The sequence below is a fragment of the Bubalus kerabau genome, chromosome 3 (genome assembly GCF_029407905.1).
Source record: "Bubalus kerabau isolate K-KA32 ecotype Philippines breed swamp buffalo chromosome 3, PCC_UOA_SB_1v2, whole genome shotgun sequence".
NCBI lineage: Eukaryota > Metazoa > Chordata > Mammalia > Artiodactyla > Bovidae > Bubalus > Bubalus kerabau.
The window spans coordinates 24,499,037-24,570,603 of NC_073626.1; the positions used below are offsets into that span (position 1 = coordinate 24,499,037).

At 45.4% G+C, this 71,567-nt stretch overlaps 2 protein-coding genes, 1 long non-coding RNA gene and 2 pseudogenes across 4 annotated transcripts; 4 read left to right on the top strand and 1 right to left on the bottom strand.

Moving 5' to 3' along the window:
* The first annotated feature begins 18,062 nt into the window (after positions 1-18,062).
* Positions 18,063-22,696, top strand: MUC21 (mucin 21, cell surface associated). Its single transcript, XM_055574607.1, has 3 exons — positions 18,063-18,471; positions 20,863-21,911; positions 22,274-22,696. Exons 1-3 carry the CDS (start codon positions 18,408-18,410, stop codon positions 22,460-22,462), a joined length of 1,302 nt encoding a protein of 433 aa, XP_055430582.1. The 5' UTR covers positions 18,063-18,407; the 3' UTR covers positions 22,463-22,696.
* Positions 22,697-30,124: 7,428 nt separating this feature from the next.
* On the top strand, positions 30,125-30,667 carry LOC129647533 (histone deacetylase complex subunit SAP30L-like; annotated as a pseudogene).
* A 1,494-nt stretch (positions 30,668-32,161) lies between these two features.
* On the top strand, positions 32,162-35,429 carry LOC129647534 (uncharacterized). Of its 2 annotated transcripts, none has more exons than XR_008712342.1 (4): positions 32,162-32,242; positions 32,439-32,568; positions 34,540-34,766; positions 35,055-35,429. It is a non-coding gene; the product is annotated as an uncharacterized LOC129647534 (long non-coding RNA). The 2 variants fall into 2 exon arrangements; XR_008712341.1 differs by having other exon boundaries at positions 32,236-32,303.
* A 19,118-nt stretch (positions 35,430-54,547) lies between these two features.
* LOC129647195 (BOLA class I histocompatibility antigen, alpha chain BL3-7-like) lies at positions 54,548-58,024 on the bottom strand. Its single transcript, XM_055574390.1, has 8 exons — positions 57,961-58,024; positions 57,403-57,802; positions 56,933-57,117; positions 56,048-56,323; positions 55,834-55,938; positions 55,364-55,393; positions 55,162-55,225; positions 54,548-54,998 (listed from the first exon to the last, which is right to left on the bottom strand). The coding sequence occupies exons 1-7, from the start codon at positions 58,022-58,024 to the stop codon at positions 55,218-55,220; spliced, it is 1,068 nt and encodes a 355-aa protein (XP_055430365.1). The 3' UTR covers positions 54,548-54,998; positions 55,162-55,217.
* On the top strand, positions 58,023-63,777 carry LOC129647196 (ras-related GTP-binding protein C-like; annotated as a pseudogene).
* Positions 63,778-71,567: the final 7,790 nt, after the last annotated feature.

A 71,567-nucleotide genomic window follows, 5' to 3' on the forward strand; every position in this document is an offset into this window, starting at 1 on the left:
CTCCTAAGCAGTCAGCAGGTGGGTGTGTGGATTGTGGTTTCCTGTGATTGGAGCGCGTCCAGGTTCTGGTCGCCACCTTGAGCTAACAGAGCCTGGAAATGTCAGTTATGTAACGACGCTATGTCTCACTCCTCAGTGCTCTCCTGGCCCTTACTCTCCTGGTTAGATGTCAGAGACATCTCCTCTGCCTCCACTGGTTGTTCTTCCATGGAGTTAAGGCCCATATCTGTTCACTGATGGGGTTCACACCCTGTCCTTAAACATATTCGGTCCCTGCCAATCCAGCGGCCTCATTCACACCTCCTAGGACCCCCAGGTAAATCGCTTTCTCTTTCAAAAGGGCCACCTTCCTCTGTCTCAGAGGGCTTCAGGTGTGTGAGAAGGGGGAGCCAGTGGGGAACCATAAGGGTTGAGTCCTCTCTTCTGCTTCCTGGGATCCAGATCAACCTTCATCATCAAAATGAAAGTTTCCCAACCCCCTCCTCTACCCACCCTCCGTCCCTCTTTTTATATTCTCGTGAGTCATCGGTGTCTACTTACTGTGGGAGGTTTTGCTAGAGGTCTTCCTTAGTCTCTCACACACTTACATCTTGAATGGAGCTGGACTATTATGGACAGATGGAGATTAGGACATGTATTCCCTTTCCGCTCAGCTTTGCCGTGGAAAGACAACTCTATTCCATAAATTTATAATCTCTAGTGCAACACTTGCCAAGCAAAATACCAGTCAATAATTCCTCTCAAAATCTTACAATGTGATAAACTGGACAGGGGTAGAGGTTGTAAGCTCAGTCGCTCAGTTGTGTCCAACTCTACTCAACTCCTGGACTGTAGCCCACCAGGCTTCTCTGTCCATGGAATTTTTCAGGCAAGAATACTGGAGTGGGTTGCCATTTCCCCCTCCAGGGGATCTTCCCGACCCAGGGATTGAACTCGTGTCTCTTGCATCTCCTGCATTGGCAGGGGGGTTCTTTACCGCTGTACCACGTGGGAAACCCGGGTAGAGGTTAACAGTCACACAAACAACTGGCATGTCACGTTGAAGGTAGCAGGAAAGAGTAACTAACAAAGAATTTTTTGAGCACTGAGATGAAGTTGGAGCTTATTTGCTGAGAAAGATGAGGAAAAAGGCCATAAAGCTAGGAAGATCGAAATTGAGGAGTGAGGAGCAGAGGTGGAGACGAGAGAGGCGGCATTCCTGCTGAAAGCACAGCCACACACAGAGGTCCAGAGAGTGGAGGTGAGAATGGGAATTAGATAGCAGGGTATTCCAAAGAGACTGGCTGGGGAGACACATCTGGGATAACAAAGGGAGCCCTACAGATGACATAAGAAGAAGGGAAGCAGGGAAGAGCATGGAGGAAGTTTCTTATTTGCCTCTCTCCCTTCACAGGTGCTGCCACACTTCAAGAACGCCGGAAAACTGGCGAATCCTCAGTCTTTCTGGCTCCAGTCCTTGGTTCCATTATCCTGTCTAACCACACTGCTTTTCATTCAGAATACAGCGCTCTAGACTCCCTGATATCTACAGAAACCCATAAGCCAAAGCACCAATGCACTACCACGCACCGCTCCAAGCTGGCTCACCAAAGCTCCACAACCCAAGTTGCTCCTCCTGCTTCTGAACAGACCTCCAGCAAACAAAGAACAGGGCCAATTACCAAGAACAAACATGCTTCTGAACCTAATGACACCACCACTAATACAGATAAAGGGCCAGAAAGGGAAACACATACAACTCCAGTACCCAACAGAAAGAATACCACTTGTCTTAAGAGCACAACAAGCAGATCAACAGTGACAAGGAAACCAGCCAAAGTTGTAACATCAAGTACCACCTCAAACAAGACTACTGAAAAGACAACACAAAACTCAGGAAAAGGGAGTGACCACAAGCCATCAACCACAGGGGGCCATGAGAGGACCACAGGAACCCCAGAAACGCCCACAGAACATGAAGGAAAGGCCACATGGACCCATTATAAGACCACAGGAGGTTCAGCAAAATCTACTAGACATCAAGAAAAGATCACATCGGTCACTGAGACCATAAAAACGCCAATAAAACTCACAGCAAAAAACACAGCAGCCACAGAGAACATAAGACCTACAGTGAAAGTCACAGGAGATGCATCTATCAGCACTAGATCTCCTTGTACCAGTAACAAAGTTCCCCGGTGTGTACGCAGTGGTTCCTCTACACCCCCTACGTCGATCGTGTCAGAAGTCCCTGACAACAAGAGCCATACAAAGAACAAAGATGACTCACAAAGAAGTGTCCCTGAGGGAGAAACGGAAGGGAGTGATTCCTTCCCTGCATGGGCCATAGTGGTCGTGATCCTGTTGAGTGTGATTCTCCTTCTGGTGTTCATCGGCCTGATTGTCCTGGTAAGGGAGAGTAATGCCCAGGGCGGGTAAATCCATGGAACAGGGAGTTGAGATGATGTATGGATCAGAACTGGAGGGAATGATAAGTCAAGGAAAAGCGGCATGGTGTGGAAAAAGATAATAGAGGGAGTGTGGTGGTGGAAACTATGGAGAAAAAAAATAGATGCATGGGACATGAAAAATGGGATTGGGAAGCAAGCAGTGACTGAGAAAAAAAAAGCTGTGAAACGGGGAAAATGTAGGGGTTGAAGACAGAGTCTGGGGGTGAGAATAGGCGACATTCGGATAAAGAAAATAGGACAGAAGAGGAAACTGGAAATGGAGTCTGGAACTCTATACTGAATCTGGGACTGGAATAAGGATTAGGGTTTGAATGGAATCTTGGGAAAGGAGCAAGTCAAAGGTCCAAGGTCAGGGAGAACAGAATTGAGGACCTGAGTTATGGGTGTTGATAAAGGCAAATGGCATGGCAGATGGTACTCACTCCTCTTTTCTCCTCCCAATCACAGGCCTCCTACTTGGCTCCAACATGCCGTGCACTGACCCAGAACACTGAGAATAATGACTCAGAGAATGTCGGGGGCTCCAATTCCTATCCAGTTTACTTGATGGAACAACAGACTCTCGGCCCATCCCAGACCCCTGGCCCATGATGATCATTCAGAAGTCGCTCACCCCCAGATTTTCCATGACCTATCCCTTTCCTGGATGAGACCCATAACAGGGACCCACAATTGTGAGTCCCACAAGTGAGACCCACAGTTCCTATTTCCTGGACTCCAAGAAGGGCAAAGTACTGAGAGTTAACACGCTAACATTTCAACTGCTGTGCTCTTATTTAAACCAGTCAAGGCGTGAGGTGATAAGCAAAAAGGATGTGAGTTTGGGATGGATGTATGGGGTGGAGATCAATATAGGACTCTGAGTCATGGGAGAGGGCAGCACAGTTGGGGAGTCCTGGGAGGGGCAGCACAGTGGGGGAGCCTTAGAAAGCAATGCTCCAGAGAGTCAGGATTATAGGCAGGGAGAGTCAAAAGACAGAGCCTGTGGGTTTCAGGACCAACCTATATTATTTCCACCTCTCACTTAGAGTTTCTGTGTGGACAGCTTTGTCTCTCAGTTCCTAGGGCCCTTGATTTTTTTTTTTTTAAATAAAAAAATATTTAAAAGAAATGAGAAGAAAAGAGGATTTCTTTCTCCACCCTCTACATTCTCAGAAAAATTCCAAGAAAGATCATCCCACAGAATGATATCTCCCACCCAGATGGCTCGGCCCTCTTCCTTCTGAATCCCTTAGTTTTTCTAAATGCCTACAGTGGGCATCCTGTTGCCAGGTTGTGGGTGGGCACGCAGGGAGGGATTTTTGTTTGGCCTGCAGTCTCTTCCATGGATCTCCACCCCAGGCCTTCCTTGACAGTGTTCCCCACGCATCATTTATTTTCTTGTCTCTTCCCCTAAAGCCCCAAAGTCTTGGCTTTTTCCTGTAGAAGTCACCCATCTTCTCTACTGCCCCTATCCTCTCTCCTCACATCTTCACCCCAGATTCTGATTTTTCTCCTTACAGACATTTCATCTGGGTTTTTCTCTCCAATTTATTAAAGTTCTTTCATCTATTACTGATTGGGCAGAAGGAGAGTCAGCTGATGACAGATAGCTTCTTTCTATCCATTGTTCTTTCTATAATAAAGTGTAAAATAGTTATAAAATAAAGCATAATAATTACTGGACTATCAGTTGGGAGAAAGTCCTGACATGTTCCTGGCTTTAGCTGTGACCTTGCAGAGAACCTTGAGCAGGAGTGGCTAGAAGTCAGGGATTCTTTGGAGGGTGAGGAAGAGAAGGCCGAATTTCCATTGCTCCTAAAATGGCTTATTCCTGGATTTCGAGAAGAACCAGCCTGAATTCATTCTTGGCTCATTTGCATGGTGACAAAATGAGGAGAAAATGGGTTAGTAAGCAAGTATTTGTAAGTACCTATTATACATTCTATTGAGGATTACAAAGAAGTATAAGACATTGCTCTCATCTGAGACACCAAAACAGGAAAGTAGGAATTAAGTAATTCAATAAGAGTTATCACAAGGCAGTACTACACAAAATAAAGTAAGACTCCAATGAATTAAGCCCAAATTTATGCACATCTGCCACGTCCAGTACTCGTTAAGACAGCAGCCCTGCTCTAAAACCATTCTGTGTCCAGACGTAGGTCCTGACAGAACATCTGCCGGTCATCCATGTAGCCTTGGGTCTCACCCTTGCTAGAAGAGGATAAGGCAAGAGTGAGAGAGAAAGGCAAGAGAAAGGCTCTCTAGTTTGCCAAAGGCCTTCCAACCTGGACTCTGTCCAGAATCAAGCAGCAGGGTCGTGGGCAGCTTTTTGGCAACCCCCTTTTCGGGAGGCTGGAAGGCCATCACGGGCACCACTCCTGGTCTGGATCTTCCTATCACTGGATCATCTGCCAGGACCCAGCTCTGGGCTGGGAGGGCCCTCAGGCCTGAGGAGTTCTCTGCCTCTCCCGCTGCAGATTCCTAACCTGGTTTCTGAAAAGCAGGCAAGCCAGGTGCAGAGGGCGCCCCAACTTATGTGCCTGGAGGGAGCCTGGAGGCAGAGAGGGACGTCTGGTTCCCAGAGAAGGCTGGGGTGCTGTAGGAAAAAAGGAGGCGGCAGCTGGGTTTCCAGACTCTTGGCAGATGGTGACTGATCATGTGACAGCTGCCAGGACAGGAGGTCACTCGCCCTGGGAGGAAAGCAGATACTCCCTAACCCCAGACTCTTAAACACGGAATTTTCCCAGCCCGGACCCTAATCAAAGAACTTAAACAAAATAAAGCAAAACAGCCAACCCGACCAATGCCTCCCCCTCACGGCACCAAAATGGAGCACTCGGGGTCAAAGGGCGCGTGTTTGGGGGAGTGGGGGAGGTTCTTCATTTCCCCTAAGCAAACGGGGACTATGGGCCCCAGGGCGCGGCCTTGAATGTCTCCCTTCTCACTTGTCTCTCCCAAGATAATGATCTCTTGGAAATCGAAGGACAAGTCCTTTAACAAGCTCTGGAGCTGGGCTCAGGTTAGGAAAAATTACTTAAGGAATGAGTGGCAAGCCAGGGAATCGGCTCCCGGCTCACAGGCTTATCGCTGCCCCCGCTCCCGGGGCCCCAGTTCCGGGAGAGAGGAGAGCACTGCCCTGGCCCAGGGCGCCCAAGACCGCAAGGGCTGGAGGGGTGCGAAAGCAGAGGGGGAGCCTGAGCAGCCGGGGCGCCGGGTTCCCCAGGCGGGGACGCGGCCCTCTGTCCCTGGAGGCCGCACTTGACCTGCGGCTGCGGAACTCGCTCCCTAACAGCTCAGTGTCAGCCCGAATCCGGCTCATCATCTGGCGGAGGGCGACACCAGAGGGCGACAGTCCCCGGCTGCGGACTCACCACCCTCGCTTCCCCCAGCGGAACGCCCGGCCTGGCGGGCTCCGGCGGACGCCCTCCAACCGCCCTGAAGCCCTTCTAACGAGGAAAAAGGCGGCAGGGGGCTGTTTCAGGCGAGTCCCCTCTCCTGGCCTCTGCCACAGTCGCTGAGAGCCCCACAACCTCCACTTAACGTCTGTGCCCACGACACGCCCTACTTGGTTTTTGGCTGTGTGGGAAAGCTATGGGATATTAGTTCCCTGACCAGGGATCGAACCCCAGCCTTTTGCGCTGAAAGCGCTCGAGTCTTAACCACTGGACCACCGGGAAAGTTCCAGCACCCCTTCTTCTGATCTCTGAATCCACCCAGGCCTCCTCCAAAGTCTCTAAAACTACCGGGCCTCAGCAACAACATCCGTGTCCACCACAGCCTCCACCATCAGGACCACAACATCTGAGAGCACCATGGCCTCCGCCCCCAATCCTGAGAGGAGGACAGCTGCTTACACAGCCTCTGATACCGCAGCTGCTAAGTCGCTTCAGTCGTGTCTGACTCTGTGTGACCCCAGAGACAGCCTCTCACCAGGCTCCCCGGTCCCTGGGATTCTCCAGGCAAGAACACTGGAGTGGGTTGTCATTTCCTTCTCCAATGCATGCAAGTGAAAAGTGAAAGCGAAGTCGCTCAGTTGTGTCTGACTCCTAGCGACCCCATGGACTGCAGCCTACCAGGTTCCTCTGTCCATGGGATTTTCCAGGCAAGAGTACTGGAGTGGGGTGATACCGCAGCAGTCTCCACTAAAACCTCTGCGCCCGCCACAGCTACCACAGTGCCCACTGAGACCACCACAGCTTCCATGGTGGCATCTGTGCCCATCACAGTCTCCACCAATGAAACCACCACAGGCTTTGAGACCACCCACCATGGCTTCTACCATAGCCTCAGGAACCCCTGGGAGTCTGTGCCCACCCAGGCCTCTGAAACTACTGCGGCCATCTCAAAATACTGAGTATTGGTATTGGTCCAGGGGATGCGAAGGATACTTCACAAGTCAAATCTTGCTTGTTATTTGTCTTTCCAAATAAAGTGCTGGACCACAGCCACACCTATTTGTTTACATTTATAGCTGCTTTCCAGCTACTTTGCATAATTGAGACAGAGACTGTGACCAAATGGCTTAAAAGCCTACCATCTAGCTCTTTACAGGAAGAGTTTGCCAACCTTGTTCTAGTCCAAGACCAAAACTAGTTTTTTTTAATACTCTGGCACTTGCTGTTAAAAAAACCCATCTCTGCACTTGCCATTAGCACTCATAATGGAACTGATTCTACCCACTTTGTTCCGACACCTTCTGCTATTCCAGTAACTGAGACTGTTCTATCAGCGTAGCCACTTCCCATCTAAACACAACATTGCTGTGGACACCACCATCTCTAATGCCTCTTCTGTATCAGGTCCTCCCCCCTTGTCTGAGTCCCCCCTCCTCCTGCCCCGGTCCCTGGGGTCACCATCTTCTTCATGTGGATCAGGTTCTTCCACATCTATTTGGAGCACACTCAGCTCGACTTTGTTGATCACCACGACTGTGTTCAATTTATATCACCTCTGCTCCAAGTCATGACCATTGCCTCATCCATGGGTAAATCTTATTCTGTCATCTCTTCCTCCAGCACTATCCTCATACCCAGTGACTAGATCACAAGAGTGTCAGACCCTGTTCCTGCACACCCTCTTCTCTGTGGGTGGCCACTTCCATAATTGAATAGATCTCCCACTTCTCCATCAGCCATGGTCACATTTCCTCAATCTTCTGCCTCCACCATCCACAGTACCATCCATGCATGTATTCTACCTCCTCTTCTGAAAGACACTCGTCTCTATTCTAGGGACTGTGGCCTCGGGAGAATCACTTTCTACTGTCTCTCTTCCCACCGCAACACCTCCCCTCAAACCAGCACCATAGTTGTGTTAGAGTCAACCCCTCTGCTCTAAGGACACCTGCCTCTCATTAATTTTCTCCACTACAAGTCCATCATGTTGGGTAATCTATTTCCCAGGCACTAGGATCCCTGCAACAAAACCCAGATACCCCCATTTTTGTCACCCCAGCTCCTGGAGTGAACTCCACATCTCCTGCTACCAGCAATACCATCCCTGGGATAGCCCTGATGCCCCATATACCTCTGGCCTGGGCACATCCATTATTGGGGCATCATCCACCACCACAGTGCCAGGTACTAGGACCACCAGGACAGGATGTCCCCACAAGCCAACCACCAGTCCTGGAACCAACACCATCTCCCATGAAACAAGCCCTGTCAGCATGGGCACAAACATAAGTTAGTGTGAACCACATGCCAACACATGCGCTTCAACCGAGTGGATATTTGCAGCCTGAGATATCACCCTCATTTCTCTGGCTGCAGCCGTGGCTGAGTTGGACTAACGCAGGACTGAGTTTTGTCTGGTGAATTACTGTGCATGGAGATGGGGGGACCCACCTAGAAGATGGATCATGAATGGGAACAGAATAATAGAAATGGGACCAGTAAGACATTCAGAACGAGAAAGCAATGTGTGGCAACTCACGCATGCTAGCCTCATCAACACGAGATCAGCAGGAACAAACTTGTCTCACTACGTCAAATTTATTGGCTTGTTGCACCAAAAAAGACTGTACACTAGAGGGACTAAGGAGCTTCTTATCAGCTAAGGAAGAGGCACTGTAGTGTTGAGGAAAGCATGAAGTTTGGGTACAAGTTAAATGAAGCAGTTTTAATAAGCTTAGAACAAAGCAGGACTGTGTGTACAAGGATCCACAACAACTGGAGACTGTGAAGTAGACCCAGTTTCCTTGGAAACTACAAAATTACAAGAGACCTGGAATGTTATTCAGAAAGTCTCATCTCCCCTGGGGTAGGAATTCCAGGCTGCTTCTCTATGGCAGAGTAATTTAGATTCTCCAGATAAAAATGGGCTATTTCCTTCTTACTGATAAAATTTCAATTTCAAATGGTAAATTTGCGATAGTCTATGATTTCACAGAACTAAATTTTTCATTGACAAAATCATTGAAAGTGAGTAAGGCACTCAAAGAACGGGCTGTTTTGATGCTTCACAGCTGCAGCATGTCCTTGGGAAAAATACTTTCAGTGATCTTTGCATCTGGTTTGATCTACATTGTTATCCCAGCCTGGTGAACTGTAAGATAGACTGTTACCTTTTCGGTCAGGTTTTTACTTTCTCACATGACATAATACAAAGGCCACAAGAGGGAGCAAAACAGAAAATATATATGATAGATTATATAGCAAGAAGTAGAAAAAAAGAAAACAAAGATGAAGTGGGGGACCTCTAGAGAGATAAGTGCATGGGTCTATGTGGTGTGAACAGAGGCAAGGACAAAGGAAAGCATATCTTTAAAAAAAAAATAGCTGGAACTAAAACTATTAATTTTCATTCTGGAATTCCTAAAATACAGAGCAAAAAGACAATTACACTGTAATGTATTCCTTCTGCCAAACTAAAGACACAAGAGATTTCCTGAGAAGCAAATTGCATTTCCAGAAAAAAGGCACTCTCAAAGAAATCAAGAAATTTATCACACGAATCCTGTAATGAGACAGCAGACTTATAATAGAGTCTGTCTTCCACTATGATTTTGTAAAGGATCCAAAGCACATATAAAAAGGGGCATTTCTTAAATTGATCTTATCTAAAATCCAGCCCACTCAAGTTCTCCATTTCTCATTTCAGGAGCAATATTTAAAATATTTACCAGCAGAATGGCACAAGCCTTGGTTTTGGTGTAGAGCCTGAGAAGAATCCTACTGTGTCAGGTTATTTCTTTCATCTGATTGTGGCAGGTTCTGGGGTCCTGAGGGAAGGTCTTTGATTGGAGGGACTTTGCTCAGAGGGCTGTGTACAGTGGTTATTTATCAATTGGTAGAGAAGAATTTTAATATTTTAACAACTGATGTGACCTGACCTTTATGCATAGATCTGGGTGTAAGTCTAGAATGGAGTATGAAGCACTATAAATTCAAAACATCTTCCCTACGTCCTGAATCCCAGTAATTTTAAGGTGATGTCTGGCTGTGATTTTCATTTTGGTACTCCCAGGTAGATCCTCAAGTGCGGCTGCCATTCATGTTGAACATGCCCATCCAAGAGTGTGACTTTAAAGCTTTAAATAAAATAACATTTAGCAGTTAAAAAAAAAAAAAAAAAAAAAGCTGGAACTATGCACTAAAAAAAGGATCTTTAGAAAGGGATGAACATTTGGCCCCCAACAGATTTTTCACTATCATAGATATCCCCACATGCTAATTCCCAGGATGAGAGTAAGGGGCTCTTTTCCCCTGTTTTTATTATTTTACCCAAGTGAAAAGAAATTCACTTTTGTAGGTGCCTCTTGTGTGTGTGTATGTTAGTCACTCAGTCATGTCTGACTCTTTGTGACCCCCAAGGACTGTAGCCCACCAGGCTCCTCTGTCCAGGGGATTTCCCAGACAAGAATACTGGAGTGGGTTGCCATGCCCTCCTCCAGGGGATCTTCCCGACACTGGCTCCGAAGGTGGGTCTCCTGCACTGCAAGGCAGATTCTTTACCATCTGAGCCACCAGGGGTTCCTCTTAGCACACATCAAATAAGTTGGACACACTAAGGGAGGATAACAAGAAAATACCCTTAGCAAGGACAGAGCCCCAGAAACACCCGTTCTTGTATAGAGGAGGCTTCTGAGCTTTGAGAGCTGAGCTTTTGGAGGCCTAAAGCCCCCTGCAGTTCTCTGGGGGTGGGAGAGGAGTGACAGCCACATGCCAGTGGCAGAAGGCATTTCTGCATTCTATTCTCCATCCTAGTTTTAACCCTCTAATATATCTCTCTTGTTTTATTTTTTAAAAATATATTTATACCGTCTGAGGACTTCCCTGGTGGTCCAGTGATTAAGAATCTACCTTCCAATGCAGGAGATGTGGGTTCGATCCCTGGTCGAGGAACTAAGATCCCACATGCCACAGGGCAACTATTATAAGCCCATGAGCCACAACTATAGAGAAGCCCGTACACCTCAATGAATACCCAGTGCAGACAAAAAATTAAAATATATATATATACTTTCCTTTTTTGGCAGTATGTATTCCTGAAGTAGACTTCAACATATGTAGGATGAGCCAGAGTAAATACACAATAAATAAATAAATAATCCACACACCAGCCACAAATGGCTGGCATAATTTATAATCAACTTTCTTGCATTTCTTATTTCAGATTCTCTGATCCCTCCCAGTGGGGAGAACAAAATGTGACTTACCAGCCATGAACAATCCTCTAATTGTTTAAGGTAAAGATGTAATAATAATAACTAGTACTTTATTAACTGTGTACTAGGTGTGAGGTCCTGGTCTAAAGTACAAGAAAGCATTGTTTCTCCTTAATTCTGCTTACTCTTATTATTCCATTTTACAGGCTAGACACTGCAGTCAGAGACTGAAGGTGCTTGTTGAAGATCACAGGGCGAGGTGGTGACAGAACTGGGGCTCTAACTCAAGTCTGCTTCACAGGAGAGTCTGTGCTCTTAGCCTCAGTGTTTAAAGCTGGTTCTCCAACTTTTAGTTCTTAATGGGCCCTCCTTTATCTTAAAAAATAATTGAAGTGTAACTTACAAGAAGTGCACAGATCTCAAGTGTACATCTTGATTATTTTAAAAATGTGTACGCACCCGAATAACCACCAACCCATTCAAAATAGTGAACATTCCTAGCATCTGAGTAGTTTCTGTGTCTACTCCCTGTCAATACCTGCCTGACCAACTAAGTATTATTCTGACTTCTAATTTATGAACTCTCATAAGTTTCTTGTTTTTACCTGCCCTCATCAACATGTGACTTTCTTGGCTGATAAACACAATGAAAGCCTCCCTATTTCTGGGAGACTCTACTCTTGGCTGTGGATTTGCCAAGGTAGAGAGCAATGATCGTAGTATTCATATAGAGAATATGTAAGTACAGTAATCACTGTTACTGTTTTCTCAGAGATGCTGAAAAAAAATAAATAAGAGGAAGAGAGATACACACCAAGAATGGATGAAAAGAGAAAATTTGTGATTTTTGGCAATCCAAGTTTTAATGATCTGAAAGAAAAGGATTTAACTTTAATAATATATATATTTTCTCTTTTATAAGAACTTTTAAAATAATTTTATTTATTTGTTTTTGGCTGTGCTGGGTCTCTGTTGCTGTGAGGGCTTTGCTCTAGTTGTGGAGATCAGGGGCTACTCTCTAGTTGCGGTGCTCGGGCTTCTCATTTCAGTGGCTTCTGTTGTGAAGCACAGAATCTAGCAGGATGCATGGACTTCAGTAGTTGCGGCTCCCGGGCTCTAGAGCACAGGCTCAACAGCTGTAGGCACGGGCTTAGACACGCCGCAGAATGTGGGATCTTCTCGGATCAGTGATCGAACCCGTGTCCCTTTGGCAGGTGGATTCTTTACCTGCTACCAGGGAAGCCCCTAGAAGGACATTTCTATTTCCCTGATAAAAAAAGAGGCATTTACAACCTCCATGACCACAGAATTGACATTGGTCTGGACCTTGACTCAGGATTGGGCTCTGGAATGTTCCATGGCCTAGAAAATGAACTGGATCATGGAGGAGCATAGGCTTTAGACACAGGGTAGGCCATGGAGAGTGCCATGAATTGATGAAGGACAGGGAAGCCTGGCATGCTGCAGTCCATGAGGTTGCAAAGAGTTGGACACGACTGAGTGACTGAACAACCACCAAGGAGGTGGTTATGGCATGAATCCTGGAGGAAGTAAAAGACATGGAAGGAGCCATGACAAGGGGCATAAAGTAGATCACAGACAAGGCCACCAAGGAAAACTAAGAGGAAGGGGGAGTACGGACACAGACTGGATATGAGGGAGGCTTTGGAAAAGGAAATATCACAGAAGAAGGGGGTTACAGAAGAGAGGGGAGTGATTATAAAATGGGTTGAGATGGGCTTCCAATGGTCTTCAGAGAATTGGCCATGGAGATGGTCATGAGCAAGGTAAAAAAACAAAAAACAAGAGCCAGAGAAAAGACAGAGGTCACAGAGGCAGGACAGCCAGAAATACAGAGAATGTTCTGGAGGAGACCTGCAGCCTCATCATATTTGGACAGCAGCTCAAATTAAGATACTTCCAAAGCTTCACCACAGTTCAGAACCTCTTAAGAAGTCACAGTGACCAACCGTGCAACAATTTCTCTTTGCTCTCATAATGCACAAGTAATCACGTGTGCCCTTTTCAATTTGGAATTGTTTTTTATTCCTCAGGACACAATGTGACTGGCAGGAAGAAGGATAATATTATTTCAGCTTAAAAAAACACAACAACTCGTATTTCTGGTGGCAAGATGACTTGTTTTTCGTTTATCTGTTTGAGCATTCTTTCTTTCCCCTCCTTTTCCTGTGTGTTACTGAGTGCTTACTATGTGCTTAGGATTGTACCAGGTAACTTTAAATGCGCTATCATTTAACAAGTTTGAAATTGTAATCTCAAAACAATCTTTTGAGAACTTCTACTTTTCTGGCAAGGTAATGGACAGGATGCATTAACAACCCCTCTTAATGAAAGCAACAAACATTGCTGGATAAAATACTGAAAAAAATCTTTGTAAATGTGTCAGTCACCTGGGTAGAAACTATCAATCAGCTGGGTAGATAGTAAGTAATATTTAGATCAACAACCAAGAGAATGGGGAGACTCAGAGAGGCTGAGGAAAGCTTTGAACCAACCTTCATATTGAAGGCATTTATCATATTTGTGTTTAAACTTACCTTCGCACAGCTTTTTTGCATGTAAGGTACAGGAAACAAAGTCCAGGACCTACATAAGGTGTGGAGTCCAACAGGAGACTAAAGAAAGCTGAGACCTAAAAGGGTTAAAGCCTCAGTGTTGTGGTTAAATAGAATGAAATTGTATTGCCCACTTTGCATATTGGCAATTGAGACAAATGTTTGTCTCTAAACTTGACACTGAGTAGAGGGAGTTAAGAACCTCCCCTGAAAATTTGTAATTGCATGACATTCTTCATTTGGGTTTGTAGCTTCAAATCATACAAATTGGGTAGACAGAAAGCCACCTTTGACCTACTCATATCTTCCAGGTCTCCTTTATTTTGGGGGAGATTCTCACTCCCACTTTGTCTTTTCCAAATGCTATATGACAAGTAAGGAGAAAATCACTGCCACATGCTACAGTTAAAATCTCAAAATACACTTAGCATCTATATATCTATGGTTTTCCTTTGTCCTTTATTATTGTGTTCTGTATTATTATGTACAAAACATTGTTGTTGTTTAGTTGCTAAGTCATATCCAACTCTTTTGCCACCCCATGGACTGTAGCCTGCCCAGCTTCTCTGCCCATGGAATTTCCCTGCAAGAATACTGGAGTGGGTTGCCATTTCTTTCTCCAGGGGATCTTCCTGACCCAGGGATCAAACCCACGTCTCCTGCATTGGCAGGCAGATTCTTTACTGCCTGAGCAGTAAAGAGCCACCAGGGAAGCCCCCACTAAACACTGTACTGTGCCTTTAAATACACCATCATTTATTTCTCAGAACAATCCAATGAAAACTTAAGTGTCTGGCTCTATAATGGCCTCCCTGCCTTGACTTAAAATACGCTGAAAAACTAAAGATGGTGGACTAAAACTTCTTCTTAGATGTATCAGTGACTCAGCAGGACAATAAGAAATACTAAAAGGAAAGACTAAAGTTAAAGTAGGAACCCAAGGAGTAAGGGGAATACTCAAGCCAATGTTTGCCCAATCAGTTGAACTTAAGCTTCTGGTAGCACAGCCTCAGTCAGACTCACCCAAGTAAGGACTCTCTCAGTAGACCTTCACATAAAACTGAAACCTTCAGGGAGAGTGTAAAAACTAACCCACTCTTCCTCTAAGGAAATGTGAGCAAAATTGTCTGCCTCTAAACAACGCAGAGGAAGGAAGGATGGGGAAGTACCTTTTGAGAAATAATTTGTACACAATACTTTACATGGTTTGCAGCCCCAAATCATGCAAACTTGGTAATTCAAAAGAGCGCAAGCCTATGATTTAATTTAAAGGAATCTTCAAGTGGGATTGCCTCCCTATGCTTAGCAAAAACATGCAAATTTACTGTGGATGGTCAGAACTCATTTCAGGCTTCAGAGGACTTACACACGTAATAACGCAAGAAAAATGAATTTATAGTTATAAATCTCAAAGCACTAATGAGGTACCACAAGTGAAAACCAGCAAGAAACAAAACAAAACAAATAGCAGGATCAGATCCACAAAAAATCATAGGTATTGTCATAGCTTTATGCCTGTCTACTAATATCCACTCTCCATCTTTGACAATAGAATTCTCAAGTTTTAGTTGAGCACATGTCCACCCAGCAAAGGACTATATTTCCCAGACTCTCTTGCAGCTTACTGTAGCTGTGTGACTATATACTATTATATTAAATAATGGTATATATATATATATATATATACACACACCTTATTTAACTTATATGCAGAATACATCATGTGAAATGCCGGGCTGGATGAAGCACAAGCTGGGATCAAGATTGCCAGGAGAAATACCAATAACCTCAGATATGCAGATGACACCACGCTTATGGGAGAAAGTGAAGAACTAAAGAGCTCTTGATGAAAGTGAAAGAGGAGAGTGAAGAAGCTGGCTTAAAACTCAACATTCCAAAAACTAAGATCATGGCATCTTGTGCCATCACATCATGGCAAATAGATGGGGAAACAATGGAAGCAGTGTCAGACTTTATTTTTGGGGGGGCTCCAAAATCACTGCAGATGGTGATTGCAGCCATGAAATTAAAAGACACTCGCTCCTTGGAAGAAAAGCTATGACCAACCTAGACAGCATATTAAAAAGCAGAGACATTACTTTGCCAACAAAAGTCTATCTAGTCAAAGCTATGGTTTTTCCAGTAGTCATGTATGGATGTGAGAGTTGGACTATAAAGAAAGCTGAGCACTGAAGAATTGATGCTTTTGAAGTGTGGTGTTGGATAAGACTCTTGAGAGTCCCTTGGACTGCAAGGAGATCCAACCAGTTCATCCTAAAGGAAATCAGTCCTGAAAATTCATTGGAAGGACTGATGCTGAAGCTGAAACTCCAATACTTTGTCCACTTGATGCAAAGAACTGACTCATTTGAAAAGACCCTGATGCTGGGAAAGGTTGAAGGCAGGAGGAGAAGGGGCCGACAGAGGATGAGATGGTTGGATGGCATCACCGACTTGATGGATATGAGTTTGAGCAAACTCTTGGAGTTGGTGATGGACAGGAAGCCTGGTGTGCTGCAGTCCATGGGGTCACAAAGAGTCAGACACTACTGAATGACTGAACTGACATGCTCTTTAGGAGAAAAGCTATGACAAACCTAGACAGTGTATTAAAAAGCAGAGACATTACTTTGCCAACAAAGGTCAACTGTGTGACTATGTTCTTATGGTGTATAAGCAATAATCTCGTGTGAAGTTAAAAAAAAAACAAAACAAGATAGATTTAACATACTTGATAATGTAAGAGTATGAGTTGGGAGACATAATAAGATGTAATAAGAATGAAAGTGTTCCAAGGTCCTTATATTGTTTGAAGGAACATAAAGATATTAATTATATTTAGACTGATAAGTATGCATGTCTTTTAGGAAAACTCTAAAAGGTGAAATCTGGAATTGAATTCAGGACCTCCTCCTCCTCCAAATAATTCTAGAGGGAAGAAGTTTTCTTTCTTAGAGTGCTATTGGCTTTCTGGCCACAGGACAGGATTACCGGGGGTCCAGAAGCCTGCCTGTCCCTGACTGGCACCTCACACCTCAGCCTCAGAAACCATCCAGATTTGCGTACAAGCCTTTCCCGGCACACTCTGTCCCTTCTGGCTCTCAAACTCAATTATTCCAAGCACCTTCATGTTTCCAGCCACCTCCTGCTTGCCAGCTTCTTTGTAGCAGGTCTGACATGTCAAGGATGCCTGTTCACCTATAAATAAATTACCTGAGACGTTGCCTCTTCCATGAAGATTCTCCTCACTGACAGGGAATGGAGACAGCTGACTTTGATCGTGCAGACAGCACTGGAACTCCCATCAACCCCACTGCCTCGCCCTGGCCCCAAGAAGTCTTCCCCATGAACTCCTCAAACCCTCCACTCATTTGCATCGCTTCAGTCATGCTCATTTAGCCAACTGTGTGTCCTTTCTCCCTCTGGATCTGCGTCCACACCCAACTCAAAGTTCCTAAGGAACTTGGACCATGTGTCTCCCTCCCCCAACAGAGTTGAGGTCTCCTGATGTGGTTCCCATGCTATACCCTCCTGGGAGATGCTTCATTAAGTCTGATGAGAAGCAACATTTGAAGGGTCCCAGGGAGGAAAAGCTCCTATGAATTACTCTGAAGACAAACAAGAAGGGAACCCCTATGGTTGAGAATCAAAAGACGGCCCTTGAGGGTGGGGAGGGAAAGATTGGGAGTTTGGGATTAGCAGATAGAAGGTATTATACATAGGATGGATAAAGAACAAGGTCTTACTGTATAGCCCAAGAAACTATATTAAATCATAGTGGAAAAGAGTATGAAAAAGAATCTATGTATCTGTGTAACTGAATCACTTTACAGCAGAAATTAACACAACATTGTAAATCAGCTATACTTCAATAAAATGTTTAAAAGGGAGGGCCTATATCACCTCTTCACCTGCTATGAATATGACAAGTAGTTTGTTCCTGTATATTCAACACTCTCCCACCCTCATCCCCCATGCTCCAGAGACCCCAAAGATAACTACATTGCCCATGGGCCTCTCTTTCCCTGTTCAGTCATTGTGCATTGTTGAGTGCCTACTGTATACTCAGCAATGTACCATCTGTCTTCTGCCTGTATCCCAGGAGCCCAGATCCCTAGTTACTACTCTCTTTGAAGTCTCATATTTTTTTGATTCGGAGATGTGGGGTCCTGCCCCCTCAGCTCAGTCTGTTAGGGTTTCTTTCATGCTAAAAGCAAACACACAGCACTTCGTGGCTAGGAAACAAAGTCGTGAACTGGAACAGGTTTCTGACCCCATTTTTGCCTCAAGGGTGGGTCCCTTCCACTCTGACAATCTTGATCTCCTTATCCAATCCTACTTCCTGCTCAAACCCAGCCCAATGCCCTGCCTAGTGTGATCACATCATTCTCCTTTCTCACCTTCCTCTTGACCCCCAGCGTATTCCTTCCCAGACTCAGTATTGTTTTGTTACTTGCTCATAGTTGGTTGAAAAACAGGTCAATTTCCCGACTCCTCCCCAACCTATATGAAGCTATAAAGGCCCCTGCAGCTTATCCATGATAAAGAAAGAGGCAACAACATCGGGTGAAGAAAGCTTAAGTAGCCCAGGGATCTCATCTCCCACCATTCAAGCTCAAGATTCTTTCCAAGAACATATACTTAGGAGACCTAAGCTCTTGGAAGCTCCAGGCTTTATCTCTTCACCTTGAACTCTCCTTTCTCAAGATACTGTTCTTTGTCTTCTAGGTCTTGGCCACATCTGGGATCCAAGCACCTTGTTTACCAGCCACGAAGAGGAAGATCAAGATGCAGAAAAGAAACATTTGCCTTAAGTATTGCTTACTGTTGCATCTCCTACTATTACAACATGGTGAGTGCTTTTCTTTAAAGGTGGGTGGTCTGTGAACTTCTGAGAGATCGTGGGAGATGATGATCACCACTAGGAACAGCTCTGGTTTTCCTCCATAGACTGAGGGTCATTTCACTCCGATCACTTCAGTCTAATAAGGTATCACCCAGGAGGCAGTCAAGCACAGTGCTTAGAACTGTGACCTTGGTGTCCAGTTGTCAATATTTGAATCATGGCTCCATCTGTTACCTACGCACTTTAGGTTAGTTAGCTGCTCTGTGCCTCAGTTTATGCACCTATAAAATGGCAATAATCCATGAGATATGGCTAGAGGGCTAAATATTAGTAACAAGAAGAATTGACTTATTTAAAAATATCCCTCTTCTATATTCTATAGACTTAAGTTTTCTCCTGTCCTTAACCCTGATTCCCGAATCAGCCTAAGTCAGCCTCAGACCAAGGAGAAAAGGATTTAAGAGTCGAAACTAACCCCTACTCTGTTCCACACTTCTGACACTCTATTAAACACTCCTTGGGCCATCTTCTATTGTGTAACTAGAAAGCATGGCTTCTTAGCGAATCCTTTAATTTTTATTTTGGCTGTGCCACATGGCTTGCAGGATCTCAGTTCCCCAAACAGGGAATGAACCTGAGCCATTTGGCAGTCAAAGTGCCGAATCCTAACCACTAGACACTAGGGAACTCCCTGAGAATTCATCATTTTGAATCAAAATGAGCCCTCATAGAATTTTGACGCACCTATTCTGTTCTTCAAAACTTCTCAGATCCAATCCATTTCCTCTTTTACATATCATCCCCACTCTTGTTTATCTCCGTTTCTTTTTTAAAATTATACCTTATGTATGTATATGTTTTTGGCTGTGCTGGGTCTTCCTTGCTGTGAGCAGGCTTTCTCTAGTTACATCAAGGGAGGGCTAACTCTCTAGTTGCTGTGCTCAGGATTCTCACTGTGGCAGCTTCTCTTGTTGCGGCTTGAGGGCTCTGGAGTACACAGGCTTCAGTAGTTGCGGTACATGGGCTTAGTTGTGGGAAGTGGGCTTAGTTGCCCTGTGGCACCTGGAATCTTTCCACATCAGGGATCGAACCTGTGCCCCTGCATTGGCAGGCACACTCTCAACCGCTGGACCACAAGGAAGTCCTCATCTCAGTTTCTTATTTAGTTTTACTCATGATTCTGATCTTAACTCCAATTTGTACTCCATTGCAGACTTCAGCGGGGAGTGGGGCTTTCCCCAAATACAGCTAAGTTCTAATCATATATTATATAGCTCAGTACGTAAAGCATCTACCTGCAATGCAGGAGACCTGGGTTCAATTCCTGGGTTGGGAAGTTCCCCTGGAGAAGGAAATGGCAACCCACTCCAGTATGCTTGCTGGAGAATCCCATGGACAGAGGAGCCTGGCAGGCTACCGTTCATGGGATCCCAAGAGTCAGACACAACTTGGAGCTTTCTTTCTTTCTTTCTAATCCTATGTTAGTTCAAATAAGCCTGAGGGGAAAATACACCTGTGTGGGGTGAGGTGATAGGCACTCAGGTCCAAGTTAGTAGTAAAATGAACCAGAAATGAGATAAATTTCATGTGGGGAGCCTGAGTGTCTTTGTCCTTCAGGGTAGTAAGAGGCAAAAACAGGCACAAATTTAACTCCACCTGAGCCTTCAGGAAGGTGGAAATGCTTCCCTGTACCTGTAGATTTTGATTTGCAGACCTTAATCCTGGGAGATCATTTATATTTCAGCTACATATAACTTGTTCTTTTCCGATCTTTGCCTTGTGCTCAGGAGCTCCTGGAACTTAAATACATATATAATCACCCAGATACCTAGTCTCATCTCAGATTCTGATTCATTTAGTCTGGAGTGGTTTGCCTAGAAATCTTTATTTTTAACAAGCTTCCCAGATAATTTTGATATAGATGTTTTCTGAATAACACTCAGAAATATTTTTCAAGAAAGAAGCTATACCAATTTAAAAATGAATTAGCCAATATATACATTCCACCTGAGTTCTACAATTCCTTTATAATACTTTTTATCTGTGTTAAATATTGTACAGCAGTTGATGGAATAAGCTCATTCTCAGTGAAATTAGGTCATGTAACCCTGGTTTTAGAGGTGGATGTGGGGGATGACTTAGCTTGGTGGTTAAAAATGCAGATTCAATAGCCTCGGTTCAAATTCCTGTTCTACTGCTTACTAGCTGTATAAACTTGGGCAAGTGTCAACATTTCTAAGCCTCAGTTTTTTCATCTTAGCTGTTGATAATAATAATATCTATTTCATTGGGCTGTAGTGAAACATTAAATAGAATTATCCAGGTAATGAATTTAACCAGGCATTGAGCAGAAAGTATATATGCTCAATATATGTCATCATTTATAATTATCATTAGGCGGAACCTCCAGCAATACTAGCACAGCTGTCAACAGTGAGTCCAGACCAACTTCCAGTGAACCCGATACAGCCACCACTGGATCCACTGCAACCTCCAGTGAGACTAGTATAGCCTCGAACACTGCATCCAGCATGACCCATGGTAGTCCTAGCACAGCCACTAATGCTGGATCCCAAGGGTCCTCCAGTGGATACAGCACCACCTCCAGTATTGAATCCAGTGTGACCTCTGAAGAGTCCAGCACAACCTCTGATACTGGATCCAGTGTGACCTCTGAAGAGTCCAGCACAACCTCTGATACTGGATCCAGTGTGACCTCTGTAGAGTCCAGCACAACCTCTGACACTGGATCCAGTGTGACCTCTGTAGAGTCCAGCACAACCTCTGACACTGGATCCAGCGTGACCTCTGGAGGGGCCAGCACAGCCTCTGACACTGGATCCAGTATGACTTCTGGAGGGGCCAGCACAACCTCCAGTACTGGATCCAGTATGACTTCTGGAGGGGCCAGCACAACCTCCAGTACTGGATCCAGTGGGACCTCTGGAGGGTCCAGCACAACCTCTGATACTGGATCCAGTGGGACCTCTGGAAGGGCCAGCATAACCTCCAGTACTGGATCCAGTGGGACCTCTGGAGGGACCAGCACAACCTCTGATTCTGGATCCAGTGGGACCTCTGGAAGGGCCAGCACAACCTCCAGTACTGGATCCAGTGGGACCTCTGGAGGGACCAGCACAACCTCTGATTCTGGATCCAGTGGGACCTCTGGAGGGTCCAGCACAACTTCTGATACTGGGTCCAGCACAGCCTCCAGTGGGACCAGCACGGCCTCCAAAACTGGATCCAGTGCAACCACAGGAGGCTCTGATACATCTTTTCCAACTGGAACACACACAACTTCTAACAAAAGTAGCACAAGTGCTGGAACTCCAGTGGAGGATGTGAAGCCCAGTGGGTCCCTGAAGCCATGGGAAATCTTCCTCATCACTCTGGTCTCAGTTGTAGTGGTCGTGGGATTCTTTGCTGGGCTCTTCTTCTGCGTGGTGAGTGCCTAATACGTAGGAAAGTGCCCGTGGGGAAGGAGCAGCAGGAACAGAAGGAAATGAAGTGTGAATAGTAGGACCATCAAGTTAGGGGTGAGTAGGGAGGAAAGAAAGATCAGGAGAAAGGTTCTAAAGAGAAATAGCAAGTTAGAAACAGAGGAACCAATCAGTGTGCAGAGGAAACTATTGACTTGTGGGGAAAGGAGGGCAAAAGAAGAAATAAAGACTGTAAAGACTGGTGAAAGAACTACCATGTGAGGGAGATGGTTTAAAGGGGGAGAAGATTCCAGCAAGAGTCCCTGGTGAAGGCTTGCTGGGGGTAGGGGACCCAATTCTGAAAGGATTCTGCCTTCTTTTTCTAGAGAAACTCCCTGTCCCTGAGAAATGTCCTTGACACAGCTGTCTACCGCCCCCATGGCCCCAACCTCGGCCGGGGCCCTGGAGGGAATCACGGAGCCCATCACAGGCCTGGGCGGAGTCCTGCCAGGTCCTGGAACAGACCCATATCCTCAGTAACCATGGAGATGAGAGAAAGTCACAGTGGGTTCTGAGCGGCTGCTGAAGCCACGGAGCCACATTCCTCAGAGAGAAAGCCAGCCTGGGGGACCCGAGATCTGAGTGTTCTTTCATTCATCCCCAGGAGCCCCCTCTCAGCTTCATTTGGGTCTCTGCAGGCTTGAGGAAGACACTTTCTCTTTCTCTCTTGCTTTTACCAGATGTTGGGAAGAGACTCTGTTGGTCTTTAAGCTATGAAATAAACACATGAAATTAAATCACAGAGAGAACTTGTGTGTGCACATGAGTGGGTATCTGCCGCGCTGAGTTGAATCTCCCGGTTGTATGAGAGAACCCCATGCCGGAATCCACTTGGCATTCAGAATCTTCATGGTAAAATTTGGACACCTCATTCATATCTGTCCCCTTTTTCTAATCCTTTTTGCCCCAAGCAGGAACCCTATGTCCACAAGACTCTCCCAGACTGACAAAACTGAATTGGGAGGGATGAGAAAGGAGGGCAGCTGCCAGGATCCTACAGGCTCATGGGATTAGGCCTGCGGTTTATAGAGACTGCATTATAGCACATGCAGAACCCAGAGCATGGCAGGTAGTGGTTTCCTGTGGGCAGGGCAGCGTCACTCAAAGTCGCAGTATCCAGGCCATTTACATTTGTTCCTGACTTGGGTTACTTGTCAGAGTAAAGGTGCTAGTTGATACTTTCACTCTGAAAGTGCTGCCTTTGGAAGCAGAGAGAAAGTGCTTCCTGTTTTTATTGAGGGAAAGACTTCCTGACTTTACCAAGAGGCTCATGGCAGGAACACCTGGGGTAAAGCCGAGATTCTCATGAATTCCCCTTCCACAGGGCTGCACATACCCCTTTCAAGGTCTAGGATAGAAGGCTACCTGATCCTACAGGTCTTGGAAGACAGAGAAGAGCTGTGTTGAAAAAGGCTAGTGGCTCTGAATCCATGAGGCAGTGACAGGGCTTCCACCTGGGACAGAGCCCTCAGGAAAGAACTAGCAGGTTGTTGGTGGGTTCACCCCAACTCACAGCAGTGGGAACTGCTCTGCCTTCCACCTCTCACTGGGTTTCTCAAGTGTCAGCACACCAGACAGTTGATCCCAGTCAATGAGGCCACGATGAGCCATATGCAGGCCCACCACCACCACCACCATCCTCTTACCTAAAGGGACCCAGCAACCAGAAGGAGAAGCTGAGTTGAACCCCCTAGAAAGTTGCCTCCCACTGGTGTGAGCTGTGGAAAATATAATGTGAAAAATGTGAAAAATAAATGAGATTGGGGAATTATTTAAAGGTAGTCCATTTAAATAATTAAAAATTGCAAAACATGCATTTTCACATTTAAATTGTAATACACAAATTTAAGGAAGTTGGCTGAGAATAAAATTAATTATCTGGAAGATCAAGTGGGAAAAGTAGCTCAATTAGACACAACAAATCAGAGATGAAAATCACCCAGAAAATAGAAGACGCTTAGAGGATTGATTCAGGACTAACACATGAGTGAAAGTGAAAGTGAAGTCGCTCAGTTGTGTCCAACTCTTTGCGACCCTGTGGACTGTAGCTCACCAGGCTCCTCCGTCCATGGGATTCTCCAGTCAAGAATACTGGAGTGGGTTGCCATTTAGTGTAAAGTTAAAAACAGAGAAAAAAGGAAGAGATAGACAAGAGGGAGTAAAAGAACAAGAGGGAAGAAAGAATTTAGTCTGCAATTCCGAAAGGGCTTATTAATGACTGTAAATATACTAAGCCCCATTCAGTTCATTTCAGTTCAGTCGCTCAGTCATGTCCAACTCTTTGCAAACCCATGGACTGCACCACGCCAGTCTTCCCTGTCCATCACCAACTCCCGGAGTTTACTCAAACTCATGTCCATTGAGTCAATGATGCCAGCCAACCATCTCATCCTCTGTCGTCCCCTTCTCCTCCCACCTTCAATCTTTCCCAGCATCAGGGTCTTTTCAAATGAGTCAGTTCTTTGCATCAGGTGGACAAACTATTGACGTTTCAGCTTCAGCATCAATCCTTCCAATGAATATTCAGGACTGATTTCCTTTAGGATGGACTGGTTGGATCTCCTTGCAGTCCAAGGGACTCTCAAGAGTCTTCTCCAACACCATAGTTCAAAAGCATCAATTTTCCAGCACTCAACTTTCTTTATAGTCCAATTCTCACATTCATATATGACAATGGGAAAAACCATAGCTTTGACTAGATGGACTACATGGACCCTGGTGGCTCTGAGGGTAAAGCGTCTGCCTGCAATGCAGGAGACCTGGGTTTGATCCCTGGGTCAGGAAGATCTCCTGGAGAAGGAAATGGCAACCCACTCCAGTACTCTTGCCTGGAAAATCCCATGGACAGAGGAGCCTGGTAGACTACAGTCCATGGAATCGCAAAGAGTCAGACACGACTGAGCGACTTCAATTCACTTCACTTCACTTCAGATGGATCTTTGTTGGCAAAGTAATGTCTCTGCTTTTTAATATGCTGTCTAGATGGTCATAGCTTTTCTTCCAAGGAGCGAGTGTCTTTTAATTTCATGGCTGCAGTCACCATCTGCAGTGATTTTGGAGCCTAAGAAAATAAAGTCTGTCACTGTTTCCATTGTTTCCCCATCTATTTGCCATGAAGTGATGGCACCAGATGCCATGATCTTAGTTTTCTGAATGTTGAGCTTTAAGCCAACTTTTTCACTCTCGTCTCTCACTTTCATCAAGAGGCTCTTTAATTCTTCTTCACTTTCTGCCATAAGGGTGGTGTCATCTGCATATGTGAGGTTATTGATATTTCTCCCGGCAATCTTAATCCCAGCTTGTGCTTCATCCAGCCCGGCATTTCTCATGATGTACTCTGCATATAAGTTAAATAAGCAGGGTGACAATATACAGCCTTGACCTACTCCTTTCCCAATTTGGAACCAGTCAGTTCCATGTCCGGTTCTAACTGTTGCTTCTTGACTTGCATGCAGATTTCTCGGGAGGCAGGTCAGGTGGTCTGGTAGTTCCATCTCTTTAAGAATTTTCCACAGTTTGTGGTGATCCACATAGTCAAAGGCTTTGGCATAGTCAATAAAGCAGAAGTAGATATTTTTCTGGAACTCTCATGCTTTTTTGATGATCCAACAGATGTTGGCCTTTTGATCTCTGGTTCCTCTGCCTTTTCTAAACCCAGCTTGAACATCTGGAAGTTCACTGTTCACATACTGTTGAAGCCTGGGTTGGAGAATTTTGAGCATTACTTTGCTAGTGTGTGAGATGAGTACAATTGTGCAGTAGTTTGAACATTCTTTGTCATTGCCTTTCTTTGGGATTGGAATGAAAACTGACCTTTTCCAGTCCTGTGGCCACCACTGAGTTTTCCAAATTTGTTATCATATTGAGTGCAGCACTTTTACAGCATCATTTTTAGGATTTGCAGTAGTTCAACTGGAATTCCATCACCTCCACTAGCTTTGTTCATAGTGATGCTTCCTAAGGCCCACTTGACTTTGCAAACTGCATTAATATATCTATTTTAAACAGATGAACTATATGCGATATAAATTATATATGAATAAAGCTGCAAAAATATTATCCAGCAGGCATAACTTGTGACTAAAAATTTTGACTTACAAAAATAAACAGCAATAGGCACTTCAAAATAGAGGGAAATGAAAAGGGTGAGCACCACAGTGAGTAACTCAGCTTGTGGCTAATTCACATAGTTATGCTGTGAACATCTCATTATTCCCAGCAACTGGAGTGTGTACATAGGGTTAAGAAGCATCATGACTCAGCTTTCATCGTGGGATCCACTTACATGAACGAAACACATTTTAACCTGACAAAACCCCAGCTTACCCAGCAGGTTTGACCCAAGCAGAGGTCTAGGCAGTGGATGGGATTAAGCACTTTTGCACTGCTGGCCTAGCACAATGATCCTTAAATGGAGTCTGTGCATACTCTTGGAGGTATATGAAGGCTTCTAAAGAGTATGCAGGAGTAGAGTGTCTTAATGGGTGGGAATCATCTTCCCAATTTTCAACTTCCATATGGTTTTCTTTCCCTGTGGTCAAAGCATCAGCTAGTTATACTTTTCTAGTTCCCCTTCTAAAGCCACCCACCCTTTACCTTCCAGCTCCTATATTATTATGGTGCATTTCCCTGGGTTGCGGAAAATTCCAGGGTGCAGACTTCCCTGGTGGTCCAGTGGTTAAGAATCTGCCTGCCAATGCAGGGGATGCAGGTTTAATTCCTGGTTGGTGAACTAAGGTGCCACGTGTCGCAGAGCAACTAAGCCCAGGTGCCACAAGAAAAGATTCCACACAATGAAATGAAGAGTCCATGTGTTGCAAGTAAGACCCGACGCAGCTAAATAAATAAACATATTTTTGAAAAGTCTACAAATAATAAATGAAGGAGAAAAGAGAACCCTCCTACACCATTGGTGGGAATGTAAATTGGTACAGCCATAATGGAAAACAGTATGAAGTTTCCTTAAAAAATTGAAAAGAGAGTTACCATATGATCCTGCAATCCCATTCTTGGGCATATATCCAGAGAAAACTCTGATTCAAAATGATACATGAACCCCAATGTTCATAGCAGCACTATTTACAATAGCCAAGACATGGAAGAAAACTTCCAAAAAAGACATGGAAGATATCCACTGACAGATAAATGGATAAAGAAGATGTGGTATATATATACAATGGACTGTTGCTCAGCCATTAAAAAAAATAATGAAATAATGCCATTTGCAGCAACATCAATGGATCTAGAGATTATCATAGTCAGTGAAGTTAGTCAGACAGAAAAACACAAATATCATATGATAGCACTTATATGGCTTCCCAGGTGGCTCAGTGGTAAAGAATTTGCCTGCCAATGCTGGAGACCCAGGTATGATCCCTGGATTGGGAAGAACCCCTGGAGAAGGAAATAACAAGCCACCTCAGTATTCTTGCCTGGGATATTCCATGGAGAGAGGAGACTGGTGGGCTGCAGTCCATGGGGTTACGAGAGCTGGACACAACAGAGAGACTAAACCATCATCACCAAGAGTCAGGTACCAGACAACTAAAGACCACCCCTATTGCCCAAGCCTGCTGAAACTATTCATACTAGCCAATCCTATGGAGAAGGCAGTGGCACCCCACTCCAGTACTCTTGCCTGGAAAATCCCATGGACGAGGAGCCTGGTAGGCTGCAGTCCATGGGGTCACTAAGAGTTGGACACAACTGAGCGACTTCACTTTCACTTTTCACTTTCATGCATTGGAGAAGGAAATGGCACTCACTCCAGTGTTCTTGCCTGGAGAATCCCAGGGACGAGGGAGCCTGGTGGGCTTCTGTCTATGGGGTCGCACAGAGTCGGACACGACTGAAGTGACTTAGCAGCAGCAGCCAATCCTAAATATATAGAACCTAAAAAATGACACAAATGAACTTATTTACCAAACAGAAATAGACTCACAGACTTATGGTTACCAAAAAGACAGTCAGGGGGAGGGAGATACATTAGAAGTTTGAGATTAATATATGCACGATACTATATATAAAAAAAGTAAACAACAAAGGGCTTCCTGTATAACACAGGGAACTATATTCAATATCTATAATAATAATAATAATAATATAGTATAATCTATAATGGAAAAGAATCTGAAAAAGAATATGTATAATATATATTATATATATATATGTATTACTGAATCAACTTGCTGTACACTTGAAACTGACACAGCATTGTAAATTAACTATACTTCAATTTTAAAAAATCCTCAAGGTGGGAAAACCTTGGGAAAGGATAAGCCATTCATTTTTATACCTCTGACTTTTTAATCTAGATCTTCTACAATACATTTACTGTGCTTTGCTTTGCTTACTGTTGTTAATTTCAAGTTCACTTTCAGTAAAATAAATACCTGGAAAAAAAAATAAGAGTTTGTGATTTTAGTCAACCAACCAGGTGGATTGTGAAATGTGAGAAATATTCACATCTTTCTCTTTTAGAGGGATACTCTTCTGCCTCTGAGAAACACTTATTATACCCATGATTTTGGCCTGAGTCCACTGTTCTGCAGCCTTAACAATAAACTGAGTCATGGAGGGGCCTGTGGCCTTGGCCATGAAGAAAGCTACAATGTGGCCCATGAGTTGAGTCACAGTCATGAAGGTGATTGTGAAAATGAGTCACTGAGGTTTCTACTGAAGAGGCCATGATGAAAACCACAGGCTTGGGGCCACGAACGAAACCACGGAAGAGGACACACCAGTGATAGCCACAGAGCAGATCTTAGTGGAGTCATTGAAGAGGGCATGGCCATAGATGCTGGGGAGTGGGAGACATTTTAAGGGAGGAAACCTTGATGGAGAAGAGGATAATGGAGGTGAAGACAAAGAACCATGATGAGGGAGTGAGTCATGATGGAAGACCAGAATGCTCCCAGGGAATAGCCATAGATTATAGCCTGTATCAAGGACAAGAATAACCAAAGCCTTCCTATGTCTGACAACCAAAGTTACAGTGTTGGAGCAGAGTGTTGTTTCACAAGAGACTCATAGCTTCATCAGGCTTAGCAATGATGTCAAGTAAGTATGTTCCCAGGGCTCTCCTCATAACTTAGAATTCTAGGATCAAGGAAGTTGCTTGACTGGGTATTGGGATGGGCACAGTAACAGCTGTTATGGTCACTGCTTCCCCATCTTTCCTCCATTCAGTTCATTTCAGTGCCCTCCAGAGCTTGACTTTGTCTTTAAAAAGAGTCTCCCTCCCTTCTTGTGTCTCCTCCAGACGTTGTGTGATGAAGAAGAAAATTACTAGCCACTCTAAAGAGTCGGACACGACTGAGCGACTGAACTGAACTGAACTGAAGAAATAAAAGTTTATTAATGCATGCTGTATTTAGATGAAATGGTCATTTTTTTTAACTTTGTTTGGCTATCATTTTGCTTCTGAGTGACTTCTACGATTTTTTTTTAATATACCATCATTTAGTCCTCACAGCAACCCCATGAAGTTCAAATTATAATCCCTATTAAGTAGATGAGAAAAATGTCACTCAGAAAAACAGCTAAGGTGCGGAGCCTTGGGCAAGCGGAGGTCGGGCGGCCCAGGCACTGCCTCGGACCCGGGACTCAGGGCGCAACAGCGCGGCTGCAGGGGTGGGGCGGGCTAGACGAGTAGCAGGGGACCGGGCGCCGCGGGTTCGAGGCTGGGCGCCGCGCAAGGAGGCCGCGCCACCCCCGGGGGAGCTGCCCGGCGGCGAGTTTGCCCCGCAGCTGAAATAAGGCTGGAGCCGGCGGGGGCCCTCAGAACCCTCTGGCAACCGGGCTCGGAGTCTTTGGGGAGCAGCTGCTTCCTGGGACGCCCTCCTGGACGTCCCCGCCGAAGGGTAACGGTTCAGGGTCCCCGGCAGAAGGCGCCTCAGGGAGACTCCCGGCGGAGCCCTGCAAGCCGCGGGAGACCACCCTCGGGCCGCGAGCAGGGAGAAAGGGGCTCGATGGGGACGCGGGCCGGGAACCAAAGGAGCCGGAGCGCGGCGGCGCTGGGCCGGGCCTCCCGCGAGCGGGGCTGGGTAGCGCCTTGGCTGGAGACGGGCTCTGGGACTCTCTTGTGCGGGGGGCCTCGGCGACCTGCCCCGCGGGGAGCACGGCTACGGAGTGGCCTAGGGGACCTTCCTCCAAAGAGGCCGGCCCGGGACGAGGAGATGAACGTCTTTAGCACCGAGAAGAACTGCCGTGAAGGGCCCCCGCCCCCGCCGCCGCCCGCGGGCTACGGCCTGAGCTGCCTCCTCACCGAGGACTGCGAGCGCTGGGTCCCGCCCGAGGGCAACGCCTCCTTCAAGGAGAGTCCAGAAGAGCATCTCACAGAAGAAACTCAAGCTGAACATCGACGAGAGCCTTAGCGCCTGTATATTTGCGAATTCCACAAGAATTTCATCCAGAGTGTACAAAATAAAAGGCAGAGGAAGACAAGTGACGATGGCGGAGATTCTCCTGAGCACGACACAGACAGTCCTGAGGTTGATCTGTTCCAGCTGCAGGTGAACACTCTCCGACTTTATAAATGACACTACAAATTGCAGACCAGATTAGGCTTCAGCAAGGCCCAGTTAGCAAACACTGCCAGCCAACACTTCAGGAACATACCTGTGAATGAAAAGGAGACCCTCACTTCCTTCATCTACATGGTGAAGAGTAACAAGAGTAGACTGGACCGGAAGTCAGAGGGTGGCAAGCAGCTTGAGTGATTTTGAGGCACAACTTCAAGGAATGAAGTATAATGCTTAATACACAGCTGACATCTGCTCCATTTAAGTCCATAATGACTGCTAAATTTTATTGTAAATAAAAAAGTTTGAAAGATGAAAAAAACAAAAACAGCTAATATATCAGTAAACCTGAGCTGTAAGACAAGTCCTATTACTCCAATATGTTGTAGAGAAAAACATCTTTCTACTTAGAAATGTTCCTGGGATTTTTACCTGAGATCCCAATACCAACTTGTTACTGACCACACTCCTCATCCATCCCCACATGGGATTTCCCATCACAGACAGTGGGCAGATCAACAACCAAGGCCTTTCCTAGGACATCCTAGAATCTGCTTCCTCCCACCCAACAGCTCATTTTCTACCACAACCCATTCTCTTCCTGCTTTTAAAACTCATTCATTCACAGTTCTTTTCTATCTTAAATATAAGCCCCAAAATAACACATTTCTGTTTTGTTTACTGGAGTACGACATCTGACACATAGTAGGAAATCACTAAATATTTGTGGGATGAATATACATCTCCTGCTTGTCAGCTCACTTCCCTCCAGCTTCACAGGCAATGAATATTCTTTCACCCAAACATCTAAAGAATCTGAAATGGAGGGGATTCCCTAGCGATCCAGTGGTTAGAACTCCATACTCTCACTCCAAGGACCCAGGTTTGATCCCTGGTTGGGAACTAAATCTCATAAGATGACCAGCCCTCCCTAAAAGAATCTGAAATGGTTCCTCTACCAGAAAACCTCTGTGGCTGGAGAAGGTGGAGACAGCCTGCTTTGATTACCCATAATATCAAATTAAAACTCCCATAGAATCCTTCCCTGATTTTTTTTGCCGTGAACTGTGAATGAAGGCACTATCAATCCCGTCAGGGGATTGTCAAAGCCCCATTACTGTATTTGTTTTATCGTCCTCTTCCAGCTGTCTTTGTTTCATTTCTGCTGGTCTCATTTACTGTCTAAACGAGGTGGTAATGTGCCCTCAGCTCTCTGGCAAACTGGCATGGCCCTAAGTGTAGGAATTTCTTCGATCATTTCGCTTGTCTGGCATGCAGCACTGATGAGAGGAACCAACAGAAGTTCCTTGGGTGGATAAGTTAACATGTCATCTGGATATGTTAGTCTGGATGATACTGGACAATGAGATTCACAGTGACAGTGAATCTCGTTTTATGTGTCCTCCCAACTAAGTTCTGTTCATCAAGTCTTTCTTCTCACACTCCCTGTCCTGCCCAGTCACCCCGGTTACTCAGGACTTCTCTCCAGGAAGCAAGGTCTTGACCTGAACAGATTTTTAACCCCATCTGTGCCTCAGAGGAGGAGTTCCCTCCACCGTGACACTTTGATCCCCTTGAACTTCCTGCTCCTCCCCAGGCCCTGCCTAAGGGGACCACGTCATCTTCCATTCTCATGCATCTCCTGGCCTCTACAGCCCTCTTCTCTGAATTCAGATATTCTGTTACCTCCCCATAGCTGGAAGAACAACAGGTCACATACCCAGCCCCTGCCCAGCCCCAGTGATACTATAAAGACCTTCTTCGAAAGAGAAAGTAAGAGGTGACATTCTGTGGAGGGATCCTAAGGGACCAGGCATCCAGTCTGCAGCCCCAGGTGCCCCCTACTGGTGTTTTCCTTGGGTTGAGGACCCATTCTTTGGAGACCCAAACTCCCAGCACTCCAGCCTCAGATCTCCACCTTGAGATTCTTCAGAAAGAAGAATCTCAGAATTTTTTCTTTCCATTCTAGGCCTAATCACATCTGGGACTCAGGAAACCTCCTTTCCAGGCGTGGCAGTCAGAGTATCTCAAGATGAAGGAAAAAGCGTTTTCCCTTGAATGCTGGCTGTTGTTTCATCTTCTACTACTTATAGGAAATGGTGAGTGATATAATCTTGAAGTCTGAATAGCATTTGGGGAAAATGTTGTCCAGTCCTGGCATGCACACTCTGCCTGTTAGCTCTCATTGTCATCAAAGAAGTAAGGACAGATATTTTGCTTTATTCTCTTCCATCCAACCTAGCCTTTGCTCTCTATCCTGTTCCCAGTAACAACTCTTCTGCCCAGAAGTCTGGCCTATTTCCTCTGTAATAAATCAACCCTAAGGACAGATGCATTGGAGTTGGAAGGTATCTTAATGTCTGACCACCCGCAGTAGGCAGGAACCCATTTCCAACATTCCTGACAGTGGTCACCTAGTCTCTAATTAAGCTTGTAAGTGTTCCACACTCACACAGATTGGATTCTTTCTAGAATTTGCCCCATGATGACGTTGACTTATCTGTTTATGCCCCTGAACAAAACAAATCTATTCCCTCTCCATAGGCCAACTTCTCATCTCAATTTCTCACTTAGCTTCTCTCTTTCTCTCTCTCCCTCTCTCTCTCTTTTGCATTTGCAGGATTTTAGTTCCCTGACCACAGATTGAACCCACGCCCTTGGCACTGAAAGCATAGAGTCCTAAGTACTGGATCGCCAGGAAATTCCTCTTTTTTCTCTTGACCCTGATCATAACCCTAATCAGAGGCATTAACAAGGAATTTTTGGACTCTTCCTCTAAATCTAAATTTGTGATATTTATGTTAGTTCAGATGATACTATGAAAGGAATAAGTAAGGGGAAAAAAACCACATCCTAGCAGGAGAACAGAGCCATAGGTGAGGTGAGGGTATATATGCAGCTGGAAGGCCAAGAGCTTGGTTGTTGGGATGGAAAATCAGAACAGGGCAGGAAAGAGACATGAAATAGAGGGGAAAAGCACAAGCCTCATCTTAATGCTCGCTCACTAAATAAGGAAGTTGGGTCCCTTCCCAGAATCCTGGGAGATCTTATCATTTTGGGCTACCTGCAGCAAGTTCTATGCCAGGCCAAGTGTCAAGATCACTTGGGGTCCCGTACCTGGCAGCTCCCAAACTTTTGTGTGCATAAGAATTACCTGACAGTAGTGAAAATACACACTATTTCCCCTCCCAAACCTCCCGTTGATTATTCCTCCCCTGGAAGACAGGTACAATTCTGTTTGGAGAGTAGCTCAATATATACACGTTTATATACACATGGACCCTTCAACAAGCTCTTTTATGTTCTTTGGAGAAGGCAATGGCACCCCACTCCAGTACTCTTGCCTGGAAAATCCCATGGACAGAGGAGCCTGGTGTGCTGCAGTCCATGGGGTCGCTAAGAGTCGGACACGACTGAGCGACTTCCCTTTCACTTTTCACTTTCATGCATTGGAGAAGGAAATGGCAACCCACTCCAGTGTTCTTGCCTGGAGAATCCCAGGGACGGGGGAGCCTGGTGGGCTTCTGTCTATGGGGTCGCACAGAGTCGGACACGACTGAAGAGACTTAGCAGCATGTTCTTTATCTGAAGAGTATCATGAATAGTTAGAGAAGGAATAATACCTGTGACCCCAGGTCATGTGACTTCCCAGGTCACGTGACCTAGGACGTAGAATACACAGGTTAAGGGCTGGAGCTAGCGTCAGTCAGCCTTGGTTTAAATTCCTGCTCCATGATCCGCTAGCTGTCTAACCTGGGACCAGGCTTAACTTCTCTGAACCTCAATTTCTCTATCTATAAAATGGGAGTGCTGATATAAAATGGGAGTGAATACCTCTCATGGAGGTATTGTGAGTATTTGAAGTACTAATTCATATGAGGCACTTAGCACAACTAGGAGCATCGTCATTATTCAATAGATGATAGTTATTATTGCCACTGACTGTGTGACTGAGCACATGTGCATGTGTGCGTGCACACGCACACATACACACACACACATTATTAGTAGTAGTTGCAGAGTCAAACAAAACTTCCAGTAGAACTAACCAGCCATCCTTTATTAATAAGCCGTAACTTCTACTGCTAACACTACGACCACCTCCCTTGGATTGACCACACTATCCAGTGGAATTGTCACAACCGCTACCATCTCCAGTGTCACCAGCTCAAGTACTGCTCCACCAAGGGAAGAGGAAAACCCTAGCGGACACCTGAGGCCGGGGGAGGTCGTCCTAGTTACTCTGGCCTCGGTTGCGATGGCTGTGATTCTCCTCACTGGGCTTCTCTTCTATTTCGTGAGTGTCTGATGTGCAACAAACCCCCTTTTTTTTCCTGAGGGAAAGAGAGCAGGGAAGTCAGGGAGGAACTAGGCAAGAGACAACAGGGTGACTGCGGGAGTTACGGGATAAGAAAATCAGGAAAGACAGAAACAGCAGGTTAGAATCAGCAAGAGAGGGTCACAAAGCCAAGACATTCAGAGGAAAGTGATGAGGGGAAGATGGGAGCCAAAGAAATATGAGGAGGGGGCAAGCACTGGAGGAGGGGGACAAGACTCTGAAACTACTCAGCTTCTTATCTTCTAGAGAAACTCTCCAAGCCTAAGAAACCTCTTCAACGTAGATCTCTTGCCGCCCCCACTGCTATGCCCTTTACGGCTGTTATGAAGTCCCAGAAGGGTCCAGGGCTACTGTGACTGACTTCAGAGGAGAGCTGTCTTCTCCTGCAGCCAGAGAGCTGACTGGGAGACAAGCATGGCCCTGAGCGTCCCTGAAGGCAGAAGCAACACAGTCCTTGGGGACAGAGGGGCTGCTGACCTGAATCGAGAGGTTAAGTGCCCCCCGTTCCTGCTCCTCCCAACTTGTCTTCAGCCTCCTTCCCAGCTTGATTCTTCCAACAAAAGGAGGCTGTAGCTGTGACTGAATTGTTGAATAAATGCATCTAATATATGTGGAACCAGACACTGCGGGTATGTGTTTATACATTGCTGTGAATAAAGGTTCCTAAAGACCCTCCTTCCCTATGTTCTCCCAGCTCAGGAATCCCTAGAGTGAAATCCAGACTGTGTATTTATCCCCTTTTCTTCCCCATTCCCAGAGGGTCTCCAGGCTGATGGAAGAATGGAATCAGGAAAGGGTGGGGGGAGAAAGTGCTGGGCTTCACAGGTTTGTGTTGCACAATCAGAAAACAGTTTCTGTGTGAGTTCAGAGCACAAGTTCACAGATAGTGAAGCAGAGTAGGTGTTGCTCACAGGGCTGCCCCCAGAGGTGGCACATTGCCCGGTTCCCCGGCCACACAGGTCTGCTCTTCACTGGAAAGGCAGGTGTGAGTCGACACCTGTCTCGCCTGCAGGCTCGCAGCCCCAGCAGCCGTCCTGGGCAGAGAAGTGTGATCCCAGTTTCTGCAAGGGTGGGCTCAGCCTCCGCGGCCAGGAGCCAAGTTCTTGGCACTTCCCACAAAGCCAGGTCTCAGAACAGGGCCAAAAAATCCATGTGTCAGCACCCAACGCTGCTGAAAGCCAAGGCCTCGTTAAGGATTCTGGTGCAACTTGCTCATCACACACATTCACTGACCCTTCCTCATGCCAATGAATCACTCACCTTTGTTTCATGTTTTCACTTGGCTTTTTCTGTGGTTCTCAAAGTCTGGACCTTTGCCAGAGCCTTCTTAACAGGAAGACACAAACGGACAGTTCCTAGGGAGGAAGGTAGGGGATAAATTGGGAGACTGGGATTGACATAAACACACTACTATGTGTGTGTGTGTGTATATATATATATATATATAATAGATAACTAATAATGGCCTACTGTATAGCACAGGAAACTCTTCTCAATACTCTGTAATGACATGACCTATATGGAAAAAGATCTAAAAAAGAGTGGTATATGTGTATGTATACCTGATACACCTTGCTGAACAGCAGAAACAAATGCAACATTGTAAATCAACTATAATCTAATAAAAAATAAAAAAGTTTTAGGATATCCTATAAAATGATGATTCTCTTCAAAAGTGTCAACATCATGAAAGACAAAGACAGAGGAACTGTCACAGATTAGAAGAGACTAAGGAAACCTATAAATAAATGCCATGTGGAATTCTGGATTGGATCCTGGAATAGAAAAATGACATCAATGGAAAAACACATGAAATCTGAATAAGTTCTGTAATTTAGCAAGTAGTGTTATACCAACATTAATTTCTTAGTTTCTATCATTGTATTTGTTGTTCAGTCACTAAGTCATGTCTGACTCTTTTTGACCCCAGGGACTGCAACACCCCAGGCTTTCTCTGTCCTTCACCAGCTCCTGGAGTTTGCTCAAACTTATGTCCATTGAGTTGGTGATGCCATTCAACCATCTAATCCTCTGTCTCCCACTTCTCTTCCTGCCCTCAATCTTTCCCAGCATCAGGGTCTTTTCCAGTGAGTCAGCTCTTCGCATCAGTGGCCAAAGTACTGGAGCTTCTTCAGCTTCAGCATCAGTCCTTCCAATGATGAATATTCAGGATTGATTTCCTTTAGGATTGACAGTTTGATTTCCTTGCAAGAACACTCAAGAGTCTACTCCAGCACCACAGTTAAAAAGCATCAATTCTTTGGTGCTCAGCCTTCTTTATGGTCCAGCTCTCACATCTGTACATGACTACTGAGAAAACCATGTCTTTGACTATTAGGACCTTTAATTGGCAAATGATGTCTCTGTTTTTTAATACACTGTCTAGATTTGCCACAGCCTTTCTTCTTAATTTCAAATTTCTCATTACTATTTTTGCAACTCTCCTGTAAGTCTAAAATCATCTCAAAATTTAAAAAATTTAAATAAAGCACAAAGCCTCACAGATCTATACATGAAAAAAGGTGGGTCTTACTAAATGCAAATAGTATCTCTTGACTTAAAAAATAAGTCAAGAGGTACAAACTCTGGGAGTTGGTGATGGACAGGGAAGCCTGGCGTGTTGCAGTCCATGGGGTTGCAAAGAGTTGGACACAGCTGAGCAACTAAACTGAACTGACTCCTTATGATAGTCCTTTAAAATATATTCATTAGTTATAGTTAACATATAGGAATACTTTCTTAATTCATCTAAATAGTATTCTCTTTGAAATTATTTAATCCATTCAAATAAAATCAGTAGTTGAAGTAATCAATTAAATTTGGTAAACTGACCATTCATTAAATTGACTTTCAGGGAATCAGCTGCCCTCTGAAATGAAACATTTGAGCCCTTTTTGAGGAATCTGAGGGATCTACAGCCCTCCTGTAATTCCCCAGTTCCTCTTCCACGTAAGAGGACACTGGGAAAGAGACAGGCCCCACAAATGTCAGGAAACTTCCTGCCTCTGAATGAGGACAGGCAGCTATAGTTTTTTGGACAACACTGGACGAGGGAGGGTGGGAGTCAGAAAAGGAAGCAATATGGCCATTCTCATTAAAAGACAACTGGAACTTTCGGAGGTGAGCTAATTTCATCTAGTCACTGAGGAAAGGTTGGTGGACTGAGGGCATTCAAGTAATAGGAGCAAGGAGATGCATCTGCAGGTGGGAGATGAGCTATTGGGAAGGACTTTTGTGAATGATTGATTGAGAGACGAGGGCAGTTCTTAGACAGAGAGATTGGGTATTTCTCCCCCTTCATCAATGATCCTCCTTTTTGGTAAGGACCAAGTGCTCTATGAACACCCTCGGATGTCCTGCTCTCTTCTCACTATCGCTATCCCTCAGGCAGGCCTGCCATTAACCTTCCATCGTCACCCCAACTTTACCACTCCACCTGTGGAAGAGGGAGTCCAAGCCCCTCCCTGAGCACCAACTCATGGTGTCTGTCTAGGGCCCTGCGTCAGAAAGCGATGCCACTCACACTGACAAGCTTGATCCCCTGTTACTGCCCAACTCTGGGCTCTGGGCAGCACCAAGATCTCCTTCTTGCACTTAGGACAGCTCTCTTCCACCCTGCCACTCCTCTGCATCATTCTTCTTCCTTTGATTGACAGTAAAAGAGCAGGCTGTTCCTCCCTGAAAGAAGGAAGGAAGATTCAGGCATCTTGGATTCCCTTGGTAGCAGCAGATATAAACCCCATACCTGCTGTGCGCTTACAGAGAAGGAAGACAGAAAACGTAGAGAGAAGGGAGGAGGAAAAGGCATCCTGGGTTCCAGCCCATGTGGATTCTCCTGAGATGAAGAAAAGAAAAGGCCCCCCTCCCTCCCTTCTCCTGCTGCTGCTTCTCTTCAGGTGTTTGGAATTGGGTGAGTGAACTGTTTAGGAGAGAAGAGTGCAAAGGTTCCCCAGGATCTGGAGAGCTGGGGGTCGGGATCCCTGGAGAAGGAACCTCTTAGGACTCAGGTAGGGCCTTCCTGGAGGGAGGGTGTGGAAGAGGTGGGAGGACCTTGGGAGCTCCTGAGCCTGCTACCTGCCCCCAGTTCCTGGTCAGAGGAGCAGGTTCCCATGGGTCTGCTCATTATCTTTCTCACATCCTCTTTTAAGGAAATGCTCTATTTTTTATTATTTAGATTTTATGTTTCTGTATGTCAACTCACCTTGGGAAATGAAACATTTGATCCCTTTTTGAGGAATCTGAGGAATTGGCAGGAGGTAGGAGAGAATTGTTTTGAGCAGAGGAACCCAGAACTCCAAAATGTATGCCATGTAGGCTGCATAATCTCCCAGTTCTGATATCCTGCAGGTGGGCGTGGTGGGAGGTGGAAAGATTCATCTCTTCCATCTACTTGTACCCTAATTAATGCTGCTGTCAACCCCAACCAGACCATATCCACAGCCCCTTATGACTCCTCCTACCCTCAAAATGGGGTTTCCCAGGTGGCTCAATGGTAAAGAATCTGCCTGTCAATGCAGAAAACACAGGAGACTCGGGTTTTATCTGTGGGTCAGGAAGATCCCCTGGGGGAGGAAATGGCAATCCACTCCAGTATTCTTGTTTGGGAAATTCTCTGGACAGAGGAGCCTGGCAGGCTACAGTCTATAGGGTCACAGAGTCAGACATGACTTAGCGACTGAGCGCACACACACGACCTCAAACCACCTTGAATATTGCTGCTACTGCTAAGTCACTTCAGTCGTGTCTGACTCTGTGCGACCCCAGAGACGGCAGCCCACCAGGCTCCGCCGTCCCTGGGATTCTCCAGGCAAGAACATTGGAGTGGGTTGCCATTTCCTTCTCCAACCTTGAATATTACCTGCCCTCAATCTTGCCGCTTCAGACCCAGATGTGACCCAGGGTCTGCTTCATTCTAAATCATATACCAAACCATGACCAGAATTCTGTCTCTAGTAAGAATCATGGTTCCTGTCTCACTTGTTTACCAGAGACCCAGGCATAACTGGATGAGTGGAGACACATACAAACCTGGAGTCAGAATACCCAGATTGCCGAAACACCAATAGGAGAAGTGAAATTTAGGAAGAGACCAGAACCACAAAGGGCAGAATCAAAGGCTGCATGAGAAGATCCTCCAAGGACATGACTCAGCTCTGGATACACCATATGGTCGAGCATGCTGTTGGAACATGTTTTATCAGAATTAAATCTAAAATATCAGATGATTTTAACTCAAATAAATCTAATCCCATTATATAGGGATATGTGTTATTTGTAAGGGTGAGATAGCCGTGGAGACTATTAAACAGAGCAGATGATGATGGACCATCAATGATCCACGTTAGAAGAATTTTTCTTTTTTTTTTTTTTGAGTAGGAACAAGCCAAAATGTTTCCACTAAAGTCCCAGAGACAAGCCCTGGAGACTCAAAGACAAGACAAAACTCTATCATTTTTAAATTTAAATTTTGGCTGCCTGGGTCTTCTTTGCAGAGTGTGGGCTTTCTCTAGTTGTGGAGACTGGGGGATACTCTCTAGTTGTGGTACGATGGCCTCTCTTGTTGCAGGGCATGGGCCCTAGAGTGCCAGGGCTTCAGTAGTTGTGGCACATGGGCTTAGCTGCCCCACAACACATGGGATCTTCCTGGACCAGGGATCAAACCTATGTCCCCTGTATTGGCAGGCAGATTCTCAACCACTGAACCACCAAAGTTCTGTCATTTTTGGCCCAGGGACCACTGAGAATCATGTCACTGAGGGCCCAGGCATGACAGAGGACTACATCACTCCAGACCCAGTGACCATGGAGGACTACACCACTCCAGACCCGGGGATCACGGAGGACTACATCACACCAGACCTGGGGACCACGGAGGACTACATCACTCCAGATCCGGGGACCATGGAGGACTACACCACTCCAGACCCAGGGATCACAGAAGACTACACCACACCAGATCCAGACATGACAGAGGACTACATCACTCCAGACCCAGTGACCATAGAGGACTACACTACACCAGACCCAGACATCACAGAGGACTACACTATACCAGATCCAGAAACCATGGAGGACTACACCACTCCAGACCCAGGGATCACAGAGGACTACACCACTCCAGACCCGGGGATCATGGAGGACTACACTATACCAGACCTGGGGATCACGGAGGACTACACTACACCAGATCCAGAAACCATGGAGGACTACAGCACTCCAGACCCAGGGATCACAGAAGACTACACCACACCAGATCCAGACACGACAGTGGACTACATCACTCCAGACCCAGGGACCATGGAGGACTACACCACTCCAGACCCGGGGATCACAGAGGACTACACCACTTCAGACCCAGGGATCACAGAAGACTACACCACACCAGATCCAGACTCGACAGTGGACTACATCACTCCAGACCCAGGGACCATGGAGGACTACACCACTCCAGACCCGGGGATCACAGAGGACTACACCACTCCAGACCCAGGGATCACAGAAGACTACACCACACCAGATCCAGACACGACAGTGGACTACATCACTCCAGACCCAGGGACCATGGAGGACTACACTACACCAGACCCGGAGATCACAGAGGACTACACTACACCAGATCCAGAAACCATGGAGGACTACACCACTCCAGACCCAGGGATCACGGAGCACTACATCACACCAGACCTGGGGACCACAGAGGACTGCACCACTCCAGACCCGGGGATCACGGAAGACTACACTACACCAGATCCAGACACGACAGTGGACTACATCACTCCAGACCCAGGGACCATGGAGGACTACACCACTCCAGACCCGGAGATCACAGAGGACTACACCACTCCAGACCCGGAGATCACAGAGGACTACACCACTCCAGACCCGGAGATCACAGAGGACTACACCACTCCAGACCTGGAGATCACAGAGGACTACACCGCTCCAGACCCGGGGATCACAGAGGACTACACCACACCAGACCTGGGGATCATGGAGGACTACACTATACCAGACCTGGGGATCACGGAGGACTACACTACACCAGATCCAGAAACCATGGAGGACTACACCACTCCAGACCCAGGGATCACAGAGGACTACAGCACTCCAGACCCGGGGATCACAGAGGACTACACCACACCAGACCCGGGGATCATGGAGGACTACACTATACCAAATCCAGAAACCATGGAGGACTACACCACTCCAGACCCAGGGATCACAGAGGACTACAGCACTCCAGACCCGGGGATCACAGAGGACTACACCACACCAGACCCGGGGATCATGGAGGACTACACTATACCAAATCCAGAAACCATGGAGGACTACACCACTCCAGACCTGTGGATCATGGAGAACTATGTCACTCCAGACCCTGGGACCACAGAGAAATACACCACAGCAGACCCAAGAATCACAGAAAACTACACCACTCCAGACCTAGGGACCATGGACAACTACACCACACCAGACCCAGGGCCCACAGATGACTACACCACTAAACATCCAGACACTCAACTGGAGGAAACAGACTCAGTAACAGCAGCGAAACCCCCTGGGCCCCTGACGCCCAGCAAAATCATCCTCATTTCCCTGGCTGCTACCGCTGTCACTGTTGCGCTCTTCGCTGGATTTGGCTTCCTAGTGGTGAGTATTTGGCCCTGAAATGTGAAGGACATTATGGGAATGACAGCATCTGAGGAGGATGAGGTGGGCAAGGCGGGCTGAAACAAAAAACTGTCAGAGGTGAGGAAACCTACAGAGAGCAAAGAGATGTATCTTTACAAAGATAGAGAGAGACACAGAGATGGAGAGAAAAAGGAGCAAGAAGCATAAAAACAGGGCAGAACGGAGAGAGAAAGAAAGGTGTGAGGGACAGGGAAAAGGAGAGTGGAGGGAAGGGGAAGAAAGTGTGGAGGGAGAAAAAGAGCACAGCAAGAGGACCATTGGAGTACAAATATATTGAAACATAATGTGAGCTGGAGTAAGGCTTGGACTATTAAGTAAGTACAGATGCAAAAATTTGTACATTTTTATAAGATGAGAAAGTGGGGCAGGGATAAGAGAAGAGGAGAAAATGGAAGCATTTTAGACATCCTTCATGTCAGAAATTATGTTACTTTATATTAACTGCTACCCACTGGGGAATTCTGCAGATTTTTAAAAACCAAGATTGGGTAGGTTTTTATGAGCAGGGTTAGTCTGTCCTGGAGAGACAATGGGTGTCAGTGCTCCAAGGGGAGCTCTGGGTGTTTTTCTGTCTCTGAGGGGCCTTGTTTCTAAAACAGGAGATAAAAGGACTCTGTGCCAGCCCTGAGACTTCCTGTTGACCTTTGGTCTAAAATCCAAGCCTTCAACTTGTGGCCTCTGCTGGACATAGAAGGGCCAGCCCTTTGGGGCCATCCTGACTGAGGGATGAAATGCACATTGGAATCTCAGGGGTGGCTTACATGATAAGCCAGCTCACGCAGGTCATTAAAACCTCATTCATTCCTGTTTGTCATTGATGCCAGTGTGCATTGGACCTCTGCCTCAAGAGGCAAACTCATAGCAGAGGATCTGTTTGTGTGATTAAGCCAAACGTAACGCTTTATTCAGTTGAGGTGTCCATGTTTAAGTCTACCAAAAGCACACTGTGAAACTAGAGCGTTCTGAAAGATGGCTGAGCAATGAAAGGCAAACAGGAATGAAAGCCTTCGTATGTAGTTGACGCATGCATGAGTCACGTTCAGTATTCATCAGTAGATAGAGGCCCTTCTTGACTTCACTGGAATCACAAACAAGTGGCCTTTTGATCACATGGTTCACGATGAAAAGTCAGATACTCTCGCTCCAGGCTGGGGGAGCCTTTCCTCCCTCCAAACCAGCCTCTGAGTGCTGGTACTGAGTCACCACTAGCAAGGCACCTCTTAACCTCTTGTAGAGACTAAAAACAAGAGACGATTCCAAAGACCCAGGGTACAGGAAATAGAAGGAAAGTTTGTATTCCCAAACTTACTAAATTCTTAACTTTTAAATATTTAACCCCAAAAGTTTAGAAAACAAGAATCATCTGTGTTTCTATACCTGCCCCAAATTCGCTGATCGAAATAGTTTTATTTTGGCCACATGACTTCAGTGTTTTTGAAAACTTCATCTTTTGCAGTAAGTCCCAGGATCCGAAGAAAGTGACAAATAGGAAGGAGTCATAGAGATGAGTGGGGAGGTCTTTATAAACCACAACCACCAGGATTAAGAGAGGAACAAAGTCTAAAAACAAACCACTTTCTTCCTCCCTAGAAAAATTATTTCCTGCAGCCGTTAAATCCACTCCCCTGAGTTGTTTATCATCCCCACATCATGGATTGGAGTACACCATAAGGAGAATCCCAGCAGCGCCTACGGTTGGTTCTTCAGCAAATGAGACTCCTCTCAGCCTCTACAGGACCCCACGAAGTGTGAATATGTGTTCTTAGGCCTCCACTCTCCTCCCAGTCTAGAGCCCTGGAACCACCAGATGAAGAAGGTGGCCAGCCCTGAGAATAAGCATTTAGGGACACTCAGAAGAATGCCTGTCCACTTTGAGTATCACCTAATTCTGGCCATGGTTATGTCTTCAGGAAAATTACCTTTACCTATCTACCAGGTTTGGATGTGAAAACTATTTGGGGAAGATACACGTAACTCAAATATAAGAGATACTCATTAAGTCTGATCAAAGAAATGAAGCAAATACTTGTTTCTGTCTAGGTCATGTATCTAAATCCAGTTATTTTAACAAAACAGTTATTAAGGGCCCAGCATGGGTCAAACACTCCATACCTTTCTGTCTGTTCATCTCGGTCCATCTAGGTGAGGGATACAGCTTTCTGTTCTCTCAAGAGCACCACATTCAAGGACGTAGAGTCATCTACAGGATGAAGCCAACTAGTCACTCATCAGTATGTACTGACTACCAGGTGGACTAGAGGGAAATTCAATTTTCGTTCTTTTTGCTGCTTCCACAGATCCTGGGGTTGTATCACTACATAGGATAATGGCATAAGGATACACAGGGTAAAGGAAACTCTTAGAGTTAACTGGCCCATATCAATTACCCCCAAGATACCCATGTCCCTCTGGGTCAGCAGTTCTGCCAAAAGCACAGGGTCTTTTCCAAGTCCACCTCCCTCGTCTTACCATCTAGTCTCCATCTCCAGAACGTGACCACCTCTGCAAGGTGCTGCTGGGAAGGGGGCCCACAGAGAGATGCACGGCCACCTGGTCTCTGGATAGTACTGAAGATAGAAAAAGACAAGGTGGAGATGCTGCAGAAACATCCCGAAGGACAAATAGGAAGACTCAAAGAGTCAGGGAAATCCCTCCCTGACCACTCCTGGGACCCTGGCCTACAAGGCTTGGTAGTGGCTTCCACGTCATATTACGCTCATACTCGTTGTGACACTATAATTTATTACACGCATCTATGCGTGTCATCTTTGTAGTGACTGTATACAGTTCATCCAGTGTGAGTCCAGCCCCACTCAGCTAATCCTCTTTTCTTCTTTATAAAGCCCAATATTTCAAGAAAGTCTTTCTTTAGGTATTGTTACGCAGAAGAACAAAATCCAGGTGACCCCAACTGCCAGATGCTGTTACTCTGCTGCCCAGACTAGGGAGATCGAGCGAGCACACCCCTTAAAGAATTGTGCCTGAACAGGATTTATGCCCGTTTGGGTGTGTCACCACTCACAGAAATGTCTGTGAGTGCACATTCCAGCCCAGTCTCCTGTCTTTGCAAACGAGAATGTTTGGTGAAGTTGTCCAGCAGTAGTGATTCAACATTCTCCCTACAGAAGGTGTTGTTTGATACCTGAATAACACGTAGTTATTTTTCTAATCTAGTCATGACCTTTTCTGCGATTTATCTAAAACCCCTAACTCTAGAGTCTATACATCACCATACATTTTTCCTTTATGGAGCATCCCAACAGAAGTTCGCAAGTTGAATCTCTTTTAATTCACTGTATATATCCTTCCATTGCTCACTGTATATCTCCTTCCACTAGAATGTTAGTTCCTTGAGAATAGGGATCTTGAGAGCAATGTAAGAAATAAGAGTTGGCAATAATCATTTTCTTCATTCTCCCCCATTACATTAGAGTTTTAAACATTATCTAAATGGTTGTCATCAAAAAGAACCAAATAACCAATGTTGGCAAGGATGTGAAGAAAAGAGAACCCTTGTACAGTGTAGGTAGGAATGTATATTAGTGCAGCCTCTTGTGGAAAACAGTATGGAAATTTCTCAAAAAACTGAAAATAGAACTGTCATATGACCCAGCAATTCCACTCCTGGGTATATATCTGGAAAAAAAAAAAAAAACCTCAAAAACACTAATTCAAAAAAATATATGCACCCCAATGTCCATAGCAGCACCATTTACAACAGCCAAGATATGGAATCACCATAAGTATCCATCAACAGATGTATGCATAAGGAAAATATGGTATATGTATGCAGTGGAATATTACTCAACCATAAAAAGAATAAAGTTTTGCCTTTTCCAACAATATGGATGGACTTGCAATATAAGAAGTGAAATGTCATACAAAGACAAATACCATATGCTATGACTTTTATGTGTAATCTAAAAAATAAAACAAACTAGTGACTATAACAAAAACAGGCAACAACAAAAACAGGCTCACAGATATAGAGAACAAACCAGTGGTTACCAGCAGGGAGAAGGGAGAGGGGAGGAAAGATAGGGGCAAGGGATTAAAAGGTACAAACTACCATGTATTAAATAAAATAACAAGGATATATTATACAACACAGGGAATACAGCCAATATGTTATAATAACTCTAAACAGGATATAACCTTTAAAAATTGTGAATCACTATGTTGTACACTTGAAACTTATATAATATTGTATCTCAACTATACCTCAGTTCCAAAAAAAAAAGAGTAGTTAGTCTCATCTTAAATGTTTCAATTCAAAAAAATGTTTCAATTCAAGCTCTTTCCTTTAACTGCTGTATTTGCCTTTGTCTGGTATTAATGAGAGAAGGAAATGGCAACCCACTCCAGTGTTCTTGCCTGGAGAATCCCATGGATGGGAGAGCCTGGTGGGCTGCCCTCTGTGGGGTCACACAGAGTTGGACATGACTGAAGCGACTTAGCAGCAGCAGCAGCAGTATTAATGAAAGTTCCTATAACAAATAGTAATATATTGAAGACAGTAGAAGCTTTAAGATTTTAAATTGTAACCACACATAAGTGCTGAAGCTAAAAGTACCAAAAATCTCCACCAAAATTTGATGAAATAAAAAATACCCTATTCTACTTCTAAACAAACTATTAAGGTAACAGTTTTCCTTTAAAAACTATTAAATGAAATTATCATTAGATTAAGGTTGTCTTGAGCAAACACAAATTTTCCAATGAACAATGTTATAAACAAATGCCTGAATCTAAAAATACAAAATCTATATACCACCCCCCTCCCCACTTGTGGAACAACTTCAGTAAACACTTAGCTAATTGTCTTTCCCATATTAATTCTTTACTACATTTTGGGGGGGTTATTATCTGTGTGTGTGCTCAAAATTATAAAACAAATCATTTTAAATTGAAATTTCAGTTTGACATTAAAATAGAACACTGGAAAGAAGGTGCAAATAAATAAAGAAGTAGGAGACATGTCTTACCATTGGCGGTATGTCCTACTTCAATTGGCAGCTTTTTTCCTTTCTTAGTGGGACATGAGTAATGGTGTATCTTAAACTCAGTGTCTTTTTAGAGTTGATGAAATAAACATATTTTGGGATAAACAAATGAACACATGCTTGATTTTGGTGCTATTTATTCAGTTTTGGTCTTGTTCGGAAACACAAAGAAATTAAAATTCCTTTAATGAGTCCAGTAGATTCTTTTGAGAACAAGGATGTCAGACTAACAGAAGTGAATGACATAGTTCTTGCCCTTGAGGACAAGAAAACCAACAATTCCCTTGTAAGGTGCTTTAATAGACGTATGTATGGGGATGGGGCCCAAAGCCTAGGGTGGGTCCCTCAGCTGCTGCAGACCCAGGAAATCCCAAGGGAGAGAAGGTAATTGACCTGAGCCTTATGACACGTCTATGGGCACTCTGGGCCACTTTCACACACTTGGTCTCTTTTTATCCTTACATTGGCTCTGTGAGGTAGGAAAAGCATCCCCCTTTTTGAAATTCAAAGACTGAGGCTCAGAGGAGTTAAATAAATTTGTCCCCAAATGGTGGCTCAGTGGCAAAGAATCCACCTGCCAATACAGGAGATGCAAGAGACTTGGGTTCCATCCCCAGGTCAGGAAGATTTCCTGGAGAAGGAAATGGCAACCTGCTCCAGTATTCTTGTCTGGGAAAACTCCATGGACAAAGGAGAGGAGCCTGGCGGACGATAGTCCAGGGGGTCGCAAACAGTTGGACATGACTCAGTGGCTAAACAACAACACATGAATTGGGAGTGGTAGAGTGGGATGGAAAGAGCGGAGTAAAACTCGGGTCTTCATTCACTGTTTTCCTCATTAGAGCTGAATCTCAAGTGAACTTCAGCACCCTCCTCAGTAAACCTTTCTCCTTCAGCCTCTTCTTCTTTAGGCTTGCAGTGACAGGTCCTCAGACCTAGCGTTTAAGCTGTTTTGAGTTCTGAGCCAAGCAAGACAAACTGGACACCGTCCCCATTCTTGGGGAGACCCCAGCCTGAAAATGAATCTGGGACACACAGATACAAATAAACCCATCTCCATGTGAGCAATGAACAATAGGAAATGTATCATCAGTTTTTATATTGAGGGCATTTATTTACCTTGACAGGTGCATTCTGCTTTGTAAAATAGTTGTAGCATCTCAGGCTCCACCCTCGAAAGAATCTGAAGCTTGGACACAAGTAGAGTTGCTCCATTTTTGGTTCAGGACCCCACCCCAAGAGTTTTCAAGGCAGCATCCCTGAATCAGGGCAGATTCAAGGAACTATGACTTTCTCCACCCAGGAGAGTTTTTCAGCGCCTATGCTCTACCCATGAGAGAGATGGTGTGTGGTGATTCATTTAACCATCCATCGGATCTTGACTAAGGACACATAGGCCGGTTACTCTGTGTGGCTCCGAGGACACAGTGGAGAGCCATATAAACAGCTTCTGCCTTCAAGGTGCATGGGGGGAGCTGGTAGACATTGCTATCAGGTAGATGCAGAAGTTGTTAAATTTCTTAATGTTACACCTTCTTTGGGAACCTTAAAAAAGTCATAAAGCCTTCAGCAGTGACATTTACTATCAGTCATGTAACCATAAGGGCAGCGAGCAAGGAGAGCTTGAATGCATGCTTGAGCAGAGGTGTTTTCTCTCACTCTGAGACCATAACAGATCCATTCTTCCTTGTTCTGATTAGTATTCGCTGCTTGTGTTTAGCTGCCTGCAGTTGATACCCGATTTGTGAATGGCACTGAGGTACAATGCAGGGTTGGAAACTGGATCACAGACCTGCAAGTATTTAAAAAGTAGAACTCACTAGTAAAGTCAAATACATAAATGTCAGGATGATAAAAACTGGCATAAGGGAAATTTCGATGTGGTTAAAATTGTTAAATTGAAGATTTAACTTAAAATACAGTCAGCATAGGAAAAGAGATAATGAGAGGCGGAGGTAGGGGGTGCGGGGGGCCGGGGGAGAAGGAATGCAAGGATGGTAAAAAACGTCAATGAAACTGGCAATGGTAACAAAAGGCCTGAACAAAAAGAGGCTCCTGGGCGGCCTGTATCTTCCTGATGAAATGTCTCGATGCGCCCTCTAGTGGCAGCGGCTGGGTAGTGGTCCTCTGAGAGGGGAGCCTCTCCTAGAAATGCATCACCTTTGTGGTCTCGAAGGGGAGGAGGGCTGGCATCGCACAGGGTCGCACCCCAGCTCCCTCCTTGTCTTGCACTTGCTGGGCACTGAGCACAGCATATGTTCACACACGTCTTGTAATTTATTAAATATAACTGGCTTTCAGTGAGTTCCTTAACATTTCAGGAGTTGTGCTTTCCCACTTGTAAACAGCCACACCACTCATTCGTTTACCTATTCATTCATCTATGCACATTTATTAAGCACCTGCTCTGGGACAGGGATTGCCTTCAGCACTGAGGCTACAGTAGTGACGGGGTGTCCCACTTCTGCAAGGGTTTTTGTTCTAGTGTAGGATTTCTAATGATTTTTGCCACGAATGAGTCGGTCATTTTTTGAGTGTAGGTAAATTATGGAGTGAAAATAGACACCAGAGAAGAAACAGCCAGAAAACTTGGGTTCTAATCTAGTTCCACTGCTTAATAGAGTGTAATCTCGCTCAGCTTTAGTTTAGATCACTGTAATATCAAGGAAAAGCTGCATTTTTCTCCATAGCACAATCCTTCAAACTACACATAATGACAGTCAAAACTGCAGTGGAAACAGTGTCCTTAGCAACCAACAGTCCTTTCTTTTCTGTCCTAGGTCAAGAAAGTTCCAGAGTTCTCTTGTCACCTTCAGATGTTAAGCAGTATTGTTTTATATACTTAAATGTCTAATCTGAAATAATTTGTCACTTTCAGATGTTTAAACAGGGGTCAACAGGTCCACACTGAAACAGGAGTTTGGGGCCAAAACCTCAGGAATCAAAAGAATTCTTTTACTAGCTACAGAAAGCTATGCCCAAGAAAAAGATGAAACTGATTAATTAGCATGCATGTGAAAGGAGAGGAAAATTACACTGTTGAAGGAGAATTTGGTGACAAATTACTGATAAATTTATAGACAAGCTTCAAAGGAACATCTAATGTATCTACATTGTTCTGGTTATAGTTTCATCAGGCTTAGCTGGGAATCTGCTCCCTCAGTCCTTCTAGAGATTTCAAAAGCTCCTAACAGCCTTTGTAAAACCCCTTCCTATTTAACATACCTAGAGTAATCTCTAGTTCCTTCAGTCAACCTTGTATCCCCTTTCCCACCACAGGTCCCTCTCCTCCCCTCATGGGTCTTCTCCTTCCAGAATCAGTCACCTGCAAGGCTCCTACCTCCCCTCAGCTTTCACTAGCCTTTCTTTCCCCACCCCCACCCCCGGGGTGACTTTTGCTCAGGGGCATTTCCCTCCACCCTCACTGCCCTATTTTCATCACCAGGAGGAGCTTTCCTGCTAATGATCCCTGAGCACAGTGCCCAGCCCCTAGGGGAGGACCTGACACCCATTCCTTGACACCCATTCCTCCTTCACCGCCCCCATGCAGGCACCTGTTGTTGGCCCTCGTCCAACACAGCCCCTCCCACTCCTGCATCCTAAACCTCAGCCTCTGGATTCCTCCACTCTCCAGGCCACAGGTGCTGGACTGCACTTGCCCTGGTCCCTCTCCAGCTCCCCCCATTAGCACCTTGCCCTGCTCCCACCCTTGTCCGAGTGCCTTGGGCCCTCACCAAGTAATTAGTAACAGGCCCACTCTTGCGATTCCCAAATCACCACCTCACTCTCACCCTCCTTCACCCAGGGCACTTCTCTTCTCCTGTCTTCACCCTAACCCAAGGAGGGGTTACCCTGGGTAACAGATGTTTAACAGATGCCCTGTCCCCCAGTCCCAGGCCCTCACCACTATCTCCTCTGCAGCCTCTTGCCCCTCCTCCACAGTGGGAATACTGCCCTTGGTCCACTGCCCACCTCCTTGGCTTTCATCACCCTCTCTTTGGTTCCTGGATACCAGCGGGCTCTCACTACCTCAACAAAATCTTTGTTTTATGCCACTTGGTCAACTGGTCTTTCCCTAGAGGGCCTCACCATGCCTCTTTGCACTCTGCACCCAGACCAACTCCTTCACCTCCCCCAGGTTACTGGCCCACCTTCATCTCTCTTGGGGCCACAGCCCAGCCCCTCAGGCCCCTCTGCCTCCTGCCTCACCCTCCCTGGAGCCCGCCTTGTCCATGATGAGCCCACACCAGGGGCAGCAGCCCTTGCTCTCCATCTCACCTGGCCCCCCTCTGACCAGGGATCCCTCTGGTCCTGGGTCTGACACTGCCCTTTCCTCCCTCTGACTCCACCTCCCCTCACCCTGCTCTTCCTGCCTCTCCCCTTGCCCACCTGCCTGGACCCTTAGGGAGCCGGTGCCTCCCTGGCCTGGCACTTGTCCTACATGTGTGTTCATTTCCACCCTCTCCCTCCACTCCTCGATTCCCCTCTCCCTCCTTCTCTTTCCCATTTTTCCCGTATGGAAATCCTCATTCTGGTCCCTTGTACACATGCATGTTCTGCATCCTCAGCACCTGGAGCAGGTCAGGACACAGAACTTGTCTGTGAAACATCTGATGTGCACTTGTCTCCAGAAAGCAGCTTCATCTGTGGTTCCTCCTTCCCCAGGATCCCACAGTCTTTGTTATATCACGGTGCTGTTCCAGGATGGATCTGTGCAGGCCAGCTTTTTTGCTGGTGGACACTTGGATGGTCAGGCCTTCCTGCACTATGATCACATGAAGGGGAGGGCAGAGCCCTGGGGAGTCTGAGCTGAAGATCCGGAAGCTAAGATGTGGGACAAAGAATCCAAGTGAAACTGGGCAACTCAGATTGGGACTCAAATCCATGTCCTTTTAACTGACATCACATCTGGTCTCAGGACTTACTGATTCTCAGGTTCTTGATGTCTCTTCTCAGAATGAATTCAGTGAGAGACAAAGTGGTAGGTAAAAAGTGGATTTTTTAGAGAGAAACACACTCTGTAGACATTGTGTAAGCCATCTCAGAAGGCGAGAGTCGCAAGAGGCCATGGAGTTGTCAGTTTTTATAAGACTGGGTGATTTCATAGGCTAATGAGTGGGAGGAGTATTCCAGCTATTTTGGGAAAATGGTGGGATTTCAAGGAATTGGACCGTGGTCAGACTTTTGACCTTAATGATCTGCCTTGAAACCCTCATAGAACCTGTGGGCGTGTCATTTAGCTTGTTGATGTGGAGTGCATATCGAGGCTCAGGGTCTAGCAGAAGTTGACTCATCTGCCATCTTGGACCTATTTGGATAGATAATGTCATTTGCAGTGACAAGGACAGACCTAGAGATTATCACACTAAGTGAAGTCAGTCAGTCAGAGAAAGACAATGATTCCACCTGAAATATCACTCATATGTGGAATCTAGTTTTTTTAAAAGATACAACTGAACTTATTTACAAAACAGACACAGACTAACAGCAAAAACAGATTTATGGTTCCCAAGGGAACATGTTGTGGGGAGGATTAAATCAGAAGCCTGGGATGAACATACATACATTACTACAGAAAAGACAGATAACCAACAAGGACCTACTGTATAGCCCTGGAAACCCTACTCAATATTCTGTGATACCTTATATGAGAAAAGAATCTAAAAAAGAATGAGTATATGTATATGAATAACTGAGTCACTTTGCTGTACACCCAAAACTTCTATAACATTATAAGTCAACTATACTCCAATAAAGTTAAAATATCAAAAAATAAATGTTGTACCACATTCTTCTGCTGCTGAAAACAATCTTATAATTCCCATCTCACTCAGAGCAAAAGTCAAAACACTTCCCGACCTACAAGTTCTGGCTGTACCTCTGACCTCATCTCAGTTAATCTGCTCCAGCCATACTGGCCTCCTCACTTTAACAGAAACACACGGACATCCTCCTGCCCATTGCATTTGCCTGGAGGTTCCCCCTGCCTGGAAAGAACCTCCTCCAGTCATCGGGGGTAACTCAGCATGTCCTTTAAATCTTTCCCCCAAGGCCACTTTCCCAGTGAGACCCACAGTGACCACCCTAGTACAATAGCCACCTTCCTTGTCCTCACACTCACACTGTGCATCACCTTCCCCACTGCATCTTTCTATTGTTCCCATCCTTTCATAACAGAACACTTTCCTTATTGAGCCTACTGATAAGACATAGTCTGTCTCCTACCACTTGAATACATGCTCCATAAGGCCAGCAATTTTTCTCTTTAACTTCAGTGATGTTTCCCAGATGTAAAACATTGTGTCATGTATCTGGCATGCAGCCGGTATGAATGAATGATCAGTGTAATGTGCTGTGTACGTGCTCAGTCACTCATTCACGTCCAACTCTTTGCGACCCATGGACTGTAGACCCCCAAGCTCCTCTGTCCATGGAATTTTCTAGGCAAGAATACTGGAGTGGGTTGCCATTCCCTTCTCCAGGGGATCTTCCTGGCCCAAGAATCAAACCTGCATCTCCTAAGTCTTCTGCATTGGCAAATGGATTGTTTATCACGGAGCCACCTGGAAAGCAGAATCAATGTCAAGCACCTCCCTATATCTTTATTTTGTGACCTCAGGCCAAATGTTGTATTGTGGTAGCTACAGCATTACATCTACTCACACTGACATCAGTGCCACTTGTGTGTTTCTCACAAGTGCTGTTCTTCCCTTCTTGGCAACCAACCCTCCTTCACACTGCATCACAGGATATTTTTCTTTTCAGAAAACAATTAGTGCTGACTTATGAGTCCTATTTTCTAACCAAATATAAACCCAAATTAGACTCTGCTTTAAGGGCTTACCAGGTGGCAATAAAACATGGTATTTCATTTACACTTCATGACAAATAGCTACTATCCTTAGTCATAAATGAGTTCTTAGAAACCAGTAACATTGATATTTTGAGGGAAATGGAAAAAAACTGAAAAATGAAATAAAAGACTTGATTAGTAAGGATAAAGCATATATGAAGATGACTAAAATGATCATAAAGGAAAAGCAATTTCTTTGCTTTTACTAAATTTAATTTAATATTACCAAAGACATTTAGACATACTAAAACTGTACAAACATTTCTAAAGTTTTACAAAACAGACCCACTCAGACAAACACTAGGGGACAAGATTGATGAGGACCTACGGGGAAATCTGTAGTTTGGATCCTGATTTTCAATAAGATATGAAAAAGGAAAAGAAGTTAAGACAAAGATGGAGACAGCCCAGCCCGGCCTCTGTTGGATCAGGAAGGACCATCAGAGAAAACAGTCCAGGGTGCGGAGGGGTCGTGGTGGACAGAGGAGGGCCAGGCTCACCACTTCTTTACATTATGCTAATAGCAGCACAGACACATGCAGATGACTTCTGCAGAAAGAGAAGTCAGCTCTTCAAGTCATAATGCAGGGGTGGGATATGGAATCTTGCATCACTCAGGCTCCACAAGGTAGCTGTTTCACACTGTGAAAGAAAAGAATCATGAACCAGTGTAGATCAGTCATATAAGGGCTGACATTCTCCACAGCCCCCCACATGCTCACATGTTCCACTCAAAGACCCCCACCACCCAGTGTGTCTCCCCTGCACCAACTCCTCTCCCAGTCAAGACCCTCCAGGGTCTCACCTCTAGGATCCATGAGAGCTCTGGTCACACACATCAGAGCTCTGGTATGATGAAAGTTAACTGCCTGGGGGAGAACAAGACCAGGATGTGGTCAGAATCCACAGGAAAGAAACTAGAGAAGGAACGTTGAGGAGGTGAGCCCCCATGACCTCTTGTCCGCACCCTCAGAAGGTCCCAGGAATCGCATCCCCTCTGTACTTACTTTCAGCCTGAGTGTAGTGCCGTCTTTCACCTGCAAGAAGAAAACATCATGCGAGAATCCATGGAGAAGACTGAATCATGATGTCCTAGAGAAACCCCCTACTTTTGGACCCCAGAGAACTTTCTGGAACTGTAACCAAAAATCCAGGACAGAATCAGGAATATAAAGAAAGGAGACGTGGGGGGGTCTGGACCATCTCCAACCCTTCTAGAGGTCTGAACTCAGTGGGGACCTTCCCCTCTGACTTTCAGGTGCTGAGAAACAGGTCCCAACTGGAATTATGAAGGTGAAAAATCTATCTTTCATTTTCACATGTACTTTACAAAAGGGTCAATGTTAGCATCAGCTCCAGACCAGCAAGCCCATATGTATGGATGGTATTTCCCAGGAACAAGGCAGCCAAACTTCTACCTGGACTTGAAACCCCTCAGTGAGACAAGAAAACTCAGATCCCTCCCTCCCTTCCCTACCTGAGCGGTTCTTCCTCCAGATCACAGCTCCAGTCACCACAGCCACCACGAGGAGAACCAGGCCAACAATGATGCCCATGGTGAGGAAGGAGGTCTGAGGAGGTTCTGTGGAGGAAAAGGAAGAGGCCCTGACCTCAGGCTTGAGTCCTGACCTTTGAGTCCTGAAGGGCTCCTGCTTTATCTGAGAAAAGCTACATCCCATCTCCATCCTTACCCCATCTCAGGATGAGGGGCTCCTGAAGCCCCTCATGCTGCACACGGCACGTGTATCTCTGCTCCTCTCCAGAAGGCACCACCAGGGCCGCCCACTTCTGGAAGGTTCCATCCCCTGAAGGCCTGGTCTCCACAAGCTCCATGTCCTGGGTCTGGTCCTCCCCGGCACGCTGCCAGGTCAGTGAGATCTCCTTAGGGTAGAAGCCCAAGGCCCAGCACCTCAGGGTGACCTCATGGCCAGAGAGGGGGTGACAGGTCACATGTGTCTTTGGAGGGTCTGAGGAAGAAGAATCAGAAAATTCACACTTTGTTACTCCCATGGGCCACGGAGGAAGCATCACGTGACCATTCTGAGAAATGATGAGAGAATGAGTTTGAAAAGAAAAAGCACAAGCACCAGCCTGGGCTCTGGTGTCTGGGAAAATCTCCTAGTCCTTGTAAAGTTCTGGAGTCAGGGTGAGAGCCACGGTAGGATGCTCCACCTTAAGGGGGAGAATACAGAGCAGTGGTCCTGACTTCGTTGGAAACTGAATGACTCAGAAAAGCTGGAGTCTGGCCTCTTATGATGCTCTAGGTCTGAGAACAGGCCTTGAGAAAGTCATGGGTCACAAGATGGCGGGCAGGGTGAAAGGGCCCCGCTGACCAGTGATTTCAGGGATGGTTTCCTGCTTCTTCCCCAAAGGCACTGGATTCCTTAATTGTTCTTCAGAGAAATGAAGCTACTGGCGAGTCACCTTCTTGTACAGAATATTGAAATCTGGGCGCATTCCTCCCTCTCCTGACAAGAACCTGGGGCGCTGTTCCCACAGGGACCCCATTTTCCTCTCCTCATGGGAAGCCAGCTCCAGCCCGAGGGGAGATCAGGGAGGCCCCGCGCCCCTCGTACCTGCGCGCAGCAGCGTGTCATTCCCGTTCTCCAGGTGTCTGCGGAGCCCCTCCACGCACTCGCGGTTCAGGTAGTTCCTCACCCGCTCCGCAGCACCACGCTGCTCAAACTTGCGTTTGGAGATCTGAGCCACCGTCTCCGCCGCGGTCCAGGAGCGCAGGTCCTCGTTCAGGGCGAGGTAATCTCTGCCATCGTAGCCGTACTGATCATACCCGCGGAGGAAACCCCCGTCCGACCCCACGTCGCAGCCGTACATCTCCTGGACGGTGTGAGACTCTGACCCGCCCCGACCATCCGCAGGGATTAAACCCAAACTGAAATGAAACCGGTTCAAGTTCCCGCGAGCTCCTCCCGGGGGGAGGGGCGGGTCTCACAGTGTTGGGGTGACCCTCGGAAACGGAGACTCGGGGCGACGCCGCCGGTTCCTGGGGATGGGGGTCGTGACCTGGACCCGGGCCCGCGTAGCTCACCGGCCTCGCTCTGGTTGTAGTAGCCGCGCAGGTTGTTCAGGTTCGCTCGGAAAGTCAGTGCGGAGTCCTTGATTCTCCGCGTGTTCCGATCCCAATACTCGGGCCCCTCCTGCTCCACCCACCGCGCCCGCGGCTCCATCCTCGGATCCGGGGCGTTGCTGTCGAACCGCACGAACTCCGTGTCGTCCACGTAGCCGACGGCGATGAAGCGGGGCTCCCCGAGGCCGGGCCGGGACACGGCGGTGACGAAATATCGCAGGGAGTGGGAGCCTGGGGGCGGGGAGGGGTGAGACCCGGCCCGACCTCCTCGTGGTTCGGGTCCCGGGCCTGAGGTGACGGAACTGGGAGGAGGGAAGGGCGAGGGGCTCGTGAGACGGAAACGGTCGGAGAAGGACCAGGACTTGCGGGGCAGAGAAGAGGGGGCGGGAAGCAAGGGAGGGACAGGACGGGACGGGGGAGGGGGCAGGTCAGGGCGAGGGCGGCTGGCTCGCTCTTTCCCTGGGGGTCCTGCCCACCCACCTCCCCGCAGAAGCCGTTCCCTCCCGACCCCGCACTCACCCGCCCAGGTCTCGGTCAGGACCAGCGCACCCGGCAGCAGCAGGAGTAGGGTTCTCGGCCTCATGACCCGCATCTCCCGGGTCTGGGGAGAAGCGAGTTCAGCGGGTGGATGAACACTTTGTAACCTGGTACCGCGGACATGAATACTGGCAGCTAGAAGTCGGACACCCAATGGGAGTGAGACCTGGGCCCGCGTCACAAGTGTCCAGATAGGAGGGCCGGACACAGATTGTGAGAGAGAAAGTCAAACACGTGTAGACGGGAAGCCCCTAGATGGAGCGTCCCGGCCCCAGCCAGACACGGCCCTTGACTATGAGACCCTGAGACCCTTGCCCTCCGGGGAACCTGGGACGTTGTCCTGATCCCTTCTCTCCTGCACCGAGAGCTTTTTGTCACACTCCCTGAGTCCTGGCCCAAGGGCTTCTGGCAGCGATTTTCAAAACATTTTTGGTCAGAATATTTATACAATCCAACAAATTAGTGTGGACCCCAAGGGTAATTTTGTTTATAGTTACTTCCATCGATATTTTGCATAGTAGAAATAATAGAGTTAGAATTTGCTTATTCATTTATTTAGAATAATGTTAATAACTCACACAGTTAACATGGAATATAACTATTTCCCCAAATAAACACTACAGTGGGAACAGTGGAGCTTTTTACATTTTTATATTTTTGCAAGTCCCTTCTTGTCACTCTCATTAGAAGATCGCTGGATGTTTATGTTTGCTTCTATGTTAAATCCATTATTTTGGTTGAAATCTATGAAAATAAAAAGCACACACACACATAATAGTATTTTAAATAACTTTTCAGATAATTATCTAAGTTCATCCTTGATCCAAAACTAAAACTACAAAAGTGGTAGTTTCTCAAAGGCTATTTTCAAAGTGGACCTGAAACGATATTATTGAATATTTCCTATTCTATTACACTAAAATCCATAAGCTTATTTTGCACATTGACTGTCTTTTATACTAATATAAGATTTTTTAAAACTAATACAATGCTTCACTAAGTTTTGTAGATCTTCCAGCATCATTCATTTTTTGCAGTAAACACTGTATTCCATGAAAGAGAGGCTTTCAGCTCACACAAATAATTTTCCTAGGGACATAATACTTTGGAATGTAGCAGAAGTGCTTGATGTGTACTTCCTATGTCATCTTAGAAGATTTTTTTTTTAGAAAAATAATTTGCATTTTGAAATATGACCATAAGCCTTTTGATTTTCCTAAAAAAAGCAGCTCATTTTTGCAATAAGAAGTACAACATAGCAATATTTGTGCAAGGCCTATGTTAAGATTAGAACCCCATCTTTTGAATTTCATCTAAGCATGAGAATTTTGAGAGGCTGATATTCACACCAGGTTTTCTTAAGTTACTCTAACACAAGTGGATAATAGCAGATTGTAGAATTAACATACCATTCTATGCCCTATTATAACATGATATACTTACTTCTGTTCCTCTTGCAGTGTATCATATCTTTTACAGCATCATCAGAGTAAAGCTAATGTTCACCAAGCACACTCATTTTAAAGAAAAAAATATAATCTATTTTATGCCACCATTCATTGCTCCAGGAAAACAACACCATCAAGTTAAGTCATGTAGAGCTTTACTTGTCCGTGTAATTCTTGCCTTGTCAATTAAGTCTCATCCTTAAACTTTACTCCATCAGTTCAGTTCACTTCAGTCACTCAGTCGTGTCTGACTCTTTGTGACCCCATGAACCGCAGCACGCCAGTCCTCCCTGTCCATCACCAACTCCTGGAGTTTACCCAAACTCATGTCCATTGAGTAGGTGATGCCATCCAACCCTCTCATCCTCTGTCGTCCCCTTGTCCTCCTGCCCTCAATCTTTTCCAGCATCAGGGTTTTTTCCAATGAGTCAGCTCTTCACATCAGGTGGCCAAAGTATTGGAGTTTCAGCTTCAACATCAGTCCTTCCAATGAATACCCAGGACTGATCTCCTTTAGGATGGACTGGTTGGATCTCCTTGCAGTCCAAGGGAATCTCAAGAGTCTTCTCCAACAACACTATTCAAAAGCATCAATTCTTCAGCGCTTACCTTTCTTTATAGTCCAACTCTCACATTCATACATGACTACTGGAAAAACCATAGCCTTGACTAGACAGACCTTTGTTGACAAAGTAATGTCTCTCCTTTTTAATATGCTGTCTAGGTTGGTCATAACTTTCCTTCCAAGGAGTAAGCGTCCTTTAATTTCATGGCTGCAATCAACATCTGCAGTGATTTTGGAAGCCCCTAAAATAAAGTCTGCCACTGTTTCCACTGTTTCCCCATCTATTTCCCATGAAGTGATGGGACCGGATGCCATGATCTTAGTTTTCTGAATGTTGAGCTTTAAGACAACTTTTTTACTCTCCTCTCTTGGAGAAGGCAATGGCAACCCATTCCAGTACTCTTGCCTGGAAAATCCCATGGACAGAGGAGCCTGGTAGGCTGCGGTCCATGGGGTCACTAAGAGTCGGACACGACTGAGCGACTTCACTTTCCCTTTTCACTTTCATGCATTGGAGAAGGAAATGGCAACCCACTCCAGTGTTCTTGCCTGGAGAATCCCAGGGACAGCGGAGCCTGGTGGGCTGCCGTCTATGGGGTCGCACAGAGTCAGACACGACTGAAGTGACTTAGCAGCAGCTCACTTTCATCAAGAGGCTTTTTAGTTCCTCTTCACTTTATGCCATAAGGATGGTGTCATCTGCATATCTGAGATTATTGATATTTCTCCTGGCAATCTTGATTCCAAGTTGTGCTTCTTCCAGCCCAGCATTTCTCATGATGTACTCTGCATATAAGTTAAATAAGCAGGGTGACAATATACAGCCTTGACGTACTCTTTTTCCAATTTGGAACCATAGGATCTGATATTAATTCCCCAAGGGAATCAGAGGTGTCCCTGGATCCCTAGAGTGGTGAACACACAGTAGGACAATCAAGGAGGCCAAAGTGAGCCCAAGAAGTTAGAGCTGATGGTGAGATTTCATGTGGGGAATACCTGTGATCAGGGGGTCCTGGCTGAGGGATGATACGGGAAGGTTGTCAGTGTCCAGGGCCTGGCAGGCGAGGTAGCAGCCAATTTATGATTACTTCCTGTCAAGACGGCTCCAGAAGAGTTCCAATTTCAAATACATTTTCAAATCTGTCAAGTCCTGATCTCAAATGTATTCATTCAGCAGTATTGGCTCATGCTTTGTCCAGTTTGGCTCGTGCTTTGGGCTGAGAGTCTGTAATACACTCGAAACCAAGGTATAGACTCTGCTCCCACATGACTGAGTAGCGGTTGTAATGGAATACGGTGAAGGTTGTTGTTGACATAGTAGCAGGTAATTAAAACCATCACTTTATCTCTCTCCCACAGTTATTATAAATATTCCTCATTATTTGCACCCTGATGTTTCTTAGAATATGAAGGATTTTAGTAAAGTTCCCCCAGGAAGGCAGACTCAATGCTTTGGGGACAGGAGACAGTATGGACTTGACCTTGACTACACTGAGCGGATCTTCCACTTTGGACGGCTCCCACTGAGACACACTGCCCACCTTCCCATGGCGTCAGGGACATTCCCACTGTCTTCTGAGCAGAACACTTAGTACACAAAGACTCATGTCACAAATCTGTGGTACCATGATTGAAAAGCATCTCTAGTACATTACATAGACTGTTGCACAGATAGATGTTTATGGATGGATAGAGAGAGGATGGACAGAGGCTAGATACAGATTGAGAACTGAACACATAATTTTACCAACCATGTGTCACAGGGACAACTTATGTCAGGGACAACTTATGACAACTTATACTTATTACTTGTAGTGGACTTTTATTAGCTTCCAAGTGAGATGAAAGAAGAAAAGCAAATCAATGCACCTTAAAGAAATCCTCCAAGTTCAAACATGTTCCGATTAATGCTAACTTGGGAAAAAACAACTTTTGAATGGGGGCGGGGGTGGGGGTGGGGGGGCAGGGCTGAGAGTTTGTCATAAGCAGCCACACTCTGCCCTCTGGTGGCCTTCTGTGAAATAGCACAAGTGCTGCCGGCTCCATGGTTTTGTCAGCAAAGAAGCCAACATTTCCACTTGCCACCTTCACAGTCCTGCTCTTAGAGCAAATCAAAAGTTCTCTAAGGTTCAGTGCCTACTAGAGGAAGTCACTGTTTGAGTAGCACACAAGAGGCCACTTCCCAAGTGTAGTGTTTCAGGGAGTGTTGATTGAGCCCCTGAGTCAGGCCCTGGGTCAGGCCCTAGAGGGGAGACTAGAGAGGAGGTCGCTGCCTCAGGGGAACTGCAGGGGGAGGGTGGGAACACACGGGGTTCACTTGTCTACACCCCAGCTCTGTGGTCTGCTGGGGAGAAGTTAGTCTATCCAAGCAAAGCAATTTATGGCACTTTTCTGTTTATATTAATGATAAAACATTTTAGAAAATTATCACTCAACATATCTGTATGATTTCATCTAAATTTATATTGGCTCAGATAGCAATCTTCCTACAGGCAGCGGCGGACTGGGGAGGCAGTGGTCTGGCTTGGCCTGTCAGGGCACCGGCGGCTGCAGCTCCAGCCCCGTGTCCCTGCAGTACTGGGCAGAGGAGACGCCCCTCGCGGGCAAGTACCTCCCGGCGGATTCCTTCCCAAAGGACTTGACTATGATGTGAAGCAGGAGGAAGGGGAGGCGGCAGCCTCGGGCGGTGGAGTTGGGGCGGGGGCCGGCGGAGGTTGCGGCCCGAGTGGGGCGCTGACAGCTCCAAGTCAAGGATTCTGCCCATGAGCCTCCGGGGCAATGGGGAGGTCCTGCATTCAGAAGGTGGTGTTTCATAAAATGTCACCCAACGAGACCCTCTTCTTGGAAAGGACCATCAAGACTTACAAAGATGGTATTTCTAATAGCTTCTTTGTGAATTTCCAAATATGGGGTTTTCCTGGGCAAATGGACTTTTTTGACCCCGCTTTTGGTTTGAGATGATCTTCAGGGGGACAGGAACATTGATATATGTCACTGATGCACAGGATGACTACATGGAGGCTTTAACAAAACTTTACCATTTCTAAAGCCTACAAAGTTAACCTAGTTAACTTTGGTTTTTATTCACAAAGTTGATGGTCTGTCTGATGATTACAAAATATAAACACAGAGGGACATTCATCAAAGGGCCAATGGTGACCTTGCAGATGCTGGGCTAGAAAAACTCCATCTTAGCTTTTATTTTACTAGTATTTATGACCATTCAATATTTGCAGCCTTTAGTAAGGTGCTGCAGAAACTATCCCACAGCTACTGGCCTTGGAATACCTATTAAATACCTTTATATCAAATTCAGGTATTGAAAAAGCTTTTCTCTTTGATGTTGTCAGCAAAATCTACATTAAAACAGATAGTTCTCCTGTAGATATGCTGTCATAGGAACTTTGCTGTGACATGATTGATATTGTAATTGATGTATGTTGTATGTTTGGGTTAAAGGAAAATAGAAGTGGAAGTGCTTACCACAAAGAGTCCAAGGCCATCATCAAGCTAAATAACACAACTGTCCTGTATTTAAAGGAGGTGACTAAATTTTTGGCACTGGTTTGCATCCATAGGGAAGAAAGTTTTGAATGAAAAAGTTTAATAGACTATAACTTCCATTGTTTCTGAAAAGCTATTCATGAGGTTTTTGAGGTGGGTGTGACTTCTCACAGGAGCTGTGGTCACCAGACCAGTGCCCCCAACCTGAAAGCTTTGACACACAATTGCACACCATGAAATGTAATCTAGCCTGGACGCCAGTGGTCAGGGCTCTGTGCCAGCGTATTCTTCACACCAGGGTCAGAGACCACGTGTTGCAGGACATGGGAGTTGCCGCTTGTGGGAATCTGGTGCCTGTCCCACTAGAGATAAGGGGTAGAGTTTCTCATTTGGATGAAAACCCCTTCAGCCAGTGGTGTGCAACTGACACTACTATTTCTTTAAAAAAAAAGGCAAAAAAGAATTCCAGAGATCACAGAACTGTGTGTCTTTCTCCTTTTGGGGGCCCTACTTTAAGTAGCTGGGATATTTTGGACCTGGAGATAATACCACTTACCCATCCTTACCAGGGAATGTTGCCATCAATTACCAGTTGAAAATAATAGAAAGAACTGAATTTTTATGCTTCACTTAGATTTTCATTTGAGTAGTCTCTAAAAATCCTGCCTTGCTTAAGTTCTAACAGTGTCTCTCAGATTTCAGTTTTGGGCCTTGCACACCTCAGACCTTCTAAATGCATTTGCTTGCTAACTCAGAAGACACGTGGTCTGACTGCAGCAAAGGACATTCCTATATTTGTTTCTGAAAAAATGAGAAATTTTTATGCTGCATCAAGTCAAGAGCAAGTCTCAACAGTGGCTGCTGTGTTTGTTCCCTAGGAAGTGTTGAGGAATAAACTTTAAGACAAAAGAAAATCTTTGCACCTGTGTTTTGGGTACCAGATATCTGGGTTCCTTCCCCTACATTAGATAAATGATTCTGATCACTGTTTAAAAAGGGAATTTAACAGAGTGAAGTAAGTCAGAAAGAGAAAGATAAATATCATATCCTAATGAATATATATGGAATCTAGAAAAATGGTACTGAAGAATTTATTTACAGGGCAGCAATGGAGAAACAGACATAAAGAATAGACTTATGAATGTGGGGAGAAGGGAGAAGAGGGTGAGATGTATGGAAAGAGTAACACAGAAACTTACATTACCATATGTAAAATAGATAGCCAATGGGAATTTTCTGTTTGGCTCAGGAAACTCAAACAAAGGCTCTGTATCAACCTATTCAAAGAACGATGCTTTCATCATCATCTTTGTGCTGCTCCACTGCTGGGACTGTCAGGTAGCTGGGGACCAACTCAGTCTCCAGCTTCCCTTTCCTCAGGACAGGGGGCTTCCAGGAGCTCTTGCATCCCAGAGGCTACAGAAGATACATTCACAATGTGGATTTAAGATGATGACTTAGGAAAGATAAGAATTTTTATACATTTTAATTTTGTTTTACTGAAGTACAGTTGATTTACAATGTTGTGTTGATTTCTGCTATACAGCAAAGTGATTCATTTACATATATATTATTTTTCATATTTTTACCATTGTGGTTTATTAAAGAAAGATAAGAATTGGTAATGTGTCAATCAGGAGTTATTAAAGCAAACCTGCTTTTTTTTTTTCTGCGTGTAGGTGGTGGTGAAAATAATTACTATGTTAGTTTGCTATCCTAGTCTCCACTTTTTAAAGTGTTTTTTTATTATGGCGGAAGTCACATAATGTAAAACATAGCATTGTAACCATATTTAACTGCACAGTTCAGGGACATTAGGTACAGTCACATTGTTGTGCTACTCTCACCATTATCTATCTCCTGAAATTTTCACCTTCCTAAACTGAAGCTCTGTCCCCATTAAATAGTAACCCCCAATTCCTCTTCTCCACCTTTCCACCCCCCAGCCCCTGGCATCTACCAATGTATTTTCTAACTCTATGAATTTGACTATTTGAGGTACCTCATATAAGCGGATTCAAACAGTAATTTTCTGCACCCGATGTATATTGGAATGCATTTTTGAGGTTAACTTAATATATGTCCTGGGCTTCCCAGGTGGTACTAGTGGTTAAAAAAAAAAAAACAAAAAACAAAAACAAAAAAAAAACCCGCCTGCCAATGCAGGATGTTTAAGAGACACAGGTTCGATCCCTGGGTCAGAAAGACCCCCTGGAGGAGGGCATGGCAACCCACTCCAGTATTCTTGCCTGGGGAATCGCCATGGACAAGAGGAGCCTGGTGGGCTACAGTCCATAGGGTTGCAAAGAGTCGGACATAACTGAAACAACTTAGTACGCACATGGAAACTCTATTTTTAGTTTTTTAAGGAACCTCCACACTGTTCTCCATTGTGGCTGTATCAATTTACATCCCCACCAACAGTGCAGGAGAGTTTCCTTTCTCCACACCCTCTCCAGCATTTATTGTTCATAAACTTTTTGATGATGACTATTTTGATCATTGTGAGGTGATACTTCATTGGAGCTTTGATTTGCATTTCTGCAAGGAGATCCAACCAGTCCATCCTAAAGGAGACTAGTCCTGGGTGTTCATTGGAAGGACTGATGCTGAGGCTGAAACTCCAATACTTTGGCCACCTCCTGGGAAGAGTTGACTCATTGGAAAAGACCCTGATGCTGGGAGGGATTGAGGGCAGGAGAAGGGGACGACAGAGGATGAGATGGCTGGATGGCATCACCGACTCAATGCACATGAGTTTGGGTGAACTCCGGGAGTTGGTGATGGACAGGGAGGCCTGGCGTGCTGCAATTCATAGGGTCGCAAAGAGTCGGACACAACTGAGCAACTGAACTGAACTGAATAATTAGTGATGTTGAACATCTTTTCATGTGTTTGTTGGCCATGTTTGTCTTTGGAGAAATGTCTATTTAGGTCTTCTGTCCACTTTAAACAAAAAGTTTGGGTTGTTTGTTTTTTTGATATTGAGGTACATGAGCTGTTTGTATATTTTGGAGATTAATCCTTAATCAGTTGCTTCATTTGCAAACATTTTCTCCCATTCTTAGGGTTATCTTTTCATCTTGTTTCCTTTGCTGGGCAAAAGCTTTTAAGTTTCATTAGGTCCCATTCATCTATCTTTGTTTTTATTTTCATTACTACTGGAGGTGGATCAAAAAGACCTTGCTGAGATTTATGTCAAAGAGTGTCCTATAGTCAATATCTTGTAATAACCTATAATAAAAAATAGTCTAAAAAATAATATATGTGTATTTATATAACTGAATCATCTTGCTGTGCCCCTTGCTGTAAGTCAACTATATTTCAAGAAAATATATATATTAAGAAAAAAAAGAGGATTTTCTGCCTATGTTTTCCCTAAGAGTTTTATAGTGTCTGGCCTTAACATTTAGGTCTTTAATCCATTTTCAGTTTATTTTTGTGTGTGGTGTTGAGGAGTGTTCTAATTTCATTCTTTTACATGTAGCTGTCCAGGTTTCCCAGTGCCACTTATTGAAGAGACTGTCTTTTCTCCATTGTATATTCTTGCCCCTTTGTTATAAATCAGGTGACTATAGGTGTGTGGGTGTATCTCTGGGTTTTCTGTCTATTTCCATTGATCTATATTTCTGGTTTTGTGCCAGTACCATACTGTTTAGATCACTGTCACTTTGCAGTATAGTCTGAGGTCATGGAACCTGATTCTTCCAACTCCATTTTTCTTTCCCAACGTTGCTTTGGCTATTTGGAGTCTTTTGTGTTTCCATACAAATTGTACAGTTTTTTTGTTTTAATTCCGTGAAAAGTGTTATTGATAATTTGATAGGGATTGCACTGAGTCTGCAAATTGCTTTGTGAAATATATTTATTTTCACAATATTGATTCTTCCAATCAAAGAGCATGGTATATCTCTTCATCTGTGTTATTTTTGATTTCTCTCATCAGTGTCTTATAGTTTTCTGAGCACAGATCTTTTGCCTCTTTAGGTAGGTTTATTCCTGATATTTTATTCTTTTTATTACAGTGGTAAATGGGATTGTTTCCTTAATCTCTCTTCCTGATCTTTTGTTGTTAGTATATAGAAATGCAAGAGATTCCTGCATTAATTTTGTATCCCTCCATAGTCTCTGTGATTGTTACTTATACCTCAAAGCAAATTTCAACATAGTGAAAAGGCAAATAATATCTTAGTGATGCTATAAAAGTAGTTTTCACTTCATGGATCTCATGAAAATTTCTCACTGACATCAAGGGTTCCACAGCCAGGGGGTCTCCCAACTGATCCCTGCCTTTCCTCTTCTTCATTTCAGAGACTCCTTCCCCCTGAGCTGGACTCACTGCTCCCCAAACTTAGCTGAGAGCCCTGCCCTGCCCTCCTCTCCTCAGGAGAGGAGAACTCTCTCCTGAGTTCTCTAGGCAAGAACTCAGCCCCTAGTAAGCGATGCAAGCGAGTGTCCTCAGTCTGGGAAGGGAGGTGGAAGGACAGGTGTTTCCTTTGGACCTGGGAAGAGTTTGTACTTGAAGGCTCCAGACCCACTCATAATCTAGTCTGGTTTTGTTACACACCAGCTTAATATGTGTTCATATCCCATATGGAAATCTGACATAGTGTCTAAGAGAAATAATATTAGCCCTTCCATCTCCCATGTATCTAATGTATCTGGCTTGAGGCCCAAAAATCATGAAGAGCAGTTCGGCCTAACAAAACATTCTGTGATGAAGGAGTTGTTCTATATCTGTGCTGTCCAGGCAGGTAGCCACTAGCTACACATGGCCATTGGGCTGAGCACTTTAATTTTATTTAATTAGTTTTTAAATATTTTATTTTATTGAATTATAGTTGATTAACAATGTATCAATTTCTGCTGTACAGCAAAGTGACTCAGTTTACATATATATATATTATTTATACTCTTTTCCATTATGATTTAATCACAGGCTGTTGAATATAGTTCCCTCTGCCATACAGTCGGACCTTGTTGTTTATTTATTCTATAGATAATAATTTGCATCTACTAACTCCAAACACCCAGTCCATCCCTCTCCCAGCCCTCCTCCCCCTTGGCAACTACAGATCTGTTCTCTGTATCTGTAAGTCTGTGCTTATTTTAATTTTATTTAATTTAAATAGCCATATATGGCTAGTAGCTAGCATAGTGGATAGTACATATTTAGAGTGTTCTTAATTTTCAGTCTCTTCCCCCAAAGGATACTGTGTGACTCATAGGCTGATACATATTAAGTAATAATCTTCACATAAAAACTCTTAGAGTCTTAAAATGAAGCATGCACAGAATATTTCATTAATATGTATTTTAACAACTAGCATGTTCAGACATTAAGTGGTCATGGTTTAGTCCCTGAGTTGTGTCCAACTCTTGCAATCCCATGGACTGTAGCCTGCCAGGCTCCTCTGTCCATGAGATTCTCCAGGCAAGAATACTGGCTGCTGCTAAGTCTCTTCAGTCATGTCTGACTCTGTGCAACCCCACAGACGGCAGCCCACCAGGCTCCTCCGTCCCTGGGATTCTCCAGGCAAGAATATTGGAGTGGGTTGCCATTTCCTTCTCCAGGGAATCTTCCCGACCCAGGGATTGAATCCGGGTCTCCTGCATTGCAGGCAGATTCTTTACCCACTGAGCTATGAGCTTTTTTATCACCTTAAGGTTGTAATTGTTCAAAACTGCCCATCACTGGAGATAATCCTTGTCTATATTATATTGAGCTTTTGGTGTTGTTTTCCTTAACTGGATAAACATAAAGAGATCACAGGGGAGCAAAACCCAGAGGCAGAGGGCTGCCCAGGATGAGATGAGGAGATCCGGCACGTCAGCCCTGCCCAAGATGTGCAGGGAACCTGTCCCCATGGGGCAGAGCTGAGGGTTGCAGGAGAGTCTGTGCAAAGAGATGAAGTTGGTGGAACAGCAAATGTGCTCACAGATATTCACGAAGACAGGACTCTGGGGAGAGGTGGGAATGAGTTTAAATAAGTACAACAAAGCTAAAATATTATTTATTTCAGGGAAAAGAAAGTTCTAGTTATATCTGAAGGAGAGGGGTCTGTGAAAGAAGAACCAGAATGAAAAATGATACATAAAACTGAAAAACAGAGAAGGAGTATGGTAAGGGGCATGCTAGAGGCATTGAGATGCCAATCAGAGAATCAGCCAAAAGAACTAAAACAGCTGTCTCTGAGATTCAAGAGATGGGGTGACATGGAAGCTTAGGGACATCAGTCTAGATATCAAGTATTAAAGAAGAGTTTTACTTTTGAAAACTATGTGCATATATTCATTAGATAAAAATAAAAAGGCAACCCAGTGGGTGAGAGAACTGTTTCTGCTAGGAGAGTCCTAGATATGGAGCAGTAGTTGGAAGAAAACTGGACATGGAGTGGTGGATGTTTGTGGGAGGACTTTGTTATATTTAGTTAGTTTTGTTGGACTTTTTTTTTTTTTTTTTAGTGGAAGGAATTGCAGCACATTTGTCAGCAGGACTGAAGGAGCCAGTAGAGTGGGAAACTGATGACACAGGGGAGGATGGAGCCAGATCCTGTGCCCACGCTGAGGGGCAGCCTTAGACGGGAGGGCACCGACCATCATCGCTGTGGAAGGTGAGGATGCAGGTGCAGGGGTGGGAGTGCAGGAGGAGGAGGATGAACTTCTCACCTATGTCCTTTCCTCTTTTCTGAGTTTAAAAAGAAGCTCACCATTAACAACAGGGAGTGGGGAGGCACTGGAGATTGAGGAGGAAGATGGAGGTGAGAACAGCCTCTCAGGAGGTGTGAGACTGAGCTGATCCAGGAAGTGGCATCTGGGGAGTGCAGGGTGAGGCCCCTGAGGTCTGAGCGCCTCCACTTAGAGAGAAAAAGTTCCAGCCCTTGGGCAGCAGCAGGAAGATGTACAATAAAAAGAAAAGGCAGCCAGATATCTCCAGTGTAAGGATTACCTCCCAACCTGACATTAAAAGCCTTGCAGTCCTGGACCCAAATCTAACTTCTGGCCTTGATGTTGACCTAGGACTTTGGGGGGGTCACAGGTCAGGGAGGCTCCCCAGAGCCCCATAGGCTCCAGCTGAGCCAGGCCTTCGGCTAAACAGGATCAGCAGATTCTGGACATAAAACTGGAACCTGATGAGAAGGAGGAGCGAAAAGCTGCCTTTGTCTCTCCCCTTCCATCCACAACCGATAAACACGCACAACAAAACAGAGGTGCCTCTGCCCAACACCCCAGGATGCGGAGAATCCCACACAGTGTGCGTAAAGATGGGTGGACAGGGACACAGAGAGGAGGTGGAACCGAGGGAAGGGCAGGAGCGGAGCCCGCGATCCAGTTCTCCAGCTGCGGCGACGGAGCCGGAAGCCCCAGCAGTAGTAGCAAGGTGACCCGGGAATCCAGCCTTCGAGCCTCAGCGGTGCCCAGAGCCCCAGGTAACGAGGCAGCCACAGAAGTGGGTCCTGGGGCCCCATCCCACCAGCCACTGAGATGCCCATGACTTCGGCCTCTCCACCCCCAACTCACAGCAGCGGAGGAGAACCTAACAACACAGGACATGGCAGAGGTGCCTGCACCACCACAACCGCCTGCATTCCCCCATTCCCGCTATGGGTCAGAGGATCCCCGACACAAGCGAAGGACCTACTATCGTGGTTTACCAGGCAGCGACGCCAGCGCCACTGGCTTCAACAAGGAACCAAAGACTCTGGAGTCACAAGAAGCAATGAGGGGCCACACCCTTGACCGGGGACTGAGGTGCAGGGGTGGAAAAAGTGCCAACTCTCACAGGCAGGGAACGCAAGTGAGCGAAGGCGAAACCTGTCCTCTGGCGCCACCTCCTGGAAGAGAGGGGGAAAGCCTCTACTCTCTAATTTCGTGGATTTGGAATCCTACAGAAAAGTGTTCCTTGGCTCTCAGGATTATCGTGGCTTCTCAGACTCGCTGATGCCATCAAGAGCCTGCATCCAGGCACAGCAGGTGATCTGCAGGCTGAGAGGATGGTTTGCAGAGTGAGCCAGCGGGCGTAGTAGACGAAGGAGAGTCAGGTACTGAGAGTGAAGAGAAGAAACTAAAAG

What these genes read in the sequence shown, in the direction of transcription:
- LOC129647195 (XM_055574390.1), bottom strand. Translation starts at nt 58,024, where the DNA reads ATGAGGCCGAGAACCCTACTCCTGCTGCTGCCGGGTGCGCTGGTCCTG. An exon ending in GCCCCTCATCCTGAGATGGG is followed by an intron (nt 55,939 to 56,047) that starts GTAAGGATGGAG and finishes TTTCCTCCACAG; the next exon opens with AACCTCCTCAGACCTCCTTC. An exon ending in CTGGAGGAAGAACCGCTCAG is followed by an intron (nt 55,394 to 55,833) that starts GTAGGGAAGGGA and finishes TTCTTCTTGCAG; the next exon opens with GTGAAAGACGGCACTACACT.
- MUC21 (XM_055574607.1), top strand. Translation starts at nt 18,408, where the DNA reads ATGCAGAAAAGAAACATTTGCCTTAAGTATTGCTTACTGTTGCATCTC. An exon ending in TCTCCTACTATTACAACATG is followed by an intron (nt 18,472 to 20,862) that starts GTGAGTGCTTTT and finishes AATTATCATTAG; the next exon opens with GCGGAACCTCCAGCAATACT. An exon ending in CTGGGCTCTTCTTCTGCGTG is followed by an intron (nt 21,912 to 22,273) that starts GTGAGTGCCTAA and finishes TTCTTTTTCTAG; the next exon opens with AGAAACTCCCTGTCCCTGAG.